At 47.1% G+C, this 60,948-nt stretch overlaps 1 protein-coding gene and 1 non-coding gene across 4 annotated transcripts; one reads left to right on the top strand and one right to left on the bottom strand.

Moving 5' to 3' along the window:
- Nucleotides 1–1,677: 1,677 nt before the first annotated feature.
- Nucleotides 1,678–37,701, bottom strand: Lta4h (leukotriene A4 hydrolase). Of its 3 annotated transcripts, none has more exons than XM_006988459.4 (19): nt 37,444–37,701; nt 31,081–31,211; nt 29,514–29,634; nt 25,198–25,266; nt 23,327–23,431; nt 22,409–22,461; nt 19,371–19,443; nt 19,010–19,150; nt 17,362–17,385; nt 16,837–16,907; nt 16,266–16,377; nt 15,583–15,727; nt 13,405–13,508; nt 12,917–12,987; nt 9,424–9,478; nt 5,674–5,769; nt 4,639–4,721; nt 3,836–3,940; nt 1,678–1,951 (listed from the first exon to the last, which is right to left on the bottom strand). In XM_006988459.4, exons 1-19 carry the CDS (start codon nt 37,600–37,602, stop codon nt 1,834–1,836), a joined length of 1,836 nt encoding a protein of 611 aa, XP_006988521.1. In that variant the 5' UTR covers nt 37,603–37,701; the 3' UTR covers nt 1,678–1,833. The 3 variants fall into 3 exon arrangements, with proteins under 3 accessions (XP_006988521.1, XP_006988522.1, XP_006988523.1); XM_006988460.4 differs by having other exon boundaries at nt 4,683–4,721; nt 37,444–37,700; XM_006988461.4 differs by lacking the exon at nt 4,639–4,721 and having other exon boundaries at nt 37,444–37,699.
- Nucleotides 37,702–38,068: 367 nt separating this feature from the next.
- On the top strand, nt 38,069–38,140 carry Trnad-guc (transfer RNA aspartic acid (anticodon GUC)). The gene has a single exon. It is a non-coding gene; the product is annotated as a tRNA-Asp (tRNA).
- The last annotated feature ends 22,808 nt before the right edge of the window (nt 38,141–60,948 follow it).

The following is a 60,948-nucleotide window of genomic DNA, read 5'->3' as shown; positions in this document are numbered from 1 at the left end:
GCGCCCCCTGCCTGTTCCAGGGAAGACATACAAGCGAGAGCTGCGTGCTGGGGATCGGGACCGCTGTAATCCACCAAGGGAAGGGGAGCAAGATGTCTCTGGATTCCAGGACTGGACGGGGACTTCTGATGCCCGCCCCATCTTTAGGGGGTTTTTAATCTTCACATTTTTAGGGGGTACCCAGTGATGACACACATACTCTAAGACAACACTCCTCCCCTTGGCTGGACTTTGATCAGGAATGGGCTCAACTGGAGAATCTGGGATTGTGGCGGTCTCTCCACGTTAACATGGAAGTGGGAGGGGTCCAGAGTGCAGGGTGGGAAAGGGAAGCACCTGAACCAGGAGCACCGATAGCTCTGCCGTCTGCCTATCTGTGAGTCTTAAATAATACTCCTCTGCTCTTACCAACTTGGGTTCTGTACCTGGCGACGGAAAAATCCTAATGCCCCAGAGAGTCCCAAACCGAGTGTGGAAATGCCCCGGGGCACCACTGGGTATTACAGGATGCTGCATTAGGCCTGCCTTTTCTTTGGTTCAAATTCAATCATTTTCAATTATGTGTCTCCACATGCCACTTGCTCTGGGAGGGTGAAGAATCCCACTGGCTGCTGAGGTGATGAAGGAGGCTGAATGGAGCGAGGGAATACTGGGAGGTATTGGTGTCCGGGGTGGCCATCTGACCTGTGATGAACAGAAGACCAGGACAAGCATGCTGGACCAGCAGCATGGATCGAGGGCTGGGAGGACAGGGTCCCGCCAGGGCTCACACAACTCTGGAAGGAGAGTCTATCCCTGGTGACAAGCAAATCCAAGGGTTCATGCTTAAGCTATTTAAAAAGCAGAACTCTGGACTGGGGAAAGAACGCAGTGGATAGAGTGTTTACCTTTCAAAGACCTAAGTTTGATCCCAGAACCCACATTAAAAAAGCCAGTCAGTCACATGCTTGTCATCTCAGAGCTCCTGAGGCGAAGGTGGGCTGACTCTGGGGCTTGCTGGCCAGCGAGCCTAGCCTACTTGTCCAGTTACCAGTGAGAGACTCTCTCTAAAAATAAACATGGACAGTGCCTGTGGAGATGTCCTCTGGCCTCTGTGCATGTGTACACCCCTGCATATCTGTACTCGAGACACATGCACTCACACATGCACATTTTAAAAAGCAAAACAATGATCATGCTGAATTTTTGGCCTGCTGGCAAATTCAAATATAAAAATAATCAGTATGGCAAGAGAACATTAATAAAACATTAGTTGGGGGCTGGAGAGATGGCTCAGAGGTTAAGAGCACTGGCTGTTCTTCCAGAGGTCCCAGCAACCACATGGTGGCTCCCAACCATCTGTAATGAGGTCTGGTGCCCTCTTCTGGCCTGCAGGGATACATGCAGGCAGAACACTGTATACATAATAAATAAATAAATCTTTAAACAAATAAAACATTAGTTAAGTAATGTGTCAAAATATTTTGTAATTACACTGAAAAAAAAAAAAACCTAATGTAAAAATCTGAAACTTCTATTGGGTGTGGTAGCATACACCTGTAATTCTAGCACATGGAAAGGTGAGAAAGGGAATGTTAAGTTCAAAGTCGGCCTAAGCTATGCAGTGAGACCCTGCCTCTAAAGAAATACTAAACCTTGTAAGTCAAAAGAGTAAAAGTTCACAAAGACTACAGCACATTATTTTTAAAAGGTAGAGAATTTTAGTGACATCATGAGAAAATTAAAAAAAAAATGACATGTTTAATTACAATGAGAGTTAAAATTTTGTATTTCTTCATAGGTTCAATTTAAAAAAAGAACAAGGGAAATGTAAAATCAGCAACCATCAGGTCCTTAATCCACTTTCAAATCCTTCCCCACCAGCATCGCCGTCACGGGATGCATACTGGCTTTATGCTCCTGGTAGGCGCGGACAGCTAGGTCGCGAGATTTGTCGAAGGCCGCCAGATCCCTGCAGAGAAAATGGAGAGAGACAAAGAGAGATGGGGGGGGGGGGCAGAAAATCATGTCAACACCGAGGTTCAATTAAAGATCACAGCAGGGTATCACCCCACTAAAACCATCAAAGAGCAGGTCATAGCTATTTGGAGGGGCGTTGCATGGAGGGACTCGGGTGAAGAGATAGCAGCCATTACCAAGCAGTATGCAAGTATGACTGGCTAAACATTGGCCTCGTATGAGAACGTTAACTTTAATTACTTGGTCTTTTTTTTTTCTTTAAGTGCTTTCCAAGCTTATTTTAATCAACCATTTAAGAGTACAAACATTCCAACTTCTAAAAAGACTTTCTGAAAACTTCATACAGTGAGAGTGAAAATACCAACCATAGTTATTAAATAGTAACGGCAAGTTGGGGGTGAATATATAAAATGCAGGATTAGTCATTTTAAGGATGGCTATGAGTTTTATGCTACAAGACAGAACATTTATTCTTCCCACAGAAAGCGTGTTCTTAAGTTTTTCCATTCGTTTCTTTCTTTATGGTGTGTGTGTGTGTGTGTGTGTGTGTGTGTGTGTGTGTGTGTGTGTGTAAGTCAGAGGACAGCCTGTGGAAGTTGCTTCTCTTCCACCATGTGAATCCCAGGGACTGGACTCAGGCCATAGGGTTGGCAGCATGTGTCTTGCCTGCTGAGGCATCCTGCCGGTCCCAAAGGGTGTCTACAGTCTTATTTGAAGTAGACACCACTCACTTAAAACAACAGATTGTAGATGTAACGGTTTTATTAAATAAGAAACACAGAGCCAAATGCAGAGTTAAGAGCCTGGCTAGCTCAGTCAGTAGAGCACGAGACTAAAACCGCCTTCCTACCACCTCCGCTGCTGATGCCGCCGTCCTTCCCCTCAGAAAGAGACCTACTTCCTGTGTGTCTGTCTCTTTATTGACTTTCTGTTCTGCCTTCTGACCTCCTCATCACTGCCTGTCTATACAGACCTCTAGGTCTCTATGGTTGGTATTGAGATTAAAGGCGTGTATCTCCAAGCTGGCTGTGTCCTTGAACACACAGACTCTGCTTCTGCTATGGCTTGCTATTAGCTCTGACCTCCAGGCAACTTTATTTATTAACATACAAATAAAATATCACCATAATAGATGGGTTTTAATTACAGAAAGCATGTGAAGACTGCATCAAAATACCTTCAAAAGTAGTTTTGTGGCCATATTTTAAAAATCGGGTAATGGCTTGCATTGACAAAATTTTATTATACTTAGGAATTAATGCAAGGCCAACACACTAATTATGAAATTTTATGGCATTGATTATAATTTTTTAATAATATGGAGCAAATACCTAATCAGGGAATTGAATGGAGATATTCTTAAATTGCATCTTGTTGCTAAAATACATCCCCCTCTACTTCCTGAGCATTCCTCTCCTATGCATCAAGTGACATTTGTCTCAGAGAGCTTGCTTTATGTGCAAATTTCTCTTCAGACTCTTCCTTGCCCCCACATGCCAAATGTTCTCCTTTCCAGAATCCTTCTGTGTATCTAAGACTGTCTTGTTTTTCCTCTTGCCTGGCCCTGCAGCAGCAGTTGACCACACATCATGCTCCGGAAACAGCTCAGGACATTATTTTAAAATTTAAATGGGCACAAGTACCAGTTCCTTATTTATGATAATAAACTCAAAATACATTTAAAATTATGCTGCCGATGGCATTTTACAGAGTTACTTTTCCCACCAGGCAGGACCAGTATTGAATCTAGGGCCTCAGGCATTCAAAGAACTCTACCAGGGAGCTACGGGCGGAAACACAGATTTAACAAGCCCTGTCTTCCGGATCTGCTTCCTATCCCTCCCTGACTGTGAGGCACGGTCCGCTTTGGCCTTACTTGAACAAAGGTCGCGTGAACTTCATCCTTCCCTGTTCAGTTGCCATTTTTAGAGCCAAAGGAATTGCTTCCTCCCATTTCGATTGAATGCAGAGCCGTAACCATCTGAAAGAAGGATGTTTTAGGGGCGTGGGAGAGAGGATGAGGAGGGAAGGAAATGAACAGTATTCCTAAACATTTATGCTACAGAGACAAACAATCCCATTATAATCGCATCATGCACCTTTACGTCATCAGTGCACATCTGCACACAGCTAACAATCCCATTATAATCGCATCGTGCACCTTTACGTCACCCATGCACATCTGCACACACACAGCTAACAACTGGAGAAGAGAAGGAGGAGGAGCTGGTTCTTGGGAAAGATCAGGTGTTAGGCTTGGACTATAGAAGTGTTCGTGTGTCTTATAAAGTCAGTTTCTGAAGGAAGTAACTTTGATCTAAACCTTACACTACAAACCGGATTTAAGGATAGTTAGCATATTACAGAACAAAGGTTTCTAGCAGTGCCCATTCAAAGTTGATCTGGCTAACTGGAAAAGGAAGCCTATTTACTACTGGACTCTCCATTCTATTTTTTTTTTTTTTTTAGGTTGAGGGTAGCTTAGAACACAGTCTAGCAAAAAGGTTAACATCATCACGTTATACACCACAACTATCCCTTTGACGCACTACGTCTAGCTACGTCGACGGACATGACGAGGGTCTCAAGATTCATGGCCTCTCAGACTCTCTTTCCCTTTCTCCACGGTTTAAGCTAGCATTCTGCTTTCTTCCACAGAGACAAGTTAAAATGATGTACCTGAATCGTATTTCAGAATTGTTAATGGCATTGAAGTTGTATACCTCTTGCATTCGCTTTATGTGCCCCAATGGAAGAGGTGCCTAAGAGCAAGATGAAGAAATGTGACGGATCATTTCAACAGGATTCCCTGGAAGAAAGGAGCTGGAGAGAAAGTCTTAGCCACATTAAAGTCCTAAATACCTTGTAATAGAGAAATACGCTGGATGTGCACTAATGTAAATCTCTAGCAACTAATTCCTGAAAAGGATGTTCCCCTGGGGACATGGGGACAAGCTACTTTGTGGAGAACATAAGAGAAACCAAGGTGGGTTACTCTCCTCAGGCTTCCTAGACGGTTCCAGAATCTTTTGGGTTCTCCCCACATCCTACATAAAGTTTTCCCGCTCTTCAGATAAATCACATTTCCTTACGTTTTTCATCGCTGGTTGCCTTTGCTGGTCGGCTTTATCTTTGTCTAGTCCTTTAAGAGCACTTTTAGATTATATCCTTTTAAAATGGCAGCCCTTAACCTTCCATATCCTAGACCCCTTTGAGATGGGTAATACAGACTCTGTCCTTGGCGGGGTGGGGTGGGGTGCATTTACCGTGTAAATGCAAATGCCTAGATACAACTTCAGGGACGCCTGACCCTCCTGCATTCATGTTAACCCACACTAAAAGGGGAAACAAGTTTCAAAGAAGGAAAAGAGTTGAGTTCAACTGGGACAGACAGAATTTGAGATGCCTACAGAGGACAGGCTGAGGTCCCTAGAGAGACACTGCCCCCCTCCCTCTCTCCCCTCCCCACACTGTGGTCTCCTTACCTGACAGGACTACCTATGCGTCAGCCACCTCCATTCTCAACTAACCGCTAGGCCTATTCCAAGTTAGTATATTAACTCCCACATGGACATAGTTCAGTTCCCAATCCACGCTGCTAGGCCAGCCAATGAAAGTCACCTCCCAGACATCCCGACTCTCATTTCCACACCCCTTCCCATCAGCTCCTCGGGCTTTCCTCTTCTCCATCCTAGGTCACACTAGGAGCACTACCTTCTGAAGCACTTGGGCCAGGAACTCATTCAGCTGATGGGATGAGAGGTCCTTCAGATCCGCGATGCTGAACGAATTTAAATCCTCCTCTTTGGCCTGAAACAAGCGTTACCAGGTTATTTCTGCTCAGGTGTAATTTCATAATATTTTAGCCTGACGTAGAAGCAAAAATGAAGAAAAACAAATATATTCGCACCCGAGTTTACATGATCCGACATTAAGTTACTACAACCCAAAAGGCGGTTGATTCCTAAAATCCACAGTACTTAAGGAAAGATCGAGCATTCACAGCAGGATGCAGGAACAGTCACCCTCTGCTTTTCAGACACTGTTTGAACCATCAGAAGTACCGTGATTTCCAAAGCAAAGAGACACTACATACAGCATGTCAACTCGTTTATAAGCCAATCTGGTACAGAGAAGACACCTTATAGGCCAAATGAGAGCCTGGCGGGCGCTCCACGGACCAAGATGGCCACTGCTTTCCAGTTGGTTCTTAAGACTTACCACTTGTTTCCTTCGTACACATTCCTTTTTATTTTTACGTGTGTACACGCGTGCGCATGCAGGGTGTGTGTGTGTGTGTGTGCATGCAGGTGTATATGTGTTTGTGTCTGCATGTGGGTGTGTATGTGTTTGTGTGTGTGTGCATGTGGGTGTGGGTGTGTGCATGCAGGTATATATGTGTTTGTGTGTGTGTGTGTGTGTGTGTGTGTGTGTGTGTGTGTGTGTGTGTGTGTGTGTATGCTTGTACTCACTGAGTCTGAACCTATGTGCACACACATGAAGAGGCCAGAGGCTGGCTCTGAGTGTCTTCCCACTCAGTCTCCACTTTCCTGAGGTATGTTCTTTCACTGAGCTGGCCGAGGCCCCGATTCGGCAGTCGAGGCAGCCAGCTTACCCTGAGGGTCCCCCTGTCTCTGCCTGCTGAGCACTGAGATTACAGGAGCAGGCTGCCATATCTGCCTGCCTTTTATGCGGGTGCTGGGCATCCAGACACCAGCCCTCACACCTGATCACACTTTAGCCACTGGGCCACCAGACCCCCTATTTGTATGTATGTGTACAGTCCTTTAATACTTGGGGGAAAGCAGCCATGAAAGCACCCGAGGACGGGACCCTCAAGGTTAACGTCTTCACCGTGACAAACCCTGTCCGCCCCCTCTGATGACTGAAATGTCTGTAATAAACCACATCTGCCTTTCCCTGCTGGGCCCGGAGCAATAGCAGAGCGGAAGTGAGCAGCAGCTTCTGCAGCACCAGGCAAGCGGGAGGGACTTTTCAAATGGACTAAGGGGTTCCTGGAGACTCCTGGAGAGGCTCTGGTTTCCCAGAGACGGCCCTCACTCTTCTCAGTCCGGCACGTCTGTGAGCGAACACACGTGGAACCAAAAGAACAAAGCTCGTGTGCCAAGGTGTGCAACCAGGTTTCTCTCCTGGAATGCAAACAATCAGAGGCCTTTTGAAACATTAAGTTATTAAACTCCCTCCAGCCGAGTTCAACACCACTCCAGGTAAAATGTTCGCAGCCAAGGTACACAACATTAAAGGAAGCTCATTATTAAACTCCCTCCAGCCGAATTCAATACCACTCTAGGTAAAATGTTCGCAGCCAAGGTACACAACATTAAAGAAAGCTCATTATTAAACTCCCTCCAGCCGAATTCAATACCACTCCAGGCAAAATGTTCGCAGCCAAGGTACACATGTGCACACCCGGCCAATTCTCCGAAAGACAGCTACTTAGACGCTCCATTCCCATCACTGCCTTATGAACAGCAGGAGTGAGAGCGCCCCCCCCCTCCCCAACACCACCCAAGATACACGCTGTGGGACTGAAACTCCACACCTCTATTCTGACTGGAGTCTCCACGAAGCTTACGGTTCACAGGATTTTAAATGAGACCCCGATCCTTCCTCCTCTCCCTTCTGTCTCCTTCCTTCCATCCGTCTTTCTTTCCTTCCTTTTCTGACAAGGCCTCCTGATGGAGCTGGCCCTGACTTCACAACCGCCCTGCCTGTCTCCTGCACGCCGAAGCCACAGGGGAGTCACAGAGCTGGGCTAAGTGAGAGACTCTTCCACTGGTCTCTGGCTTCGTTCCCTGTCTTATCACTCTTGTTTTCCTCGTGCCTCTAAGGGTTTTTCTCCCAGTACCTGAAATGCCCGACTCCCATGTCTAATATTCAACATCTAATCTGCTCTGAGTTGCTTTGTTGGGGTGGGGGGTCCTGGCCACTGAACCCAGGGCTTGTGCATGCTAAGGACGTGGTCTGCCACTGGACTGCGTTTCCCGTCCACCGACTTCTTAGCTAGTTAGAAAATCAAACCTCCAAGCTCTCTTCAATGTGTTTCCCTCTGCACTGTTCTAGATGCAAATGCTCATGAACGACTCCTGCTCGCCCCCGAGCTGGCTTTCGTCCCGAAGCTGCCTTCTCCACCTTAGCGTCTCCTGTCCCACCACACTGACAGACTCGTGGTCTCAATGTCAGACCCCGGTCCTTTCATTTACAATTCCAAATCTTCAAAGACCCCACCGCTGCCTACAGGTTACATCTTCAATGCCTGATAAGCATATTTATCTTCCAATCTTGTTCCCCTCTATCGGTTCCTACATTTATGCAACAGTGAATAAAGAAGGATGGTCCTGGGGACATAGGAAAGTAAAAAGAATTCCTGCTCTTGAGGAGCCGACAGTCTGGCGGAAGAAACAGGCAAATAATGAACACAGCCAAAGCTCTCTTTGGCATCAAGTAGCCAGCACCTACCATTCTCTCGGTGAAGTGAACTGCCCATTGTCCAGGCCATGGGAGCAAACATTCATGGCGTGAGCCATTCCCATGATCGGTCCTCGCTCTTCCTACACGTCCCTAGACTAAGCCAGCCAGACACGCTCCTAAATACTTAGGCCGGCTGGGCTGGCTTTATAAACCCTCACCACACAGGTAAGGTGTATGAAATAAGGGTGCCAAAGCAGAAGACAGCTGTGTACGGGGCTGTTCTGATGCGGCTTTTGAACAAACACCTAAACACCCCTCCTGAACCGCAGCATGTCCGTCCCCCACCCTCCTGCCCTCCTTGATATGGATGGGGGCATCTCAGTCCCCACAGGGTGGGGGAATCCCTCTGTTGAGTCCACGACTCCACCTGCCTCTTTCACATGCTGCTCACTGCTCGGCTTAAAAGTAATTTGTGCAGAAATCGATTGTCTTTCATTAAGCTACAGCCAACCTAAAGGCAGGTCCATCTCTGTTTCTTTCACAGTGTGAAGCCCAGAATTCTGTAGGTGGAAGGTTGCCAGGAAACGCCTGCTGCATAAACTTTAAAGATAAATTCCAGAGAGCAATCTCAACACTTGCTGCAATCGTCAAGATAAAACGACTGTTTCGTTTTCTCTGATTTGCCATTCCAGAGTCATCCGGGGTACATGCTCAGTCTGGTCTCCCGAGGCATATATTTTAGCCCACATATGAGGAAACTCCTCTTCAGGAAGTTTTCTAGAAATGAACCACAGCTCGAAACCAGCAGGACCCCTCAGTTCCTCCCGTTCCACAGCTGGCTTTCAACACTCGACCAAGATCATTCAGATTTACCCACAGGCATTTGAAGCACATCTCATGAGTGATGGGGGGGGGGGGCAGGGTGTGTGGGAAGACATTATCGGCCCAGGGAAACAACTTACAAATAAAGTGCCCGCCCCGCCCCCAAAAGACAATTCAGAAAAGAGCCGAAAATCACGCATCACTACTTACAGTGACCCATCTTTGACTTAAGGCAATGCAGGCATTTGTCAGAGTCATATCATAACTGCAAGAATGAAAAACATATTCAAGATTACATTTTGTAAACACACACACCCCTTTGCATAAGTGCAGTTTTATGCTATATAAAATGCCGAAAACTTAAAATTTCTTTAAAGATAAAGAGCTCCTGAGTGCTAGTGTAGGAAGTTCACTTGACTCATCTGAGAATTCCCAGATCCAAATGGGGTACCACACTGGACAGCACATGAAGAAAGCCCTGGCTGTCCTTCACAGAGAACACACAAGCATCTCAGCGCAGCCGTCACACACCCAAGAAGGACTTGGGACGGGGGTCAGCAGAGCACACTTGGCATCAGCAGCGCCGGGCACCCAGGACAGCACACGGAACACCAGATCCCCATGCCCAGGGCTTTTACTTTTGGGTTGTGCCAAACTTTTCATCACCCAGTAAATCTACAAGCAGGCTAGGTAACAGGCACTGACCCCGAGGCCAGACTTGAGAGTCCCAAGTCACCATGTGAGAAATTCATTCCTTTATGGACGGGTGGGGTTAACCATTAAGCAAAACAAGCAATGTCGGTATGTGTGTGCGACTCGAATGTCATTCTTGCAAACAGCCCTCTTTATCTAAACATCAAGCCTCTGCTGGGAAATGGTTATCAGCGACAAGAGATACCCTCCCGCTGAGGGTTTTTCTATTCTTCTCTTCTTTTCTTGGGAACGAACGGGGAGTCCATTCACAATTCTTCCTCGTCAGCAGTAAATAAGAATTGTAACTGGCTGCCCCTGGACTCTGGTAGAAAGTACGTACAGCCCGAGTGCTCTGAGTTTGAATCTGAAATGTCCCCCAAAGCCTCCTGGGTTGAAGGCTTGGTCCTTGGCTGGTGTGCTATTTAGAAGTAACTGGATTATGAGGATACTAACTTCGTCCACAAACAAATGGGCTGTTAGGAGGGGAGGCCAAAGAGGAAGTGGATCTCTGCCTCTCTCTCTCTCTCTGTCTGCCCCCAGGACCACCTTCTCTTGTGTTCTACTTCATCACAGACAGAACCATGGCCCCAGACAAAAGCAGGAGCCAAACCAGGTCTTCTCAAATCATGTCAGGAATTTTGTCCAGCAAAGGCAGCTGGGTAACCACAGGGCCAAGCAGTCAGGCTGTGGATGGAGGAAGTGAGATCAGAGGTCATCCACTCCCCAGGCTGCAAGACACCTTCTCCTCAGCACAGAGTTCTTTAAGATTTATTTTTATTTATTTTTTTTTTTTTGGTTTTTCGAGACAGGGTTTCTCTGTGTAGCTTTGCGCCTTTCCTGGGACTCACTTGGTAGCCCAGGCTGGCCTCGAACTCACAGAGATCCGCCTGGCTCTGCCTCCCGAGTGCTGGGATTAAAGGCGTGCGCCACCACCGCCCGGCGCAAGATTTATTTATTATGTATACTGGCATCAGATCTCAATACAGATGGTTGTGAGCCACCATGTGGTTGCTGGGAATTGAACTCAGGACCTCTGGAAGAGCAGCCAGTGCTCTTAACCTCTAAGCCATCTCTCCAGCCCCCAGGATCGATTTCTTCAACACCAAGACAGCGGGACAGGTTTGGTTGGTGTCTTTCTTAGTGTTCTGAAACTTCCTTCTTGGTATGGTTGGCTGAATGAAAAGTTAAGGATTAGCTCAGGAAGAGGAAGTAATTCCTGCTCAAGACAACGCCCCGGGGAAAGTTATGTGCAAACCAGCCTTGAGCGTTGCTCTCACGGCATGTACGGTGCAGCCAAAGGAACAATGTTTAGTCATACAAACACAAAGCTGTGTGACTTTGCACATAGCACCAAGACACTCTCAAATGCAAGATCTGACCTGCGCCGAGGTCAAGAGACACCTCCATGAGGAAGTGCTTCCTAAGCGGAAGCTGGAATTATCTACATAGAAGTGTGAGTGTCTGGGTACGAAGCTTGAAGGAGTGTGGCGAGTCTGAGAGACCCTAGACTAGCAGCCTGACCGAAGCAGAGGGTGTGGAATGTTGGGAGCCATGGAGTCCCTGTGAACGAAAGGATCTGGCCTCAGCCCAAGGACAGAAGAGCACCAGAGAAGATAGCTAACAAGAGAACGGATGGGCACAGTTGCAGGGGTTCGCCGTTGTTTATTATGAAAGGGTCTCTGTTGTGCAGCCTTGGATGTCCTGGGACTCATCACGTAGACCAAGCTAGCCTCCAAGGCACAGAGATCTGCCTGCCTCTGCTTAGGTTTTTAAATGTCACGCTTAAGTTTTTAAATGTGTACTCCAGCTCTCTGTACACGCGGGTACAGAACGAGGCCAGAAAACATCAGACACACAGCTTTAGGGAGCACAGCTGTCTTCCAGGAGGGAGAGCTGACGTGTCAGCGAACGTGAGTGGAGCAGGGGAAGTGGAGAGGAACGGAGGATCTGAGGGACATTTAAACACACACAGATGTCAGGAGCGCTGACGTCCGAATCAGAGGATGCGGAGTCAGCCCATCTCTTCTGACCACACTCTTAGTACTCGCCTAACCACTTCCTTCTCAACCTCAACTCTCGAGAGGCTTTTCAAACACACATGACCATGACATCTGTTTTCTACCTAACTTCTGATGCTCAGCCCCGTACCTCAATCAAACTGGGTTGTTTACTGGGAGAGTAGCTGGTAGGACTCTCCATGATTCAAAGGAAGGGCAACCAAGAGCTGAAACATCCTCACACAACTCCTGAAGTCTAGGGTGCAGCTCCCTGACGCCAGGGAGGTGTTTAGTAGACGACAGGGGAGGCAAGACTCCAGGGTTTCAGTGCTTACTATGAGTCACGCAATTTTGGACAAAGCACTTAGGTTAGCCTACTGATCTAAGTTCCCACTTCTGGAAATAGGGAAGATAACTTGTAATAATATAAGAATATAATACTTGCCATTTTCCTTACTGAAAACGTGTGTGTGTATGTGTGTGTGTGTGTGTGTGTGTGTGTGTGTGTGTGTGTGTGTGTGTGTGTGTGTGTGTGTTTTAGAACAGGTCTTGCTATACAACCCCAACTGGCCCTGGGCTCATAATCCTCCTGCCTCTTCCTCCTCCTGGGGCTGGGGTCAAAGGCAGCCATCATACCTAACTTTCACAGAAGCTTGCTCTTTCTGACGTCCCTCACCACCCTCATGTGGAAACTTGGCACCCAGTACCACTCCCAATCTGTTCAACAGATCTGTTTGTAAACTACGGAAATGGCTTTTGGCTTCAGGGGAAAGGTCTAGAAACCTAAGCCCCTTGTTCTTTTTGCTGACTGGTAACAGTTTAAGAAAAGCATATGGTCCTTCCAGGTACTCGGAAAGTGTGTCCAGCCTGCAGCCCTCAGGCCACGGGCCCCAAGATGGTTATGCCTGCAGCCTAAGACATCTGTAGACGAGTATGCCGTGCGGCAATAACCAAAGGTTGGATGCCCTTGGATTAGGAGAACGAAGGCAACGTGTTAGCAGGCGAGAGCTTACTTTGGTTTGACCGGAGGCAGGCCAGGAGAATAGAGCCAGGCATTCCAGTCAACTTGATTGAGAAGATCCACCTGTGAAGAGGAAGAACACCCAGTTCTGACAGGATGACTTTTTCTCGGGTCAAAACAAACAAATGAGCAACTGCAAACTAAGCTGTAAGGAATCAGACATACAATTAACTCTACTTCGCCACATCACGGTAACTTCTCAATCTCATTACTTCTTAAAATTAATACCAAGCAACAGATCATCATCATCGTGTCTACGTCTGGAATACAATGTGACATTCTGACATCTGTGGAGTCAAATCTAGCTCATTAACATAAACTTAAGAGTCATTACTAGTGTTCTGAATGAGAATTAAAACAGATCAACCAAGTCTCACGGCAAATTTGGAACCAATAGCATGATTAAGTAATTCAAGTGGCCTAGCAAATAGTTTAGAGAGATACACTGGGCATTAAAAATAAGAGGGATTTAAAACCAACCTTATCTTTAAAGTGGGAATACAGGAAACCCTTCCAGTCGTCCGTGGTCACACTCTTGTACGAGAATTTCTCAACATAAGCCTTTAAGAATCCTAGAAACACCTCTAGGAAGAAGAGAGGGAAAGAAAAAAATTAAAAGAAACCCATACACAGAAAGGCAATCCCTGCTCTTTCTTGTGGTTGCCACTGTTCTAGTAACCACAGAACGACGGAGATCACTCAAGAGGGCCATGGAGAGCTTCGACCGTGAAAGGATGTCCAAGAAAGGAGGTAGGTCTCAAGCTGGGCCTTTGAAGTCTATGGGAGTCAACGCAGGGGAGAAGGGAAACTCTTCCCAGGCCAGGATAACGTAATGAAGACACAGTGCAAGAATAACCCACGTTCTAAAAATAACCCTCATATGATGAGAAAGGAGGAGAGTAAGAGCCGACAGTCAGCATGGAAGGAGAGGTGCCTTCCAAGTCAATCAACAGAGGGGACCCCTCTCAGGCCATCAGTACGAGGTCACGTAAAGTCATCACAGCTATGTAAGACAGTCTCATGATAGCATTCAAAATAGGAGATGGAGCCGGGCGGTGGTGGGGTGCGCCTTTAATCCTACCACTCTGAAGGCAGAGGCAGGTGGATCTTAGTGAGTTCGAGGCCAGCCTGGTCTACAGAGTGAGATCCAGGACAGGCACCAAAACTACACAGAGAAACCCTGTCTCAAAAAACAAACAAAAGTATGAGATGGAATCATGTGCGCTGAGCTTTAAGAATTAAAAAGACAGATACAGGGCTGGGCGGTGGTGGCGCACACCTTTAACCCCAGCACTCGGGAGACAGAGGCAGGCGGATCTCTGTGAGTTCGAGGCCAGCCTAGTCTACAGAGTGAGTTCCAGGACAGCCAGGACTGTTTCACAGAGAAACCCTATCTAGAAAACCAACCAACCAACCAACCAAACAAACAAAAAAGACAGATACAGTCAAACTCTTGCCTGAGGGGCCTACGTTCCAAGACTCCAGCAGATGGCTAAAACTGCACACAGTACCAAATCCTACTGCACTACTGTTTTCCATAAGGACAGACCTACGGTCACACTGAATTCATCCATGTGGCATGGGAAGAGGTCAAGAACAATCCCTATAGTCAGGAAGCAGAATCATTACAATACACTGTGATGAAAGTCACATGGATGGTACCCCTCTCCAAACACTCTAAGCCCCCCGGGTTTCTCAGGAGCCCCGCTGAGGCATCACACACTTGAGTTCTAGGAATGCTTGTTCTATTTACTGGAGGCCACAAAGATGAAGGGCGTTGGCGATTCAGATATTCAATAGTGGAGCCACGAGCGAAAAGGGCAGTCTTGAGTTAACAGGGGGGGGGAAATCATAGGCTGAGTTCTTAAGACCTACAGTCAAGCCGGGCGGCGGCGCACGCCTTTAATCCTGGCACTCAGGAGGCAGAGGCAGGCGGATCTCTGTGAGTTCGAGGCCAGCCTGGGCTACCAAGTGAGTTCCAGGAAAAGGCGCAAAGCTACACAGAGAAACCCTGTCTCGAAAAACCAAAAAAAAAAAAAAAAAAAAAAAAAGAAAAAAAAAAAGATAAAAGATAAAAGAAAGACCTACAGTCAAGACAAAGCTTACTATAGCTGAGTTCACATCCATGAAATCTTGAAAAAATAATTCCAAAGAACGCCAGTAACTGCAGTGGCAAAAAGTGAACCCACAGCTAAGGAAAGACGAGTACAGGATCCCTGACTGTGTTATTAAAACCTTTATGTGTGTGTGATTGACTGTTCATCTATACCCAGAGTAAGATCTGGAGCCACACATCAATCTGCTAACGGGGTGACCCCGGGGCTAGGGAGGGGGCGCGAGAGTTCTCATTTATCACTCGTGAACTTCTGGATTATAGAAGTTTGTCAATGGGTAGACGCTATTACCCTAACTCTTCAAGTATAATGGGATTAAAAATAAAAAAGTCAAGCCATATTATACAGAATAAGGGGTTGTGTGGAGTTTTGTGGATATAGGCAGTAACAGAAAGCAATACAGAGGTCTCCAGCAGAATGAACTGGAGGTACAAAAATGAAGAGACACCGTTTACAATTCATCTCTAGTCTTCACATCACCCTCCACAAGAAAAAACATGAAACCAAACCAAAGCACACCGGCCAGACACTGCCAACTACTTACCTGGTCCACCAAGAAGCTGCTCAAGGTAGAAGAGCAAGGCGAAGCCCTTCTCATAGGGAATGGAAGAGTAGGCTACATCAGGGTCCACATCCTTCAGATCAACCACGAGCTTGGTGAAGGGATGGGACTCCCCAAAGGTTTTTATCTGCAACCCAATGAATAAAACGAGTGTTCTCACAGGAAGAGGGACGAAACTGTGCCAGCACGCTAGCAAGGAAGTCCTGCTTCACTCAGGGCCGTTAACAGGCTTCTAAGAGCTTAGCGACTGGAAACACAGAACGTTGCTATCACTCGTGGAATCTAACTATAAGGAGGGCAAGATGGGTCTCCACTATTTCTCACTAATAACAGGTTTTACTTTGATGCGATAACTAGAGAGATTCAAAGCTTGAGCTACAAGTTTAGATTTGGGAGACAGCATTTGAAAATTCACAAGCAGCCCACATAAATTTCAACGAAATAATCAGCTACGTTAACAGCAAAGAACCTAGGATGTGTTCCTCAGCTCCCAGTTTGGACCAAGACATGAGTGGCATGTGTCAACAGACTTATCAAAGGGTAGCTGCTTCCTTTTGCACACCTGTACTATGGCTTCCTTGTTGCTAACAAGGACACTTTATAAACCCAGTCTGTGTGGACTAGTCAACGTTAGGTGAATGCTTCTAAAGGCCCGTCTCACTCACCGTATTCTGTAACTCTCCCCATCCTCCCAAAGCATGGAAGTGTCTGAACTTCTCCCCAAACAATCGTCCACAAATGTGGCGCTCCAAGTAGACAGTATGTCCTTCGTTTAACCTGAAAAGGAATGAAAAATGGGCACTGTCCCAGCGGAGAGGACACAGCATTTTAACCGAGCAGGTGTTTTCCGTTTGCTCTTCTTAGGGAGGAGAGCATGCATCGTGGCCCGCACATCTCAGCCCCTGCTGCCTGGAGGAGCCTGAGCAGTCACCAGAGACAGTAACAAGCCCAGGCAAGCAGCCGGCAGCACAGAACAGTGAGCAGTAATTTTGTTTTTAACAAGTTCACGTGTTAAAATGAGGCAATGTCAGAAAGTAAGGAGCAAGAATGAACGGTACCCCTAGATTGGATCTACCACCGTGACAGGTGTTGCAGAATCTTTGAAAACGCTGTGTATCAGGGTGACCATAAGGAAAAGAAACAAGATGTACACAGGAAACAGTGGGGGCAAGAGGGAAATGAACCATAGCAACCAATACAAAAAAAAAAAAAAAAAAAAAGGAAAAGAAATCATACCAAAAGTGATCCCAAGTCTTGTTAGTTACTAGGTTTCCTGTCCAGCTGTGAGATATCTCATGGGCAATAACCTGAGGGAACAGCATTAAGTGATGAGTGGTCAGATCCATCACCTTGCCCGAGAACAAGTCCTTATTTAAACATATGCTTTTAAATTCACATGACTTCATGTTTTTAAAAACATATTCAGGGAATAACTCATTTCAGGGAAAAAATGGAATTTAACTGAAAACCAACAATGTATAGAATACTTTAAAGGATTAGAAACAACTACCACCAAGAAAAAATTAAATCAAATAAACACGTAAGTCAATTAAAGTATTTCATACACAGGAAATAACAATATTTGTTTTTATGATCATGTATCATTCATATCTAGCCACACTTTCCTTTAATCTATTAAACCTAATTACTAAAGAAGAGGACCAACCCAGTTTTATTTTACAGTAATAGCTTCCTAGTGATACAGTTTGTATTCTAAAACCTTCTGGAGGGTTAAGATTATAAAAAAAAGTTTTCACTTACATTGGAGAGTGACTTGTCACCTGCCTGTAAGAAAGAAAAAAAATCTTAGTATTTCCATCATCAGACAACAGACTGCAGCTGAATGCCACCAGCTTCTCAGACACTGGCCTGATGGCCACTGTATGTTTACTGTGGTACTTAATGGGTTCCAGAGACAGGGATTCAGAAAGCAGAAGTAACTGGGCATGGCAGTGCACGCCTTTAATCCCAGCATTCGGGAGACAGAGGCAGTGGATCTCTGTGACTTTGGAGCCAGCCTGGGCTACAGAGTGAGTTCCAGGACAGCCAGGACTACACAGAGAAAACCTGTCTCTAACAACAAAATAAACAAACAAAAACAAACAAACAAAAAAACACAAACAGATAAAGCAAAAGTTGCATTCTTCTTTCCCTAACCACAAAAAACTTTTCAATACAGGTAGGGCTAATAGGCTTCTCTCTAATTCTAGAATATGCTTCCCATGTCCATCTTGTATACCTAATCACTTTCTCTGTCTTTTTTTCTAGTGCATGTGTACATGTCTATGGGTGCATGCGTACACATGCACGTGCCTGTGCAGGCCCAAGGCTCTTCCACTGTTTCTTTTAAAGTGAGTCAGGGTCTCTCAATCAAACAAACCCAGAACTCGGTTATGGAGAGGCTTGCTAGGCAGTTTGCTCAGGGGATCTCAACTCTGCTTTCTGAGGCTGGAATGACAGGCAAGCAGTACTGACGTGGGTTTCTGCAAGTCTGAGCTCTGGTCCTCACAAGGACTATAAGCACTGAACAACCCCCTAGTCCCTCCTTTCTTATAACTCACAACACAGTAAGGAAAATTTATACGGCCCAACGTGTTCTATGGTGTATCCCAGTCTACTTATTTAGTTGCTAATTAAGTCCTTGCTTGATTCTCAGTAGGAGTCAAAGTAGCTTACAGGTCTATAAAACAGTCATATGTGGTAGGCTGATCTTCTCCTACATGCTGGGCAATGAATTTTTGCTTGACTAGTACCTGACTGCAAGGTATAAATGATGTGGCTCCTTTGTCTAGAGACATAATTCATCAAAGGATTGCTGTCGCATGGCGCTGCCCCCTTGATGTTTCAAAATAGCCTAAATATAATATTCCCTTTCCCCAACCAACGGCCACATCACTCTCCTTTGAAAAGTGAAATTTCGATAACCACAACCAGTCATAAAATTAGAAACAGGGTTATAGGAACAAGAGAAATAGATGAAAAAATATTACTAGGAGTCTAAGGTTCTTCCCATCTGTGTGTGTGTGTGTGTGTGTGTGTGTGTGTGTGTGTGTGTGTGTGTGTGTGCATGTTCATATGTGAGCATGTAGAAGCCAGAGGACAACCTTGGCTGCCATTACTTAAGCACTACCTACCTTGGATTTTAAGACGGTGCTTCTCACTGGCCCAGGATTCATCAAGAAGGCTAGGGTGACTGGCCACTGAACCTCAAGGATCTGCCTGTCCCTACCTCCCTAGTCCAGGATTACAAGTGTGTACAGCCACATTCAGCCTTTTCACATGGCTTCCGGGAGGTCAAACTCAAGTCCTCAAAGTGTACAGCAAGTACATTATCCACTGAGCTATGCTCCACCCCCTCACCAAGGTTTATATTTGAGATCTCCGTTTCGGATGAAGATATACTTCTTACCAGTAGAGTAGGAGTTACGAATGTGAGACAAGGGTTCTCCATGCCGCCGTAAGGGAAGGACGGGGGCAGGACCAATAGATCGTACTGCCCCCACACATAGGGACCTCCCAGATCTTCTGCGATCTGAAGCATAGATTCAGTCTGAAAAATGAATGCATACGTATCTCCTCTTAATGGTCACAACAGTAATTCCCTGAAATTTTGCAAATAGCTTTCTGTGAAGTTTGCAAGCTAGGAATCTTTACTGGAATGATAAACAGAAAGCAGCAACCACAGACGCACAGGGCCTGTGCTTGACCTAGCACTCAAACCTTAAATCTCCTGTCTATCACAATTATTGGGAAGGTTCTGTACGACCAACCTCAGAAAATTCATAAGCAGATTTTTCCACCTGCTCCTTCTCGGACCACACCAGAGTTCTTGGACCAATTTGCCTGCAAAATGGAAAAGCTTCGTCAAAAAAAAAAAAAAAAAAAAAGTCAAGTCAATTACTCACCTGGTTCTAGGAAGGGCCTAGACATCTTGTAATAACAAACCCTTACGAAATAAGACCAGAATGACCATGTGCTCACCAAGAGCGATAAGGCCGAGCACCCTGAGATAACAAACCCGCTGTTAAACATACAGCAATAGCTTTATCTGTTAACTCCCCGTGAGGCCCAGTCCAGGTTCAAGGAAAACCGGGGCATGACATGGAGGTTAGCTTCCGGGCTCCGTGCTAAGACCTCTGGGGATATGGGCTACTCTCTCAATCCCAGAATGCGGAAGCCCAGTCAGAGATTGAACAACAATAACAACAACAACAACAACAACAGTCCTAGAATAGGGAGAGATTACACACTTGGTTATGCTGGACACCATGTTAAGAAATCAACAGGTAAAGCAAGTAACAGAGATGACCCTCACGGACATCATTCAAAACAAATAAACTGGCCGGCAAAAGGCACCCGCTGCGTTCTATTTATATGAAGTAACTAGCAGTCACACTGCAGGCATGGAGACAGGACAGTTGCAGGATGGGGATGCTTACGTGGGGGACAGGGTTTCAGTTCTGCAAGATCTGTTTCGCAACAAGGTAGCTATATTTCACACTACCGAGCCCCACTTAAAAATGGCTAAGACTAACATCCGTGTGATTTTTTACCATCATTATAAAAACAAAAAGAAATCACACATTATAACCATGCATCATCACTTCAGCTTAAAATGTGGTTACACCAAGTCCCCAAAGAAGATTTTGTCATGGTACTCTACCACAGTTGACAACAGTCTCTAGAACATTCCTTCTAAACTTATTCTCCAGACATTTACTGTGAAGATTGAGGAGTATCTGGAGAATTCATTAAAATATAAATTTTGGTTTAGAAGCTTGAGAGAAGGCCCAAACACTTGCATTTTTTTTTTTACTTTTAAAATTATATTATTATTATGTGTGCGCACACACACATCATACACACACACACACACACACACACACACACACACAAGTCGCAACGCACATGTGGAGACCAGAAGACAACTCTGTAGAGCTGGATTTCTCTGTCCACCTTACTCCAGCGATTGACCTCAACACTTCAAGGTTTGCCTCAAGAGCCTTCACCCAGATTTGCATTTCTGTGAACTACCAGGCTGTGGTCTGTAGACCAAGCTGTGAGTGCGACCCAACAAAAATTTAGCAAGGGTCACAAAAACACACACATTATGATGAAACCTGGAATTTTTTCATAGCCATATTTTGTTTACAAAGCAAAACTAAACTAATTTCAATAATATTTATTTGACCCAGTAGATCCAAAGTATTATTTAAACACAGTAGGTATACAAATTATTAAGGGAACATTTTACATTTCCATATAGTTTTCTGAAATGCAGACTGTATTTTTATTTATAGAGCATGGCAGTTTGGATGAGTTGTGTTTCAAATGCTCAACGGCTTCATGAAACCACAGCTTACAGACAACACAGTGCTTGGTCTTAAAAGGTCTTACATGGTCTTAAAAGGAACAAGACATAGGCCCTGGCTTGGACAGGTCTAACTGTATGACCGAGCAAGTTCCTAAAAACTCTTGAGTATCGGTTTCTTCTTGGTAAAATGAGAACAACAGTCATAGGTACCTGAGCTAAGGAGTCAACGAGATACATGCATTGGAATGGGCGTTCATCGCTAGCTGCTGTAACAATCATACTATCGTTTATTGAGCGCTTCCTACAGGCCTGGAGCTTTCCATCCTTTGAAGTGTATTCCTTCCCTTTTCCAGAAGAAGGAAATGAAACTCAGAGGCAGTGAGCGATCCAAAGACGAGCTATCCAACCTGGCTCTGGGTTGCCTGACTTCTCTATCAAGTCCACACTCTTAGCAACTAAAAGACGATGGTTATTATAAACATTCCAATTTTCAGTTGTCTAGAAGTAAGAACAGAGTCGGGAGGAGGGCTCAGGCAGAAAAGTGCTTTGCCTAGCAAGTACAAGGACCTGAATCCTAGAACCCATGTAAAAACATGGAGTATGGTATTGTGCGTTTGTAACCCCACCACTGGAGAGGTGGAGGCAGAGGATCACGTGACGCTTGCTCGCCAGCTAGTTCAGCCTAACTGTAGAGCTTCAGGCCAATAAGTAGACTCAAGGAGGTGGACAGCGTCTGAGTATGACAACTGAAGTCATCCACTGATCTCCACACACATGCACAAGTGTGTGCACATGAAAACACACACACACACACACACACACACACACACACACACACACACACACACACACACACACGGACCTGCCACATATACATACACACAGAGATAAAAATTTGAAATAAACTGGGTGTGGTGGCGCACGCCTTTAATCACAGCACTTGGAATGCAGAGCAGGTAGATCTCTGAGTTCAAAGCCAGCCTGGCCTACATAGCGGGTTCCAGGCCTGCCAGAGCTAGAGATTGAAACTCTCTACAAAACAAAACAACCAACCAAACAAAAGAGCACGTTGGCTATTGATAAAACTTTAATCAAAAATACCCTATCTCTGTACTATTTCTAGGATTCCAACGGCTTTATAGATCTTCCTCATTCCCCGCAGCCACCTAGGGGGCTGGAGAGGCAGATTATAATTTCCAGGAGAAGGAAATGGAAAACATGAGACATGCGTTGTTCGAGCTCACATCTGATTCCTGTCTCAGTCTGAAGGCAAGAGTGCGCTTATTTTACATTTGGAAAATTGAAGGTGTAACAGTCAAGACTGTCATCAAAATAACTTGTCTACAATTTATAATTCTATTTGAACTTCTAAAGCTGTCAGCCCGACATCTTGGGCAATACACAATGCCCGTCGACCCATCAACCCTGCCTGGGAGGTCAACTTGTCTATGGTTTGATCTTTTCATAAACCGCAGAATTTGCGCAAAAGCTCACCTGCTTTCTAAAGCTCCGACGACTAAGGCGATCAGATAGCACGGTATGGGCACCTAGAGGAGAAAAACACAAGCTACATCAGTGAGGAGACCCGATAGTTCAGATTTAAAATGATGCAATTCCCCTTTAAATCTCCAAGTGTTACTATGAAGCACTGTCCTGTGGTCCCTTCTCAAACAGATCTACTTTTAAGGGGCAGATAGTTCAAATGTATGATACAAAAACACTTCAAAACATCCATTTCCCTTTCATTCTACAAAAAGGAAGGCCAATGACATGCAAAAAACCAGGACTGCACAAGTTTAAACGGGACATTAGGCATTTTTCAAAAAGTAACCGCTAAGTACACAGGCACTTCTCCCTTATATTTTCGGATTTTTTTCCCTCCAACTTTTAAAACGTTTCCCGCCTTAATTCCTTTATGTTTTAAACCAGCAATAAGGAGGTGCCAAAGCTATGATAACACAGGTCCCAAAAGGAAGCAACATCGTCCACTGTGAAGACAATTAATAAACCATGTCTCACAAGTATACACAGATAGTCCCTTCTGTCCGCTCAAGGTCAGAGATGCAAGCTAGGTTCATTCCCAGCGGAGTCAGAACTTTAACCTACAGGGCGGCAACACTGTTCTTCTCTGGTAACGCCTCACGTACAGATGCTCCTACCAGTCACAGCGCACACGGAGGTGAGGATGAAGACTAAGAGTAAGAACAGGAAGCCTACTGGGACTGGATCCAGGAAGTGCAGTCGGACACTCCCAGCCATACCTAGTGAGCAACCTCTCTGTAAGTGCATCAAGAGGGCAGAGGGCTGCTTTTGAAAGTCTACCCTGTTTCCAGATTCCCAGGACAGGTGCCGGTGCCTTGAAGTTCACTACCAACCGAGGCAGAGCGTTGGTATCTGATCATCTGATCTTACCCTCTGGTTGAATCTGTAGATCTTCCTGCTGGGGTCTTCTGGGTCAGGCGCTTCTCCGTCGCGGATTGCACTCATGAGAGCCACCAATTCTTTTGGGACAGACACCTAGTCCGAAGGGGGGAGAAAAATCACTTCTAAAGTTGAGGGTCTACGCATCTTAAACTAGACATGTCAGATGATTTTCTTGCCACCTAGTTTTGTAAATGGGATCAGCAACGTGGGAACACATCTTAGCAATGAAATGTGATGAGTCTTTCCATTTACCAGGACTAGTAAGGGCAGGGTTTGGGGAGAAACTATATTAGAACATCAGTTTGCTAGCTACTAACTGCAGGGACTTGGGTGGGTAATCTCCCCGAGCCTCAGTTTCCCCACCAAAATGGGCAAAATGTCACAGGTTGAGACTGACCAGCAGCACCGTGAATAAAGACTGCCATCAACAACTGTTCCCTTCCATGCCCCCAACAAACTCAAAAGACGATATACTCGTGGCAGGGCAGAGGATGTGGCTTTGGCCATCTTACATTTAGAACTTGGAGACACAAACAGTATTTTCTGAGGGGAGGTAACTACAACTTTGGCTGAAAACCATGTGCTGTGTGGGATAATGCTTTTTGTACACTGGTTTAATAAAATACTGATTGGCCAGTAGTCAGGCAGGAAGTACAGGCAGGATAAGCAGACAAGGAGAATTCTGGGAAGAGGAAGGCTGAGTCAGGAGATACCAGACCACCATCTAGGGAACAGCATGTAATGGCACACAGATAAAGCCACAGAAAACATGGCGACATATAGATGAACAGAAATGGGCTGAGTTTAAGTGTAGGAGCTAGTCAGTGGTAGGCCTGAGCTAATGGCCAAGAAGTTATAATTAATATACGCCTCTGTGTGTTTACTTGGGTCTGAGCGGCTGAGGACCAAGTGGGACACAGGAAAACTTCCAGCTACAACCATGAAATCATTTTCTCTGGAAATCACAAAACGGAGGGTCACTGATGTGTGTCCCTTAGCCTTGGAATCCTGAACACCCGAGTGTTAGTGGTCTAACAAATACACACCCTAGCACAAGTGTGACTTGCCTCTCCTTGCACAGATCAGGCTCCGTACTATATCAAAGACGGAGTCGATCAGCAGGGGTCAGTTTTACCTCCTCTGCCATCTAGGTCATGACACATTTGTGGGCCAACAGTGGCACTCAGACACTGACAGGCAGTTCATGACCGTCATTCGGACTTGCTCAAAGTCACACAGTTTGGTGGTAGAGAAGATTCCAGAATCTGGAGGTCCCATGCCTCCAAGCATAATATTCTATAGCACTAGAAAAGTGTGTTCGGTCCTAGAGAGACTGGGGAATGAGCAGCTCCCATGAGTGAACACTGGTCTTCGTTTTATTTGCTTGGTCTAAGGAGGCCCAGCCTCTGGAACGGTGTTCATGAACTATAATCCAACCCCCCAAAGGATTAGCAGGACCAGTGACAGAGGAGGACACACACAGAGATAGATCGGGAGATGCTGCCTGGGGCATCTACACCTGGGCATCAGAGCTGCAGAAGGCATTCTTAGGAAAAATCATCTTCAATTCTTACTTCAGATCCAGAATTTTAATTTCTTTTTTAACATGAGGATAATACGATTTCCCTTTTTCACACTTACAATGTTTAAAAGTACCTTTCTATTAGAGATTCAAAATGATGTCCACAGACCCAGTAGGATCCTATTAAGTAACTATTAACACTAAATATTAAGAAAATAATTAAGGAACACTAATATGAAGTAAATATCAACACTATTCCTATCTCTGAAGCTCGGATCGGCTCCGTTTGTCATCCACACCACCTTTAGTTAATTCAGTTACCGGTTGTGACGCTTACCTCCGCGGTGTAGGTCAGCTTCACGGAAGGAGTGTCTTGGCATGGGAGGACTGCTCTGCAGTGGATGGCCTGGGGGGAGGGAGAGAAAAAGGACAGCTGCCCCTCTTCTCACAGGGTCTTGTATAATATTAGAAGGACCAGCCTCAATATTATACATCCCAGGGGCTCAGGAGAGAGAACTACTAACGGCGAGGACTATTATCAGGAAATAGAATCTCAGCACACTGAGCTCTATCATCCACTTGCTTTAATTCCTCTGGCATAACATCCTTTATACACAGCTTCAGTTCTGTTCTCATGTCTAGCTCCTTTCTTGCCTGATTTCTCTCTATATTTATCTACTGTGCCCTCTAGGTTCTATCTTAATTCCTTCATCTAGTTCTTCTAAGTTCTCATCTGTCTAGTTCTTTCCCCCATCAGCTCCTCTCCCATCTCCTTCTCTCTCATCTGGCTCTTCCTCATCTTGTTCTTCTCCATCTGGCTCGTCCTCATCTTCCATCTTGTTCCTCTAGTACTCTCTTTTAGCCCTTCAATCTAGTTCTTTCCCATCTCAGTTTGTTCCTCTCAAGTTCTTACCCATCTAGTTCTTCCATCCTCTTTTCTCTTCTCTCTCTGCCCTGGAAGTCCCGGTATACAAAGGGAGGGTCCGAGCTAAATTGTGTAAAGCTATTACTTAACGTCCACCTCTCCTAGCCGGTGTCTCCTTGTGGAATTTACTGTAAGTCAGGAGAGTTGCATGTGGGCTGTTATCATTGTTAGTCCTCGGAAGTTGGGCACCCCCCTGGGCGGTGTCTCCTTGTGGAATTTAAGTCAGGAGACTTGCTGGTGGGCTGTTATCATTGTTAGTCCTCGGAAGTTGGGCGCCCACCTGAGTGGTGTTTCCTGTAGTCCTTGAAAGTGGCTAAGGGAGATATCTGATTCCAGAGAAAGCCTTTCCCTGAGGCTGTTCTCCAAATACTTGGAATGTGTATGTCCAGAGAGTGATCGGTCTATACTGTTAGCCCTTCTTAGGGAAAAGTCAATTGGGAAATCTATGAAGGCACACATGATTTTCATAACAGAAGACAGCTGAAACATAACAAGCCAAGTAACACCAAAAACTCCTTGGGATTTGGCTTCCTCTGGAGGAATTCCCTGATTCCTCCAGGTAGTGACTTTGCCATAACCAGCTGAGTTCTTAGGATATTCCTGCGGCCCACAGCAACAGATCAACTCTACAGAAACAACTAAGATCACAGCATTGGTCTCACAAAATCTTTCTAAAGATTAATACAGTTTTTGTATCTCATGAGATCTTTTAGAGTAGCAAGAAGCAAAACTAGATCTGTGGGTTTAAAATAATCAGATCTCAGGGCTGGGAAGCCTGAGGACCTGGATCTGGATCCCAGCACCCATGTCTGTCTGTCTGTCTGGCTTTTCCGGTTCTTGTTTTGATTTTGTAAAGCCCGTCCTGCTGCACAATCCTATAACCCTCTGCTGGGGAGGTGGAGGCAGGAGGATCACTGGACCTCACTGGCTTGTCAGTCTAGCTGGTGAGTTCTGGGTTCAACGAGACACAATGTATCAAAAAAGGATGGTGAGAGACTGAAGACACCTGATGATAACCTCTGGTTCCCGTACACATGGGTACACCACCACCACCACCATCACCCCCTGACATCATACACATGTACACAACACCCCCATGTACACACACACCATATACATGTATATAACACCCCCACATGTACACATACAAAGAACCCCTAACATGTACATACACATACCATACATATGTATACAATACCTCTACATGTAAACACACACACACACACACCATACACATGTATGCAATAACCCCACATGTACACACACACACCATCCACATGCATACAACACCCCCCACATGTACACACATACTAAACACATGTATGTAACAACCCCGACATACACACACACACACACACACACACACTGAACACATCACCACAACAAGGGCAAACAGACTTAAAGTCTCTCACTTCACATCTACAGGATTCCTTAAAAACCCAATCTTGCCAGGCGGTGGTGCACACCTTTAATCCCAGCACTTGAGAGGCAGAGGCAGGAGAATCTCTATGAGTTCAAGGCCAGCCTGGGCTACAGAGCGAGATCCAGGACGGGCACCAAAACTATACTGAGAAACCCTGTCTCCAAAAAACAAACCCAACCTGGAGGGACTGAGAGATGCATTAAGAAGCACCTGTCAATCCTGCCGAGGACACAGGTTCAGATGTCAGCAGCTACATGCCAACTAACAACTGTCTATAACTACAGTTCCAGAAGATCAAACACTCTCTCCTGGCCTCCATGGGCACTGCACACATGTGGTACACAGGCACACATGCAGGCAAAACACCCATCCACATCAAATAAAAACAAATCTTTAGGGCTGGAGAGATGGCTCAGAGGTTAAGAGCACTGACTGCTCTTCCAGAGGTCCCGAGTTCAATTCCCAGCAACCACATGGTGGCTCACAACCATCTGTAATGAGATACAGTGCCCTCTTCTGGCCTGCAGTCATACATGCTGTATACATAATAAATAAATAAATCTTTAAAAAAAAAAATCTTTGCCGGGCGGTGGTGGCGCACGCCTTTAATCCTAGCACTTGGGAGGCAGAGCCAGGCGGATCTCTGTGAGTTCGAGGCCAGCCTGGGCTACCAAGTGAGCTCCAGGAAAGGCGCAAAGCTACGCAGAGAAACCCTGTCTCGAAAAACCAAAAAAAAAAAAAAAAAAAAAAAAATCTTTAAAAATATAGAACAGTGGGATAAAGTCCAACCAGACGCACTAACTGGGTCTCTCTCCTGAAGCAGCTTCCCAGAACACACTGCTCGAGCGTCTCCCCAGGCTGCGGCCAGGTGGCCTGGCAACACTACAGTGTTTTTTACATGCGTGCTACCGGGTAAATCAAACTTGGGTAAAGAGAGAGCCGGGGCAACAGCTGGAAGCATCAATCAAGTCACATCTGCCCACGGCCAGTCAACCGCAACAAATTCTTAATCTACCTGGAATCCGCTTCCCGTACTTTAAAACGCTGCCAGGAAAAGCCTAGAACAAAATACTTCAAATTTACATTCTCGGGATCTACCCGCATTACATTTCTTGTTAACTTTACCTAATGGACATTCTATGAGAAACACTGACTGAAAATCAGCAATTAGGAAGCGATACGGGGTACACAATTTGTATATTCTTGCCTAAAACGTTTTATCTTATTTCAAGTCATTTTCCGTGTGTGTGCACATGCACGTTTGTCTGTTTTTTGAGACAGGGTCTCATGTACCCCAAGCTGGCCTCTGATCAGCTTTGTAACCAAGGCCAGCCTCGTACTTCCGAACCTCCTGTCTCTACTCAAGAGCTGGGGACAGGGTGCATGCACCACCCCAGCCCTTTTCCAGATAATTTTCTTACATTAAAAAGATATCTCAAGTAGTGTCACACAAAGTAAATATGTTTAAATCACACTTTGGTGCTTTATACATTTTAAATTGAACCTGAGCTCAACATGATAGCTACCACACAGGGGTATTAAAATTAAACAATGCGAAGTATCTGACATGATGCCTGGAAACACAGTAAATGTTTAATGAGGGGCTTTTGTTGTTTGTTTTCTGAGACAGGGTTTCTCTACATAACAGCCCTGGCTGTCCTGGAACTTGCTCTGTAGACCAAGCTGGCCTCAAACTCAGAGATCCGCCTGCCTCTGCCTCCCGAGTGCTGGGTTTAAAGGCATGTGCCACCACAGCCTGTCTTGAGGGACTTTCTTTAATCATAAGTGATTTGATTATTAACAGAATTAGGACTTTTTCTTCAGAAAAGTTTTCTATTTATCCTTGTAATAAAGTAGCTCTAATTGTACAGTATTTTAACTCTAGCTTTAAAATGGGAAGAAGTATTTGAAATCATGTCATTCTAAAAGTATACTTAATATATTTCACAACTAGGAATTCAATCTTTCAGGGTCCTCTTTCTCACTGGTACCATTTCTGCAACCACCACACATGACTTTTGCTGATTACATTTTTCTAGCGTTTTAGGGCCATTCATTACGTCCCTACTCAAGGGCAGGGTGTATTCTAGGTGCTTGGGAAGTAAGTATAAATAATCCTTAAATACTTCAATTTAGGTACGTTGTTTCCAAATCAAAGAAATCTGCCTTCAAAAACTGTAATTAATAGCAACTTACAAACGAGAGTATACGTTGTCTTATATACTATGGAACAAAAGCAGTGTGCTGTACAAGCCCTGCATGTGCCGGGAACCTTCCTCCGTCAGTCCCAGGACACCCTTTTTACCTGGCACTGACTGAAGAGGTATGGGTGCTGCTTCCCAGACGTCTGCTCGGGAGTGAGCCACTGAAGCGCAGAGGATTTGGGAGAGGTCTCATAGGAAATTTCTATAACCACCTCTTGATTTCTGCATGAAACAGAGACAGATATTAATCCAGTGTGAATACACTTCGCAGAAGTTGACTTCAGAATACACACAGGGAACAACAGCATGAGCAACTATCCCGAGGTCGGTCGGTCTCACTGATGGAGAGTGAGTTCGAGAGACGCCGCCGCTTATGTAAATCTGGCTGACTTGGCCACCCGTGTGTCAGCCCGGAGTTCCTTCTCACTCTGTGGCACTCATGAACACGTGACGGGAACTAATGTCAGCCAAGTGGCCCACAGTGTGCCGCCTACTCTGCATCCGTGACATCGTTTTGTCTTCTGTGACAGTGGGGACGTGGAAGAATCAATTTTGCCGCCGCGACGGTGGCGGCGGCGGCGGCGGCGGCGGCAGCAGCAGCGCACGCCTTTAATCCCAGCACTAGGGAGGCAGAGCCAGGCGGATCTCTGTGAGTTCGAGGCCAGCCTGGTCTACAAAGCAAGATCCAGGAAAGGCACCAAAGCTACACAGAGAAACCCTGTCTGGGGGTGAAGGGGGGAGAAAGAAAGAAACATGTAGCTGTGGAATCCAGAAGCACTGATAACAGGGATGAGCAAGAGCTCTGGAGACTGGCAGCCCAACCTGGACCGAAATCCTGACACCGGGGCAATGTCTCCATCTCAACACACCAGTTTCTTCCCCTGTAGAATGGGGTTAATGAGGTTGTCTCCCAAGCTAGGCTTGTGGCTTCCTTCTCTTTCTTTTTTTTTTTTTTTTAATATTTTAAATTTATTTATTTTTATTTCACATACATTGGTGTTTTGCCATGGGTGTTGGGTCTCAGGAACTGGCATTACAGACAGTTGTGAGCTACCATGTGGTTGCAGGGAATTGAACCAGGGTCCTCTGGAAGAGCAGTCAGAGCTCTTAACCACTGAGCCATCTCTGCAGCCCCTTCCTTCTCTTTCTTGAAGGGGAGGAGGAGGCATAGAGATCCTGGAAGGTGGAGTAGATCATCCTTGCTTCAGGCTAATAGTTCCCACTTTCTCCCTGCCCCGAGTATCAAGGGGTGGGGTACACTCCTGCCTAATGAGTCTGGCTACATTAGTAACTTCATTTCTCTTCTAGTCCCCTCCCTCATCTAGAAGGGCCGCTCCTAGGCTTAAAGAATTAAAGACGTGCCAGGCGGTGGAGGGTTTCTCTGTGAAGCTTTGGTGCCTGTCCTGGATCTCACTCTGTAGACCAGGCTGGCCTCAAACTCACAGAGATGCACCTGCCTCTGCCTCCCGAGTGCTGGGATCAAAGGCGTGCGCCACCACTGCCCAGTGAACATACCATTTTTCACTGTCCACACCAATGTGAACAGATTACAGAAACGACTGCCAATCACTACATATAAACAAACATTAGAAACATAGAAAGATGTCTGAATTATTTTAAAGCATACTTTGCCATTATTCAGTCATAAAAAGCGGAGGGCGGTCATACTTGCTCAGAGCGATGGGCAGAGAGATCTCCATCGGTGACCCTTTGTAACCCTGTCTTTCTCCAAGAGTGTATTTGACTTCTTGTCCATTGATCACCACTTTTTCTATTGTGAGGTCTTTTGTATCCAAAGTCTAGAATCAGATAAGAAGAAAACAGTTTTATGCATCCGAAGGAACAAATATTAGACACAGGTTTACTCCAGTGAATGTAAAACTAGCTACTTATAGAGCGTAAAATGCAGAGTGGAACTAAGAATAAAAGGCCTATAGTTTTGTCAGCTTAACACAACCTCGAATTGCCTAGGAAGAGAACCTCCATGGGGGACTGTCTAGGAGAGTGCGGCCTGTGGGGGGACTGTCTTGACTGTGTGGAACTGTGGTGGAGTCACCCACGGTGGGTGGCACCATTTCCCTGGGTGTGGGTCCAGAACTGGACAATGTAGAGGGACTGAGCACAAGCATACATGCATGCATTCATTCTCTCTGCCCCTGGCGGTGGATGTAACCGCTGCTTCAAATGCCTGCCTTCACTCCCCGTGATGACGGACTCTGACCTCACATTGTAAGCCAGATAACCCCCCTTTCCTTTACAGCTGCTTTGTCAAGGTGTTTTTATCACAGCAAGAGAAACAAAACTAAAGCAGAGTCAAGAGAACTGAAGGACCCGTATTTCTCAACACTCTAAGCAACCTGAAAACGTTACAGTTATAGGACTTGTATATAATTAACTCTGGGATACTCATTTATTTTAGACTCTGAATAAAAGCCAATCTTAAGTTAAAATGCCTTTCACTCTGTTAAATGTTAACTTCTGTTATAGAAATCTTTCCCCTGTGGTTTAAATTTCTTTCACTCTGATTCAATTTAACATATTAATGTCTCACTATATAGTCTCTCCTAGAAAGCATACACTCCAACTCCTACAATATACTTTAGTAAAAACCCACTCCTTAGGCAGACCATGCACAACTACTGTTGAATAGCTAAACGAAGGTCAACCTTGGAAGGCATGCCGCCTAGCCAAGCCTGCAGGCGGCTGAGGGACCCTAGGCACTTACTGTGGCCAGTTCAGGGCAGCCGCCTTGGGCACGCGCAGGGCTGAGAATTTCTGCCCCATAATCTCCCCCAGAAACCACATGGTTTCGCCATCTCTCAGCTAGGCTCTTGTTGTATACCACCAAACTTTCCCAACAGCCTGAACAAGCCTCTCACAGAACCTAAGACTCTCTCTGCCCTTCCAGATACTAACTGGGCCATCTTCCTTTCTAGTTTAAAAATCGAGGGTAATCTAAGACGGCTGCTGCCACTGTCCCTCGGTGACTTTTTTTTCTCCTCCTCTTCCTCTGGGTTTTAGTACCTTGGCTACTGGAAGGGAAGTCTCCCTGGTCCACGAAATCTTTCTTGGTAAGCTGGCCTCCGTACACTCTAGCTCTTTTCTGTTTTGTTTTGTTTGAGACAGGGTTTCTCTGTGTAGTTTTGGAGCCTGTCCTGAATCTCTCTGTAGACCAGGCTGGCCTCGAACTCACAGAGATCCGCCTGGCTCTGCCTCCTGAGTGCTGGGACTGCAGGCGTGCGCCACCACTGCCCGGCTCACTCTAGCTCTTGTGGGCTTTGCCACTTGGCAGGAACCCCACCCTGGATTCCGACTTCACGTAGAAATGATTCTCTGACTTAATACTCTCTTCTCTGTCACTCCTGGACACAAACACACCCCGATGTGAGCCTCGGCCCTTTGCTTTTCTTGCCATATTCTTTATCCTCTCGCTCTTCTGCGTGCCCGCATAGCCAGCCAGACTGCGCCAGACGCTTTCATTTGCTTTTTGAGATAGGGTCTCATCTCGGTGCCAGACCAGCCTCGAACCCTCAACTTCCTGTCTCAGCACTCCTACTGGGTGCACGGAGATCACGGGGACGTGCCGCCACACCCTGTTCTATTGGTCTCTGCCAGCTGTCACTTCCCATGTGTTAACTGGACATCTGTAACTGCCTGGTCAACGCAAGCCCAGGCAGTAAGTACCACCTCACATTCAGTAGGCTTCTAAAGCTGACGCCACCCCTGTACCCCCTCAGGCAGCTCCTTCCTCTGACATCTAGATTCTCTTCCCAGAACTCCTCAAGGTACCAAATCTCTGACCCCAACGATTACTTCAACTAGAGCTGACTCATCTTCTCTCACGCTTGCATATTCAGAATATATGATCTCTAGCTTCATAAATACTTCGTCAGTAGTCACTCCTTTCTGTCTCTCCGTGATCTAAAGCTTCTTTCTGAACATCAGATTGGTTTTAAGGGTATCATTTGACTATCTGTGTTTACAGCAGACCTTAGAACAAAAAAGATGGATTAAACTGGGTCATTTCCCAACGGAACACATTCTATTTTCCGTATCGCCTGAACTCTTCAAATCTGCTCAGCATCAGAGGAGTCAGTTATTCTAATGACTACTTTTTGTGAAGAAGCCCCTTTCGATCTCCTGACTTCTAATAGCTGGCCCTGCCCTCTCCAGACACCCTCTGCACTATTCCATTATGACTGGGGTGGTTTAAAGAGAACGTTATCCAGGTGCGCACCTCCATGGTTTAGCTCAGTACCTGAAAATTATCAGACGGCAATTTTCCCATGAAGCCACTTCTAGACCAAAACAAGACAGAAAATGCGATTTTAAGCTACAGAACCCATCCCAAACCTCAACCTTTAGTTCCAAAGATTGTAAGAAATCCTCTTTCAAATTTCACTCAGGTTATTGACCATCACTGTCATCTAAAACAGAGGGAAGGAAACCAAGGAAACTGGTAACTGAAGACCTTCCAGCAAACATTCACTGCACACCAACTAGTCCCAAAGCCAAGCTACCTACATAGACGTTAAGACACCGCCTTGCATACGACAGGAAGGTCCTAAGGAAATGATTTACTATATGTCAGTGTCCCTCTTTAGACAACACACAAAAAGGCTCTGTATCCCCAAACAGGTGACATGCAACATAAATAAGTCACTTCGCCTTTTGCACAGGCTGCTGGGAAGCTCCACGTCAACTTTACACAGTACACTTCTTTTTGTGTCTGGTTGGGCTCTAATGCCGCGTCTTGATTCTCTTACATTTATTCTCTTCCTCTAGATTCCTTCTTTAAATCTTATTATACTGCACATGTTATTTTAATTTTATTTTTCCTGGTCCTAAGGATGGAACCCAAGGTGTCACACATGCTAGGCAAACTACCACAAAGCTACATGGCCAGTCTTTGCAATATGTTAATCAATCTTAAGCTTTCTGCTAAATAATAACAGGTTTGAGGCTAGGCATGGTGGCACATGCCTTTAGTCCTGGCACTCGGGAGGCAGAGCCAGGCGGATCTCTGTGAGTTCAAGGCCAGCCTGGTCTACAGGACGAGATCTAGGACAGGCACCAAAGCTACACAGAGAAACCCTGTCTGGGGGCGGGGAGACGACGGACGGACACAAAACCAAAAACAAAATCATAAACCAAACCACCCTGATGTGATTTTCAGCTCAGCCACTGTACTCGGTGGAGCCTGGAGGCTGGGCAGCATGCAGAAAGACTCACTGCCTGGCTCCCTCCATTCCCTAGGGGCTGACCTTGGCCATGACACAAAACCCTCGGGGCCACTAACTGAAGAACACCTCAACGAAATGGAAAAATTTAAGGTAAGAAACAAATGCTTGGAAGTTACAAATTCTGAGTAGCGAGGTTCAGGGTAACTAACCTAAAGCTGGGAAAGGATTTTAGAAAGGAGGGAATTGGTCCTCTTAGAGGGAGCGTTAGGCACCCCACAAACTCCAAAAACAGAGTAGTAAAAAAGACCCGACTTCTGGGCAAGTGGAAAGGCATGGTGCCATGACACTTTAGGACACAGACAGCGCTGTTAGCCACGTCCCCCATCTTCAGTTTAGACACTGCTTTCTAATTGAATTTGTCCCATTAATCAAACTCTTCACTATCCTCTGCAGGCCAAGTGCTAAACCAGGAATTTGAGAAGCAGATGGAAAAGACAGTTTCTTCCTCCCTTAAATCTACGCCAGGAGCTGCGGCTCATGCCAGTAAACCCGACACTTTAGCATCTTGAGATAGGAGGATCAAGTTTGAGGCCAGCCTGGGCTACATACTAAGTTCAAGGCCAATCCGAGCTACAGAGAAACACTGTCTCAAGAAAGGAATTCCTAATCTACTGAGAAAGAAACAAGTTAACTTCAAATAAATATAACTAGCGCCAAGCATTTGGTCTCAAGACTGTTGTCATAAACAAGCAAAACAATTACCAACAGATGTTACTTTGTACTATAATAACCTCTTTTGCAGAAAACTGAACATTAAAACTTCAGCTACTCCCTTAAACAGATATGCCAACCAGAAATCAACCTTTTTAAAGTCTTACTTTTCTGAAGATTGGGAAAACGATACCAGATCAGTTGTAAGATTGGGACATTGTGTTAAGTACTTATGCCTCCCAACTCTTGCTTACTTTCTGAGCAAAGGTGGAGCTTTCTAGCTACACAATAAAGAGTGGCATAAGGTCTTATGAAGCAGCGATAAGCCAGCCAAATTCACTTTCTTTTAATAAAAGGAAATTGAATCCAAAGAAGACTGAACTTCTGCCCGGCCGGGGCAAAGCTGCCCTTGCAGTAAGAGATAGCGAGCTGGGACTTCAAGACCGAAGTGCAGTCTATAAGGAAATAGTTAGAGCTACCTTCTTTGCCTATAAGGCTTTCATTCTTTCTTACAGTATTTTCAGTAAGTATATGCCAATATAAGAGTTAAGTGATTTATTAACAAATGAACAAATAATAAAAAGATTTTAAGGGGCAAAATCACTGGTTCTTATCTGCACTTCCAATTCGCCCAATCACGGACCCCCATTAATTTCACTCCTAAATTCCAGCCCTGGTTGCTTCCTGTTGTGCGTCGGTAAAGACGACCAAACAGTTCTGCAAAACACATCGTCTAGTTAGCAGGCTGAAGATAGCTGGTCCTTTCCTGTTCCTCTCATTTATTTCTAAAATGCTCTTCTATGACTCAAGGAAAAACTTCGATCCCGATACCATCAGATAACATAAGAACACTGACTACAGATTATACGGAACAGATCAAACTATGGAATAGTTCACGATTCTAAACAAACGTTTATTCAAAGGGCTAGAGAGTTTATAGAAGTACACATTTTATAGAAAGTGCAATAATGACTTGCTCCTTGGAACTACTTATAAAAAAAATTGTATTGAGTCATCCTTAGAAGACGGGAGGGTCCCACGGGTTCTTAAACTATTAGAAGACAGTGGTGATAAGAAGCAAAAGCAGGAAGGGGTCCTGAAGAGCAGAGGTTGCTTACGCAACAGAGACTGGACACCTCAAAAAAGGGTGGAAAGGGCCAGGAACCCTAAGGGGTGGGCAGGGAACCCTAAGGGGGAGGGGGCAGGGAACCCTAAGGGGAGGGCAGGGAACTCTAAGGTGGAGGGCAGGGAACCCTAAGGAGAGGGAGCAGGGAACCCTAAGGGGAGGGCAGGGAACCCTAGGGGGAGGGGGCAGGGAACCCTAAGGGGAGGGCAGGGAACCCTAGGGGGAGGGGGCAGGGAACCCTAAGGGGAGGGCAGGGGACCCTAAGGGGAAGGGCAGGGAACCCTAGGGGGAGGGCAGGGAACCCTAAGGAGAGGGAGCAGGGAACCCTAAGGGGAAGGGCAGGGAACCCTAAGGGGAGGGCAGGGAACCCTAAGGTGGAGGGCAGGGAACCCTAGGGGGAGGGGGCAGGGAACCCTAAGGTGGAGGGCAGGGAACCCTAAGGGGAGGGGGCAGGGAACCTTAAGGGGCTTTAGGTACAGGATGGGAGATCTGGGTGAGACTGTGGAGTAAGGACAGTACCCTAGGGGCTGGAAAAGTCGGGGACCTAGGACAGGGGTTCTGAGACGTGGGCCAAGGAAGAAGGGGGGGGGGCAGAGGGTGTAGGGGTAGTAAGCGCTGGGAACCGGGATGATGGGGGTGGGGGAGGATGGAGTATCTCAGGAGTGGGTGAGGGGTGAGGCGTGGAGGGGGCCCAGGAAGAAGGGAAGGCGCGGGAGCGGGAGGAGGAGGAGGAGGAGGAGGAGGAGGAGGAGGCGGCCCTCCTACGTGGAGGGTGAAGGAAGAGAGTGCGGATGCAAAAGCGGGGCTGAGGAAGGGGTGAGGGGGGAACCTGACAAAGAGGTGGGGGAGACCCGAAGAGGGGCCGGGCGGGGAGAGCCAGCGATCAGCGATCAGCAATCTGTGATCAGCGATCGCGGGGCTCGCGCGAGGCGCCCGCGCACGGGGGGGAGCAGGGGCGAGGAGCGGGAGGAGGAGAGCGGCCCCGGGAGCCCGCGGCGCCCCCCGGAGTACCAGGCTGCGCAGATTATCCTCCTGAGACTGGACGGTGAGCGCGGCCGTCCCGGTCAGCGCCCGGCGGGCGAAGTCGACGCTGCAGCGCAGATGGAGGTGCCGGGTTCGGCACACCGAGGCCGGGGAGGCCAAGGAGCAAGTGTCGGCGACCTCGGGCATGGTTCTGGGAGGCGCGGCGCACGTCGGTCGGCCAGCACCCGGGACGCTCGACCGCCAGACTCTCACCGCGAGCCGGAGCCGAGGGGAGGCGGCGCGCGGGGCACGCCGGGAAAGGGAGGCTCCGAGCCTCCGGGAGGCTGGGCGGAGGGCGGGGCGGGACTACAAATCCCATGGTGCCGCGCGAGCAGGCCAGCGCTAGACAGCCTGGGATTGGGGGGCGGTGCGAGGGGGGGGGAACCGATGGAGGGGGCGGGGGCGTCTGCCAGCAGGGGGAGGGTGGGTTAAGGGAAACGATGAGGAGTGGAGGGGAGACAGCGAATGGAACACTCCCATTTCAGTTCGGTTCAATTGCGGCAGAAGCCACGATGGCACCACGAAACGCGAGGACTGTTGGCGGACACGTCCTGAGGGCGGGGCGGTCTAGAATAGATAAAAGGTCTCTCAGAATAGGCCAACCCCATGCAATTCCTCGTTAGTATAGTGGTGAGTATCCCCGCCTGTCACGCGGGAGACCGGGGTTCGATTCCCCGACGGGGAGGCATATGATCTTTTGTTTTTCCCGGGTTCTCTTGGATATTTCCAAGTCCTAAGTACCTAAACCGGAATAAAACAGTATTACCACCCAAAAAAACCAACTGTGGTATGTGTGCTGGCCACAGGAGCACGTCTAGCGCGGCTCCGCCTCCTGTAAAAGGCAAAGGAGGGTTATAAAAGATGCCTGGCACTTTCATTTTAAGCAACTTTTAAGAAGGCCTGAGAAATGAGAAACAACCTGTGTTATTCAGCAAAGCGGGTCCCACCAGATTAAGTCTCTGAAAAGGGTTGTAACATTTCGCAAACACTGCATATTTTGAAAGACAGGAAAATTCACCTCTTCTACCACTTCCCTAAAAGGTTACAAAGACGTTTTTAATCCTAGTTCCCTCTTGCTTCACGCAGACTGCAAATGCTCAACGTAATTTGCAGGTACTGAGTGCATTCTGCCTCACGGGGCTGCCTAGGAAAGGGCTGGCGGGGAGGGGGATCGCTATCCAAACCAGTGGTTAATGTACACTCGACTCCCAGATGCTCCAATGACCTACCCCGCATGGTGCTAGGCTTCAAGGCAGGGCCATGCAGCACAGTACATTCAGTTCTGGAGGGACACATGTCACCTCTTCCGGGAGTGTCGGGGGTCACATAACCGAGGGGAGAGCACCCGAGATGGGACTTGACAGAGCATCTTCCTTACATTTAGGCCACGTAGTTCAGGTCTGACCAAGGCAACGTAAGCAGATTGTCGAGTATGGCTTCTGGGAAGTATCCTTCACAATTGCAATAAGCAAAACCAAACCGCTCTTCTGTTCTCCAGAACGTAAGATTTAAGATCTACAAATCTAACCGCGCATCACAGTGTCGACTTGGAACTGTGGGCTGAGAGAGATAAACAAATTAGGAGGAGCCACTAACCAGAAGAGGCCCACATCACTGGGTCCACGGAAACCCCCGTTCACTGCTTGGGGGGCCTTTTGAAAGAGAAATCCATTTGTTGAAGACAGCGTTATTTTTTTTGGATGTTTTCAGTCTTTGCTAGGAGCTGGTCCTAGCTGTACGTGCATCAGGTTCAGCCCAGCCCTTGCCCATGTCTGTCAGTCTGCCGTTATTTAGGGGCGGGAGGTTATTAATTTTCTTTATCTGAAAAAAAATTTCATACAATATATTTTGATCGTTTTCCCCTCCCCCAGTTCCTCCCAGATCCTCCTTACCTCTTTAGTTGCCCAACTTCATGTCGTTTTCTCTCACTTTAAAACGACGACAAAGAAACACAAAACACAAGAAAGAAACTCCACCAAAATGAAAAACAAATAAAAGACCAATAAGACAAAAAAATGCCCAAACAAAGCAAAATGAAACAAATATATATAAATCACTGAGTTTGTTTTGATCGTAGAGATGGGGCCTGTCCCAAAGTGTGGATACTTCTGGAGAAAACTGATTTTTCCACGTGGCAACTGGTATCAGTTTGCTGTCATTTTATCGTGGGCTAGTGGGTACGTCTGAAAACTTGTTGATCAGTCTAGTCTTTATTCTTCCTTGTGTTATCTGCCAGATCATTCCTTGAGATTTAGTCACCTCACTTCCTTGCTTAAATCTTTTGAGATCCCAGGGAGAGAAAGCCAGAGAGCTGGTTTTCTTCAGTGTCTCCAGTGCTTGGATGAACAGCCTTATACCTACTTGCATATGGGCAGCTCTGGTCGGACTCAGTGGGGTTTTTGTTTGTTTGTTTTTGTTTTTGTTTTACGAAGGATATAAAGTTGGGAGAGGAGGAGGAAGGAGAGACTTGGGAGGAGTTGGAAGTGGACTGAGGGAGAGAGTTGATCAAAATAAAATGCATTCATATTGGAAGAAGAAAAAAAAAACCCAACAGCAACGATAATAATAACTTTCCAAGATCTCACCAATGTCGACATGCCGTAATGTTTTAGCATGCAATTTCCATTAGTTTCTCTTTATCACCGTGGCTGTAAAACCTGAGGACAACTTGAAGGAGAGATTTTATTTCATGGCTTCAAAGGGTTCAATCCTGGGGTGCTTGACACACACAGAACATGGAGGCAGCAAACACACGTGGTGGCAGGGGGGCTGTTTATCTCAACAAAGAGAAAGGCAGACAGGACAAGATACCCCATGTACCCACAACCAGGGACCTAAAGTCACCATAGCTCCCTCAAATAGTTTCACTAGCTAGAAAACAAGCTGCCAACATTTTGGAGAGACACTTCCTATCATAACACAACCCAAGAGATTTGGCAGATGAAAACAATTATTTGTTTAAAAGCTTTGGCATTTAAACAAAAATGACCTATCATTCACAGTCTGCAATAACATACAGCTAACATATTGTGTGATTTTTAAAAATGAAAATTACATTAAAGGAATAAGAGATGAGTCTTGTTTCACGTTTAAGCTCCCTGTTCTGTAGTGGGATGGGTTGCTATTTTTGCTTTTTTTTTTTTTTTTTTCTCAGAGACTCTTAGTTTGCTTAGATTTGACTTGGAAAAAAAAAATGTACCAGTCCATCTGGATTTCTCAGTCGGACATTCTTCAGGATTGGGTCAGCATTTGAACACAGTGACTTTCTGCCATATATAGTCTGGTCCTCCGATGAAATCTTCTCACCGGGACGCCTCCTGCCTCTTGAAGAAATGCATCCCCTGCTTTACACCATACTATTTAAGTAACTCATTTTCATGCTCTCCGTGACAGAGATTGAGCAAACAATAGAAACCTTCAGGTTGGGACCCAACCTAACTCTACTGGACCAGGCTTCTTCTTTGGGGGCCACCAACCAGCTCCAAATCATGATACTGAGACTTCTTATTAATTCTGAATGTTCGGCCTTAGCTCTTATTTTAATCTGTTTCTCTTTACGTTTTGCATCAAGGCTTTTTACCTTTCTTTCTGTATGTCCTGTTCTGTCTCCTGGCTGGTGGCTGCATGTGTGGCTGACCCGGGTGTGTCCCTCTCGTTTTCTTCATTCTTAGAGCCTAGATTTCTCCTCCTACTTCTTCTCTCTGCCCGCCCCCACCTATCCTTTCTCTGTCTAGCTATTGGCCACTTAGCTTTTTATTAGACCAATCAGGTGCCTTAGGCAGACAAGGCGCAACAGCAACACATCTTTACATAATTAAACAAATGCAACACATCTTTACATAATTAAACAAATGCAACACATCTTTACCTCGGTAACAAAGGCAGCAGAAACAAGTGTAACACACCTTTACACAGTTAAAGTAATAATCTGCAGCATAAGCAAATGTAACACATCGTTGCCTAGTTAAAGTAATATTCCACAACATTCTGCTGGTTGTTCAGTTGAAATGTTGCTGATGGCTGGATGACAGAAACTCTGGCCAGAGCCCTTTGGATCCGGTTCCTGCTTGCCTTTCCAGTTCCAGCCTTCTCCCTTACCTCCAAAGCCGTCTGGGCTCTGATTGTCCCTACTCGCTACATTCTTCCTGCCAGGCTGTAGCACACATTTATTTCTCCTCACGCTTTAGCTTTCCAAGAACAGCCCCCACTCTTTCCTGTCTCCAAATCCTTCCTGGAAATCCCCTGGCTAGCAACTCTGAGTTGTTAGGATATGAGACTTTGTAAGGCAGACCTGCCTGGGAGGTGATGCCAAGGGATTCGTCTCATGTGCATAGCTAAGAACTCCTGCTCTTAAATCCAGAATCATGGAGGCATCTCTGAAATGAAAGGGGTTCATGGTCAATAGCTGTTAGCAAGAATGGGCCGGGTCCTGAGACAGCTTGGCAACTTCTAACAGCAAGAGGGTGTGCCGTTGGAAATATGATCAAACAGACCCAAGAGACGAGAGCATTTTTAACAAGGCAAGCATAAGTTCAGACTCAACTACTATCAGCTGTAGATAGAAAGGGTAGGACAAAGATATTATGAGGATGCTTTGGGGTAAGACCTAAAAGATACTGAGGTCACTGCTCTCTACAGGTTGAAGGGCTTGGACTTCCGGATTGGCCTCAGTCAACGTTCTGACAAGTTTCCCTGGAGACAAGAGGAAGATATTTAAGCAACGCTCTAACACTTACTCAGGAGTGTGGGACAGTCTTTCTTCTTTCACGGGAACCAAGTGTTACCTGAGTGTCTCCCTGGTCTCTCCCCATCCCCCTCACCATCAGCCTTTGTTATTAAATTTAGTTCATCTCAGAATTTTTCTTCTACCATGTTTTACTAAATATTTTTCTCTGGCACCATATAAGACTGATTGAAGAGGATTTGCATTGAGAGGTATAGGCAAGAAAAAGAACATATTTCAAGTCTACCTTCCTTATTGCCCCCCCCCCTTTTTTAAAGACAAACTTGTCTCCTATGTCAATTTTTGTAGCGTTTTACTGGTAACTAGAGTAGAGAGAAGAGTTCTGAAGTGAGAAACGTGGTGGCTTGGCCGACAGTCACGAGTAGCCTCGAGAAAGGACAGTCAACTCCAGTGTGAGCTTTGAAAGTAGAGCTGGAGGGGTTTCTGGTCGGAGCAGAGACGGGACATCAGGCAAGGGGAGGAGTCAGGGATGACGTCAAGACGTTGGCCTAAGAAACCAGGAGACCGTAATTTGTAATTTGATTAACCAAGATGCAGGTAGGGAGCCGGTTGGTGGTGGCGCACGCCTTTAATCCCAGCACTCGGGAGGCAGAGCTAGGCGGATTTCTGTGAGTTCGAGGCCAGCCTGGGCTACAGAGTGAGTTCCAGGAAAGGCGCAAAGCTACACAGAGAAACCCTGTCTCAAACAAACAAATAAAGATGGGCCGGGGGGCTGTGGGGAGAAGTTGGCTGGGTTGGGGGGGCGGTTCCATCTTTTACATGGTAACTTTGTAGTCATTTTACACAGGCTGTGTGGAGTCCTGAGGAAAAGGGGGGTGGGCTGTAGATGGGAATTGGGGGGCTCAGCATGGAGATGGTACACGAGGAAAAGCTAGCCACGGAGATGTGGGGACAACAGCAATGGAGGCAAGGCAATGGAATAAGCGTCTCCGCAGAGAAATGGGGAAAGCATTTGGAGAAAAGAAGTATCAGAGGTGTCCAATGTTGTTCCTCATTAACTAAGGGCTAAGCCTTGGCTGCTGGGTTGAGCAACGGGAAAAGTCATTGAAGTTGCCCAACCAGGACAGTCTGATGCATCGTCAGAAGTGTTGGGCCTTGAACACCTAACTGAAAGACGGCTCGGAAAGACTGGGAGGCAACAGGAAACAGATCTGTTGGTGTCGAAGAATTCTGTTGTAAAGGAGATCGGGGGAAAAAGTGTATTTGTTGGCTGTTAGAAATATTTGATGGTAGAGATAGGGTTACTGGAGATCTAGGCTAGGAGGGGGGCAGGGGAGGCTGGGGGAAGAGGGGGGCGGGTCTGGGATAACATCTCCCTGGCTGCCAGAGGCTGGGATCCAGGCTACAAGTGAAGAAGCAGGCTTCAGCCGGCTTTACCCATAGCCACGGGAAGAGAGGCAGAGCATGGTGCAGAGGCAGGTAGGGGTGGAGAGGAGGAAATGAACTGGGGAGGATCTGGGGATCCTCCTTGTCTGAAGAAGGAAGCAGACCGGGGTCCAGAATGAGGGGGGAGACCAGTGAGGCTGAGGCGGTTACGAGGAAGAAGAGATGGTAAGATGTCTGTGTCAAGGAGGAAGGAAGAGAGACTGAGCGGATAGTTCACAGACAGGGCACCTCCAAGGGCCCCCGGAGGGAGGGCCCTAGTCACAGGTTTCGAGCAGGCCAGGCCAGCGTCAGTTCTGTCGTGGTCGTTAGCTACAGTTGCCTGGGAGCGGTTTGGCAGGGGAGTGTGCCAGCCAGGGGAGGTAGGAACAATAGGAATAGGAAAGATAGTGAGAGGCAGAGTCCACAAGGGGACAAGAGACAGAGTCAGAATTAGTAACCTGGAAAGATAGGAGAGCAGTGTGGATGGATGGACGGACAGAGCCAGACAGTGTGCTGGATGGATGGTGTGCTGTTCTGTGTGCCAGGCAAGAGGAAAAGACACTTGAAATGTGCCCATACACCTACAAAAAAATATTGCTGGAGAGAGTCTCAAGAGACTCACAGCAGCATGTGCCTGGGAGAAAGAGGAGTCTTTCTCTGGCTAAAAGAACAGAGCCAAGGGGTAGCCGCTCCGGCAGGAAACCTCCGAAGCCTTTTGAATTTTCATGAGAATTAATGTATTTACCGGCTCAGTTCCAAAAATGTACTGATGTGGAGAAAAAAAAAAAAAAAACAGGGTCACTCCACTCAAAACCAGAAAAGGAAACAAACACAGCCTTCTGTGGCTTCCTGTTTACCCACCTACCTCTGCGGCCACCCCTTCTTCCCACAGCTGACCTGGCTGAACTGAAGCGGCCTCAGGTCCCTGCCTTGGGCTTCCTTAAGCCTAGATGTTTCGGCGTCCACGACCTGACAGTCCTTCCTTCCAGCCTTAGCAAGGCTCTCCTCCTCCCCCACCAGGCCTCTGATCCCTCCAATGTGAGCTAGAGAAGTGGTCCTCAACCTATGGGTCGCCATCCCTTTGGGGGTCAAAAGACCCCTTCACAGGGGTCGTCGAACACCGTCAGAAAACACAGATATTTACATTGCAATTAAGAGCAGTCGCAAAATGACAGTTATGAAATAGCAACAATGAAAATAGTTATATGGTCAGGGGTCCCCACAGCATGAGGAACTGTATGAAAGGGTCGCAGCGTTAGGAGGGTTGAGAACCACTGATCTAGAGTGTGAACTTTGCTTCCCCCCTGGGATGAGTGAGAAAGGAGGAGAAACAATTTCAACTACCATTTTTGTGTTTAACTTACAAAATAGTCAAGGGCATCCTGACCCATTTTGTACTATCATCCCCCCACACACACACACACCTTATGCGGGGATTCTGCACTTATATGCACGTCTCTGGTCTCTTCATGTGAAGAGAAGGCCCAGGAAATTGAGGAAACCAGCAAAGAAACGAACAGACATTCTCCAACTTTGTAAAACAGTCTAAATGGCGTCCTCCCAGCTCCCATCTGCTTCCCGCACCATAGTCACAGCAGGCAGGGTCTGCAGAGTGTCTCCCACATGGGCTTGCTCTTGTTCTCTGCCTGTGTGCTCCCGAGGAGCTGACATGAACAAAATAGGCTATCAAGCTGTGCTTGGTGGAGCCAGAGAATCTCTCTCTCTGTTGCTCGGGTGACTTTCTTTCCCACGGAAAGTGGGTGAGAGGACCACCAGCATTGCCTTCAAGAAGTCTCATTAGAAATTTGAATCTCAGCCGGGCGGTGGTGGCGCACGCCTTTAATCCCAGCACTCGGGAGGCAGAGGCAGGTGGATCTCTGTGAGAGTCCTCTGAAGAGTTGGAGGACAGCCTGGGCTACAGAGTGAGTTCCAGTACAGCCAGTGCTACACAGAGAAACCCTGTCTGGAAAAACCAAAAAGGGTGGGGGGGGGGGGGGAGAGAAAGAAAGAAAAATGTAGATCTCAGAAAACTGGAATTACGTTTCACCAGATCAACAGGTGACTCATGTGCATATGAAGTTGGAGGCTCAAAAGTTACTTTTGGAGTCTGAAGAGTATTTAGTTGGAGAGTTCATCAGCTACATCGGGACCCATTCTTTGGAGGTCCATTGTGCTGGACACCTACATCAGTATTCCCTTCTCACACTCATGTGCACTCCAGAACCAGACACTGAGGTATTCTCCCCTCCTAGAGAGTCCCAAACCACGTCTTTCCCTTCTCCTTGCATGTCTGTTCAGTGAATAAACAAATCGGTAAGTGGACGGATGGATGAGATTTCATACGAGGAGCTAGTCATTCTTCTATTCCCTGCTTGCTCAGGGTTGCCCCCTGAACTTGAAGTTGGGCATAATGGAGTGATTAGCACTCCACAGGAAAAAAAGAAAATCCCTACCACCTACTAGATCGGCCCCTGACATTCCTTTCTGGTCTCTTAAACCTCACTCCTTGAGGTTAACTACTGTCTGTGATTTGTGTATCCCTTTGGCCTATTTTGCGGTTGGTATTTCTTAATATCTAAGCGAAAGTGCACAGTCTATACTTTCCTGCTCAGCTCCTTAGGCTGAAAGCTGCCTGTGGGATTCTGCCTTATTGCTGTGGATAGCTCTAGCTCGTGTATTCTCACTGCTGTCCAGTGTTTCCCGGGGCGGACACACCACAGTCTGTCTCTTCCACAGTGGATGGCCTCTGAGGTCGTTTCAGACTCGGCTATTATGACTGGTGTTTCTGTGGCCATTCTCCTGAATGTCTGTTGGGGAACGGACCGTAGCCAGGTTTTGCTGAGTGGACAGCTGCAGCTGCATCTGGGAATTTTCTTGTGGGCCTACTTCACCACACAGGAACACTGACTCAAGGATACTCGAGTTGGTGTGGTTTTTCTACACACCCAGCAGCTGCCTGGCTTGGGGAGAGGCCACAGTATGGGAAGCAGCTACCGTGGAGTTACAGGGAAAAGGTCTGCAGGCTGGGACTCCTCCAGGCTTTTGTCTCTTATCTAGGCATGCCGGGTTGCAAGCTCAGCTCTACCCGTATTGGTCTGACTCAGGGATTTCAGCTCTGCTTACGTTTTTCCCTGTAACTCTCCCGATCTATTTCCTCAGAGCAGGAACTTACACCTTTGTCCCAAGCACCTGAAACCTGAGGAGGGTGTGGCAAGCAACGGCAGGATTTCTGTGGACTTTGAACTCAGCTTCTCTTGTCCGCGGGGTAGTTTCTTCCTATTTGCTCGTGACATGTTTGTACGGGTGAAGGACCTGCCGTGGAAGCCTTTCCTCCTACGTGTTCTGGTCCGCAAATCCACGTCTGAGCAAGACGCCAGTCTTCCTTGATTCATTGTTGAACAAACCCACGCAAGGAACCCATGGGGGCTAGGCCACAGCTGAGTGGCAGAGAACTTGCCCAGAAATTGTGAGGCCCTGGGTTCAATCCAGAAAAACAAACAAAACATCTAGTCCAGTTGGCTGTGTGTGTATGTGTGGTACGTGTGGTGTGTGTGTGTGTGTGTGTGTGTGTGTGTGTGTGTGTGTGTGTGTATGTGTGTGTGTAGGGGGGTTGCACACGCTGCATGTAGGCATGCCTGTGGGCGTGCAATGTCAAGGCCAGGGGTCAACCGCTGGTGTCGTCCCTCCATAGAAATGCCATCTATCTCGCTCACTAGTCTGGAGCTTGTCAAAGGCGAGGTCTGCTGGCCAGTGAATCCCAGGGATTTGTGCCTCTGCAGTACTGGAATGACAAGTATGTGTCACAGGGCCAAGCCTTTGGGCAAGAGTTCCGGGTCTGAGCTCAGGTCCTCGTGCAGACCCGGCAAGCTCATACCTGACTGAACCCTACCTCCCCAGCCCTCGGTGGCCTGGCCTTTCTCCTTCTCACACATCTGTGTCTCTGTCTCTCTCTCACCCACTGACAAATTATAGCCGCACACAATGATGGGGTGCAAATGGAGGCTGTGAGTTTTGAATACAACTTGGAGTGACCGAACAGAGAGAACGGACCCGTCTGTCACTTCACCTCAGGGCATCTGGCGTCCGCTGGGATGAGGACACTCTCGATCCACCCCTTCCAGTGACATTCCAACACACTGCACTCAGGTCCAAGCTGTACAAGAGTCCTCAAGGAGGGAAAGAAAACCGACCCCTCCAGCCTGAGGCTCTGTGCTCTGGAGATGGAACCACACACAGACTTCCGTGGTTCCTCAGACCAGCCTCCCCCCCGCGCTCCAAGATGCTTTCTCCTGCCGTCCAGAGAAGCTGTTCCTGCAGCCAAACTCTATTTCCTTTGTCTCGGGACACCAAACCTCTCTCTGCTGCCTCCACAAGGGCCATTTTCTGAGAAGGCTCCCAGCAGCCCGTTGTCTCTCCACTGTCCCCGAGCTCTTTCTCCGTAAGCATCTTCTCAGCCTCGTTCCTTCATAGACACCCGCGTGCACAAATATTGATCCCCCACTGTTCACCAATTCCGCCTTTGCAGATGCACTACTCGTTAGAACTTATTCTCCCAAGCCAACATTCACAGAGCTTTCACAGTTAGACGCTCCAGACTTACAATCGCAAAATGGAACCACCAGAGTCGTAGTTTCAACCATGGTACACTTGACCTGTTTGTTTCTGCTCTCTTACTGTGAGCAAGTGTCTGGTTTTTTTTTTTTTTTCAGTTCAGTATTATGTCACCCTCTTAATTTTATGTCACCCCCCCCCATAATTTTATGTCACATCCCAATTTTATGCTTTTAGTTGGTGATTTCACTGTTTAAAATATCCCACAATAGGGGCTGGAGAGATGGCTCAGTGTTTAAGGGCACTGATTGCTCTTCCAAAGGTCCTGAGCTCAATTCCCAGCAACCACATGGTAATAGGATCTGGCACCCTCTTCTGGCCAGCAGGCATACATGCAGACAGAACACTGTATACATAATAAATAAATAAATAAATTTAAAAAAATATCCCACAATAGCTTGGCATGGTGGCACATGCCTTTAATCCCAGCCCTTGGAGGTTGAGGCAGGTGGATCTCTGAGTTCAAGTCCAGCCTGTTCTACACTGGGAGTTCTAGGCCAGCCAGGGCTGGATGGTGGGTGCCCACCTGCTGTCTGGTGCTCATCTGTTCAAGACTAGAAAGTGCTTTAGAGAGGACACGCACGTGTTACATGAGCTGGGGTCAGGCGTAACTTAGTCTGTTGGTTGTGAGTCCAATGTTAAGGAGCCGGCTCTCTATTGCAGAATGCATCTTTAAGCAAAAACACATATGAAATGAGAGTATGTGTGGATTAGCTGGTGAAAATAGTGTGACAGGAGCCTGAATGTCCCCTCGAGAGCCACGACTCGGTGTTCACTAATTTAGCATTTAGTGCAGCTTTACCAACCATAGCGACTGTGAATAGTGAGAGCGAGTATACAGAGTTAGAGGTCCTTTAATTCTCTCACAGTGTCCAGCTTGATACAGACAGCACAGTAGACCCTCACCAGAAGATGAATAAAAGGAAGCAGGGGTGGAAAGGGGGAGGGACAAAGGAGGGGAGGACAGCAGGAAAATAAAAACACCCCGAAAACAGAGGCGATGGCTTTGCGGAAGAGGACAACTTCTGGAAACGTCCACGTGTCATTTTTTCAGGCTCCTCTTTTATTTTTTTTTTAAGGTTTGTTTTTTATTATTTTAACTTTGGGAGTGTGTGCATGTTAGTGCCAGTGCCCTTTGAGGTCAGAAGAGGCCTCTTGGAGCTGGAGTTTACAGGTGGTTGTGAACCACCCTGCGGGAGCTCTGGGAACCAAACTCAGGCTGTGTGGGAGAGCAGGATGTGCTCTTAACTGTTGAGACATCTCTCCAGCCCACTCTCTCCCTTATTTCCTTCCTTATTTAACATGTGCTCATTTTATATTTGTATGACCCATAATCTTAACTTCTGCAAATTTGTTTTTAACTGTGTGCGACTTTCTTCCCATAATTTTTTATTGATTCTTCGTGAATTTCACATCATGCATCCCAATCTCACTCATTTCTTAGTCCATCCCTTCCCTCCAACCTCCTAACTTCCCCCAAAAGAAAATAGAAAATAGAAATTAAAAACAAACAAACAAACAAGTCTTGCCATAGAAACGGTGGTGTGTCACGGTGTACCGAAACAACTTTATTTGCAAATGTTCATTGCAATGAGTCCTTGGTTTGCTTGGTTCGAGGCCTCTGCCTTCTGCTGTACCATCAATATTGGATCTTCACCAAGGCTCCTCTCAGACACCCTGCTGTTGCCCTGTGTCGTGGAGATCCCGAAGATCTGCAGGACTGGCCCCTTCACATGTCCCAGGAGTTCTTGGCTGGGGTAGATGTCGGGGTGAGCCAACAACTCAAAGCCCTGGATCTGGGCATGGCTGGTAGCTGAGTTGGTCAGCCGACTAGCTCTCCTGCCCTGCCCTGTCGGGGAAAGGGATGAGGCAGGAACCTCTCCCTAATGCCACATCTGGTGAGGGGCGGGGCCAGTCTCCCTAGTATCACATCTAGTGAGGGGCGGGGCCATCTCTTCTTTATTTCTATGGAAAATCACTGGATTGGGAAAAAAATTATGAACTCAGAAATTAACTGATCGTTCGTGATCAATTAGTCTGTTTGTAATGGCCCCAACACAACAGCCTCCCAGATTCCTTTGAGGTTTTCAACTCTTCCCTCTTCCCTCACCCCTTGGTCTTTATTTGGCCAGGGCTAGCTCTAGAACCCTCAAACTCTAGGACAAAAAGTTGGGCATTTGTGATAGGGGTAAGCATATCTTAGTGAGATTCACTACGGATCAGACATCCTTAGTGGTTATTAAGCAGTCTGGATGTCCACTTGTTCTCCGAGCATTCATAAACTTCCCAGGAAATGAGGACCACAATGTGAAACCAGTAATGACCAGTATGGGAGACTGCGTCACTTATCCAGAGAGATATAACCCCATCACGTGTTAAAAAATCATATAAGAAGCCGGGTGGTGGTGGCGCATGCCTTTAATCCCAGCACTCGGGAGGCAGAGCCAGGCGGATCTCTGTGAGTTCGAGGCCAGCCTGGGCTACCAAGTGAGTCCCAGGAAAGTTGCAAAGCTACACAGAGAAACCCTGTCTTGAAAAAACCAAAAAAAAAAAAAAAATCATATAAGGATAAAAATGCATGAATACAAATAATGGACAATACATATAACCCGACAAACGCCTAGCCTTGTAACACAGTATGCTGCAGGCAGTCAGTTATTCAACCTGGTGTTCGCAAGGCTGGGAGCTTAAAAAGAGTTATTTTAAAGACCCAGGCTGGCCTCGGACTCAACTCTTTGGTCAGATGAGCTGAGGTTTGTCAACACTGTTTCATTTGTTACTTTGCCGACCTTGACTTGGAGCAGAATTATTGGTCCTGCGGTTGGCTTGTTGCTCCTTGTTACAGAAGCCTCTGTTGACTGGGACAGAAAGGGACGCCCGGAGCAGGGCCACTGAACCAATGCATACATTTGTGGGTGCGGGTTTGGTGCAGGCGGAGGAGTCTGAGGCAGAAGTGAGCAACAGCGAAGATTGATATAAGTGGTAAAAAAAAAAAAAAAAAAATGGGGGTGGGGTTGGGGATTGCCTAGCAAGTGCAAGACCCTGGTTCGGTCCTCAGCTCCGGGGGAAAATAAAAGATGATAATGGGCCTGAATGAAGAGCAGAAAGCTGGAGAGCAAGTCTCCCCATCTTCACAAGCAATTATAAGCAGGTGCCAGGGAAGCATGGGCAGCAGAGGCCGTCCCGAGGAGGCTTCAGGTGGGAACGAGGGACCTATCGTTGAGGGGATGGATAAAGATTGTATTGTAGCTGGGTGGCGGCGGCGGCGGCGGCGGCGGCGGCGGCGGCGGCGGCGGCGGCGGCGGCGGCGGCGGCGCACACCTTTAATCCCAGCACTCGGGAGGCAGAGGCAGGTGGATCTCTGTGAGTTCCAGGCCAGCCTGGTCTACAAAGTGAGTTCCGGGAAAGGCACAAAGCTACACAGAGAAACCCTGTCTCAAAAAACAAACAAACAAAAACATCGAATTATAAGTGAGAAAGAGCCCACTGTTTACTGAGCTGTGTGTAGGCGCTACTGTTTTGTGGAAGGTAAGACCTGTCAGCCACGAAATTGTGTGGTGGACTGAGGCAATTTCTAAACCGTGTTGAAAGAGCAGTTTGGTTCCTCCTGACAATAAAATAGAAAAAGAAAAGGTGAGTTAAAGAAGAAACTATTAAGCAAAAAAAGGAGCCAGGACTTAGAGGTGAAAAAAAAAATCTCAACTTTATACAATGCAAACTCAGAAAGCATGTTTTGAAGAAACAGCTGTGGTTGCGACTTGATAAGGAGGTTCCTTACTGTGAAAGAGAAACATTGTTTCACTCAGCCATCTCAACAGAAGCCAGGAAAGGCAATGGGAAAATACCAGCGAAAACAGTACCAGCTGGGACCACAGGGAGCAGAGAAACCCAAACAGGAGGAGGCAAGTTCGTGGGGGGAAAAAAAACGAGCTCTTCAAGACAAGGACCCTTGGGAAGGACCCAAAAGCAACTGTGACATCACCCGACTGCCACTCCCACAGCAGATCCAGAGTGCGTGCACCCCTGGGTGCCCCAGCTTCAGAGGACTCTGCTGGGTAGCAGAGTCTTGGGGGAGGAACCCTCGTGGAGAGCTGAAGGGACAGGGCCAGCCCAAAGGATGCTAATGTGCCAGCGCCTCCGGAAGATGGGACCAATGCCTTAGAGCATCTACGAAGTCAGAAAAGGTTATTCTTGAGTTATTTATGATCTACTGGATTCACCCCCGACCCCCTTTCCCTTCCCATTTCTCATACTTAGGATAGAGGAAAGGCCCGGGCCTTCTCTGCCGTTTTATTTGGGGGAGAATAGAACTCGTCTGGGTACACAATTGCAAGACTGCAGAGAATGTTTGAGCAGCTGGAAAGGAGTTTATTTCCGGACCAGTCTCAAGTCTCACACATGTTTGATTGAGGTCACATTTTTTTTTTTAAGCTGAGGACCGAACCCAGGGCCTTGAGCTTACTAGGCAAGCACTCTACCACTGAGCTAAATCCCCAACCCTTGAGGTCACATTTTGACGAGACCTGAGAGCAGGATTTGGAGATTGTTGGGGCAGAAAAAAAATATATATATATTTGCATACAAGGAAATCATGGATCTGAGAGTCCCATGGGCAGAATGATACGGACTAAATGAGCTCCGCATCCCGATTTTGTATGTTGGAGTTTTAAGATGATAGCTTAAGGATGCGGTAATGCTAATTATGTCTCCACGGGGCCAGAAAAGTGGTACCCTGCATCGATTCCCTTATGAGAAAAGGAAGAGAGACCTGAGCTTCCTCTCCGCTTAATGAAAATACAGCAAGAAGATGCTAGCAGCAGATAACACATCTGCTTGGATCTTTGCCCTCCCAGGCTCCAGAACACTGAGAATAATTGTCTATAGTTCTGTCATGACAGTCTGCGCGGACTGAGATACTCTCTTATGCTTGTGTTCGGATCCCTAAACTGGCGCTTCAATTGTGAAGTACGATCATAGAATTCTGAGTTTCCCAGGTATCCATAGATGATTATGAGCCTACACATGGTTTTATCTGGGGGCCTGGGAAGAGCTGGCCCCTTGAGAGAAGATAAAGGGATGGCGAACAAAATACAGTTGTGACGCCAGGCGGTGGTGGCGTGCACCTTTAATCCCAGCACTCGGGAGGCAGAGGCAGGAGGATCTCTGTGAGTTCAAGGCCCGCCTGGGCTACAGTGTGAGTTCCAGGAAAGGTACAAAGCTACGCAGAGAAACCCTGTCTCCAAAAAACAGAACAAAACAATAACAACAAAAATGCAGTTGTGTGGACATCTCATAAACCATCCCTGTGCTGTTGCCAGGTATACAGGTAAAACTCTGGACTTTGCATCTTGAGCAAGCACAAGTGCTTGCTGTATACATGTGTCTATCACACAGTGGGACCCATTCCTGAACAAATGTGTGAGAGATGGCCAGGGAAAATGTTTCCAATGCGGTTGATGGCAGATAGTGAACTTCGAAAACAAAAGGCAAATTCAGAAGAAGAACTCACACATTGTTCTGGTCTGAGTGTTTTTGCCCTTCCCAGATTTACCCACTGAACTCCTGACCCCAGGGTTAGGTACCTATAGGATGGTACCTTTGGGAAATCGCCAAGTCAGCAGGGCGGGGCCCTCATCATTAAGGTTAACATCCTTATGAAGAAGCCTTCCCTGTCCCTCCATCGTGTGAGGATACAGTGTGATTGCACCAGCTAAGAGCGTAAATGGGCTCAGGACTAATTCTGCTGGCAGCTGGAGCTCAGACTTCCCAGCCTCTGGAATAATAAGACATACATTTCTGTTTTTCCCAAGGCATGCAACACATGCCATTTGGTTTTGGAAGCCCAGATGGATGCTGACACACTTTAACCTCCCAGGCATATTTCCAAAGGGGGATGGATCCATCACATGGGACACAAGACAGCTGTCCACACTGAGGCTCTTGAGTCTACTGTGGCTGGTGATCTGTACAAGGAGGCACTGGGGTTTCCTGACCCGAGAAGTGGAGGAAATGGAAGCCACCGGAAAGTGATCTTTCTAGCCTTTGGCTGGCATTAGTGACTACTTCCATCATATCTTTAGTCACACCGACCAATTCTGATTTGGTAGGTGGGAACTTCACAACGACACAGAAGGACCCAGATAGTCGTTAGAAGCCACTTGGAAACTTATACCATGAAGTATTATTATTATTATTATTATTATTATTATTATTATTATTATCAACCTTATTTCAGAGGGGAAGAAACTAAGGCTCTAATAAATGAATAATGATCTCAGATCACTCAACTTGAACAGGCAGAGCTAGGTAGGGCTGAAAGCCAGACAAAGGGACCCTACACCACATCCTTTTTTTTGCCCAGTCCTGTGCCCTGACCTCACCACAGGCTTTTGTTTTCCCCCTGACTTCCTTTCCTCCCGACTGCATGGAAAATTGAAAATGAGATGGATTTCCTTTCACTTAGACCGTTTCAAAAGCCATTGTTCCTTCAGGGAGGAGGTTGGAGGGTTTCCAAAGACTGAAATATCCAGAGAACATCTGGCCGTGGTCTCTCACACATACACACTTAGGAACACACCAGGAAGAGGAAGACCATCGACCCCATCTCAGCGCTTGACATTCCTAACATGAACGTAAGGCCCAAGAGTCCGTGTGCACAGTCTGTCACTCTGTGTGGGACTCTTTGGGTTGTTTCGTCACCCATGGGCCACCGAGAGCAACACTTTGCTCAATGAAGTCTGTAAGAGTAGACCTTGGGAGACCAGGGCCAGAAAGAGAAACGATATTTTTGGAAGATATGTTACTGTGAGATAACTGCATGGGCTGTACACACACACACACACACACACACACACACACACACACACACACACACACACGGCACAATGAAGGAGCTGGAGTGTAAACTACATATGATATTACCTGTGTTCCAGTAACCGTTAAAGGGTTAAACTATGCTCTTCATTTGTTTGGATCCCTCTAGCCAAATTTGTTGTATGTCACAACAAATTATTGTAGGCCAAAATTTTAGACGAGGTCAGAGCAGTGTATTGTTTAACAAGCAATGCTTACTTTGCTTTATTATATACAGTTAACATTTTTAGCATCTGTGTGCCAAGGCCTCTTCTAGTGCTCTGGACACATCAATATCATTCAGTTAAGCCTGGTAAGAACCATAGGAATAGGCGTGCTCCTGTAAACTCAGCACTGAGGCTGAGGCAGGAGAATTAACCATCAGACCAGGTTACTCAGTTACTCACAGCCAGGAACTCGTTATGCAGCCCAAGCTGGCCTAGGACTTGGAGTAATCCTCCTGCCTCAGTGGCCCAAGTGCTGAAGACTTCCAGGTGGGAAGCCAGCTTTGTGTGAGAAGGGGTAGGCGGTGTGTGTATGTGTGTGTGTGTGTGTGTGTGTGTGTGTGTGTGTGTGTGTGCATGCAGGTGGTTGTATGTGCACATGGAGGTCAGGCGTTGACGTCTGATGTCTTCCTCTTCACCTTATTTTTTGAGACAAGGTCTCTCACTGAACCAGGATCTCACAGTTTGGCTACACTGCCTGGCCGGCAAGCCCCAGGAAACCCTCATATCTTCACTTCCCCAGTGCTGGGGGGGCGGGGGCTAGGCTTTTTTCATGGGTTCTGGGTTCTGAACTCAGGCCCAGAACGCAGGTCCTGATGCTTAAACACTTTACCGAATGAGCCGCCTCCCCAGCCTGGCTCAGAGCCTTGCTTTAAATCAGGCCTTGCTAGTCACAGAAAGGCAGAAGTCCCTCTCTTCTGTGATTCTGCCCTGGCCACTCACACCGCGAGACCCATTCCTTCCCAATTTCACCCTGGACTCTCACTACCGGGCCAGCTTCTGAGTCAGCTCAGATTTCCCTTCTGGGAGGACAACGTCTCTGACCTGGGTGCAGACTTGGCCCCCGTGTGCTCTCTTGTCTGAGCTTTGTTCTCACGGCAGAGACTTTTTTTTTACTCTTTTTTTTTTTCTTTCTAGTATTAAATAAAGCAATCAAGACGTCATTGGCCCGAGGCTGTCTCCGTACTCGGAGTTTGTCTACAACAAACAGCAACCTAAGGTATTTAAACACACTGAAACCTAATTTAGGAATATGTTTTCGTAACAGCTAGTCATAAGCCAGTGCCTGGCAGCAGTCTGACTTTGCCGTGCCCAAGTAAGACAGACGTGTCTTCTTTGTTAGTGTCTGAAAGCTTTCTGTTGGTAGAAATGCTTGGCCAGGCTCTCCACAAAAGCTCTTCTGCTCCTCCCGCTGTTGCCTGATTCATGGAGCATTCTCCACTCCAATAAACAATATTGAATCTAATTTGCCTCAAGTTTTCAACAGTAGCTCCCAATCTGGCTTCCAGTCCCCCTTCTCTGGTGACGGTTCCGTGACCCACATCCCTACTTGGGAGGCAGCTCAAGTGATTGAAGTCAGGCCAAGGAGAACAAGGAACAGCCGCAGTTCAGAAGTGACCATGTGACCCCCGGGCCGGCTAACTGTGGTGACTCCTGAGTGGGAGACAGAGGAGAAGAGAGCCGGCCAGAAGCTGCCAGCAGACCTGTCTCCGTGGGCTGCTGAGGTGAAGCCAAATGCACGGAGCCCTGAAGGAAGGAGATCATGGCAGAGCCTGCTAGTGAGATACTGGATCCTCTCGATAGGGTGCTACCTACATCTAAGATATAGTCTAGTATTTTGTCTTCTTTTTTTCCAGAGCTGAGGACCGAACCCAGGGCCTTGTGCTTGCCAGGCAAACGCTCTACCACTGAGCTACATCCCCAACCCCTTAGCCTAGTATTTTATTCACTAACAAAAAACAGTTTAGGCCGAGGAGACGGCTTATCAGTAAAGTGCTTTCCTGTGCATGTGTGAGGATCTGAGCTCCAGCGCTCAGGTAAAAAACTGGATGTGGTGGGGACATGCTTGGAATCCCAGCACCGGGGAGGCATGGACAGAGGGACCCCTCGACAGCCAACCTAGCCGAATTGGTGAGCCTGGGGTTCCGGTGAGAATACCAGATAGGCTGTGCCTCAGGCGGAGTGATACCAAAGCTCATCCTCTGACCTTCACATGTGATGTACACACACACACACACACACACACACACACACACACACACACACACACACACACACACGGGTCTTTTCCCTAGCATTTGCAACCAAAAGAGTACTAGGTATTGATAGATTTGTATTCTCTATCTACCTACCATCTACCTCATAGACTACAATTCTTTATAGGCAGAGGATGGTAGGGACTTTTTTTTTTTTTTGAGTGAATTTAAGTGGGAAGGGTGTGGGTGTGGGGGGCATTTACAGGGCATTGAACTGATGGTAGACATCCTTAAGGACTCTCACAAACTTAGTTCAAAATGTGATCAAATGACGTAGTCGCATTGAAGTGTGGGATTGAAAAGAAGGGGCTGGTGCTGCTAACAGCAGGTTTAACACGGCAGTGATAGAGATGGGCGGGGCAGTGGTTAGATTAAAGTGAGGCACTAGTCTGAATGTGTGTGTGTGTGTGTGTGTGTGTGAGAGAGAGAGAGAGAGAGAGAGAGAGAGAGAGAGAGAGAGAGAGAGAGAGAGAGAGAGAGACTTTTTGGTAAGTTTCTCTTGGCAGCCAACATAAAATCAAAATTTTGTTTCACTAGCTGATTGTGACCTGTCCAAACCACCCATTTTTGTTAGTTTATCACCAAGGCAAAAAATTACCGTTAGCGAATCAGGGGCTCATGCGTGTTCAAGTAAGCGAGATCACAAAGCCAAAAGCTTTTCCTGACATTGTCAGTTCAGGCCTTCATCCCAGGGATAGGACTGCGGGCTTAAGTCAGCTCACAGTGAAGGGGGGGGGCTGCCGGGGCAGAGCATAACGGAACACCAGCCGTAGCGAAGGCACCAGGCAAAACAGCGTCCTGGCCTTCTCTAAGCACCGGCCAAGGTGGCATCCCTCAGGAGACCCGCCAGCTCAGCACCCACTCGCCAGCTCCAGGATTTGCAGCAGGGAGGAAGGAGCAGGGGCCTTCCTAGTCTCCTGCACATCCCCCCAAAGGCAGCCAGACCTTATTTAAGCTCCAGACAGCTGCCCCGAGCCTGTCTCGGAGGCAGAAAGGGGGCACCAGATGCTCGGCTCTGAGATTCCTGTGCTTCAGCCCTCGGGCCATATCACTGGCCTGCAGGCTCCACAGATACACAGTGTCAGCTGAATGTGGCCTCCGTTAGCTCTTGATGGCGAAACAAAACCAGAATCTGTCTATGCAGAGAAACCCTGTCTCGAAAAGCCAACCTACAAACCAACCAACCAACCAAACTCCAGAATCTGAAGGAAGCAAAAAATCATGCTATCTTCACTGGTTTTTTTACACGACTCCTTTAAAGCAGTTACTCTGTCATAAAAAGAAACTCTAAGGGCCTCAGCGGCAAAGAACAGGCTTGTGAAGCGTCCTGGAGCCAGGCTCCTTGGCCAAGGCCGGGTCTCCCACTGCCTGGCTGCCCGGCAGTCGGCTTGTCAACTGGTTGGCTCGTTAACCTCTCAGGAGCTTGGTTTTCGCCTCTGTGAGACAGAAATCATCGTACTTATGCCAGAGGCTTGTACCAGAGCTTCAATAATTTCTCCATGCAAAGCATGCAGGAGCTCAGGCCTGGACGCCCAGCACTTGGGAGGCCGGGGGGTGGGATTGCAAATTCCTGGCTGTCCTGGATTCCATAGTGAGATCTGGCCAGAAAGAAAAAGGAAGGGGTGGATCTGGAGAAAAAAAAAAAAAAAGATGAAGTCAATGGGCGTTAATCTGTATTCACCGATATTATTTACTTAACAGAGTGCCTTGCCCATGCAGAACTGTCCCTGAATGAATGAAGGAAAGAACTAACGAAGGAAGGAATGATAAGTTATGTGGCCACTAGATGGCGGTAAAGCCTCACTTGTAAGGACTGAACTAAAACAACCAGCATTGTTCCTGAAGGGCAGATAAGGGAGCTGACCCACCCGTTCAGGCCACTCTCCACTCACTCCTGTCATGGACAATGTCCCCCTTTCTCCACTTCGTACATATTTCTCCATGTGGGCGGCCATGACAAAACACCAGGCTACGTGGCTTAAACCCACTCGTTTTCTCTCGGTGCTGGAGGCTGGAAGTCCACGGTCCTAGTCTGCTCTGATGAACGCCATGATAAAAGCAGCTTGCAGAGAAAACCGTTTATTTCTGTTCACAGCTTAAGGTCCACCATGAAGGGGAGTCAGGGCAGGAACCCCAGGAGGGAAGCTGAGGGCAGAATCTGAAGCCAAGGCCCCCTCACCCAGAGATGGAGCTGCCCACAGTGTGCTTGATCCTCAATTAAGGACATCAGTCATTAATCAAGAAAATGCCCCGCAGACATGCCCACAGGCCAGCCTCATCTCAATTGAGGTTCTCTTTTTTCCAGACGACTCCTGCTTGTGTTAGCAACAACAACAACAATCCACGTTCAAAGGGGGAGCAGTGTCTGGCAAGGCCCCCCTCCCTGCTTTAGAATCACCTTGGCCATGCTCCTCACAGGCTTCCTCAGCTACGCAGGGAGAGCAGGAGATCATTTCTGGGTTTTCTTGCTCTTCTGAGCTTCTGCACCAGCTCTCGGGGCTTAGGGCATGCCCTATGACCTCAGTTAACCCTCACACCTTCCCAGACGGTCCTATTAGACGGAGGGTTAAGACATCATCCACACAGGACCCCTCAGAGCCAGTCTTAGTGGCCACGTAAGCCTCGTCCTTGGTTTCTCGCCCCTCCTGACAACGTCCTTCCTCTGAGTTATTCCCCGTGAGTCCCGCCCTGCCAACCTCTCAATCTTCGCGTGGCTTTCCCACTTAGTTGCATTGGTCATCAACAGAGAAAGCCTAAGAAAACCGTCACGTAGCGGTAACGTAGATTCACGTGTTCGGATAATGTCAAGGCAGATGGCGGTACCCCGTCACGAGGAGGGGAGACAGCTAACTCACCCAGCGGTGTTGGCCCTGCATTCTCTGACTCCCTTTCCTTTCCTCCTGCCCGTCCCTCTATCTTCAGTTTCTCAGCATGCAACAGAACTGTGGGTCCTAATCTGAGTTGTGACCCCTTTGGGGTTTGAACATCCCTTTCACACGAGTTGCCTAAGACCAGCGGAAGCATCAGATATTTACGTTATGACTCATAACAGTAGCAACATTAAATTACCATTAAAATTAAATTAATTAGTCATCAAATAAAATTAATTAAAAACTCGTCGTTTCCGCCGCTAATATCAGCAATTCTCAACCTGTGGGTCACGACCCCTCTGCGGGCCGCAGATCAGATGTTTCCATTCCGGTTCATAACAGTAGCAAAATTTACAGTTATGAAGTAGCGAGGGAAAATAATGTGACGGTTGGGGGGGGGGGGTGTCGCCGCCACGTGAGGAACCGTACACTGCAGGGCCGCAGCATTAGGAAGGCTGAGAACCACCGCAATGGAAGGAGGTGGTTCCTTCACCCTCCTTCGGTCGTTCCAGCTCCATCTTAACCTAAGGGCAGCTGCTAGGGTCCCGGGAGAGGAGAGGCAATGTGACAGCTGCATGAACTGGTTTCTATGAACACAGGTGCACGGTTCTGTTCCCTGCTGTGTGTTAACGTTCAATTGTTGAAACAGCCTTCTCGTTTTCCAGATGAGAAAGCGAGACTGCAAAGAATGTGGCTGAAATTCCCCCTTTGTTCCCTGGTTTCCATTTTTTCCCTCCGTTCCTTTAATTACTGGAAGTCCCTTCCATTTATCTGGCCTGGGTATCCATTTC

This window comes from Peromyscus maniculatus, chromosome 18 (assembly GCF_049852395.1).
Source record: "Peromyscus maniculatus bairdii isolate BWxNUB_F1_BW_parent chromosome 18, HU_Pman_BW_mat_3.1, whole genome shotgun sequence".
NCBI classification, from domain to species: Eukaryota; Metazoa; Chordata; class Mammalia; order Rodentia; family Cricetidae; genus Peromyscus; species Peromyscus maniculatus.
Note: the sequence above shows the minus strand (reverse complement) of the source record. Positions and strands in the feature narration are given on the sequence as shown.

Bases quoted from the DNA above. Each gene is read 5' to 3' on its own strand.
- Lta4h (XM_006988459.4), bottom strand. From the start codon at position 37,602: ATGCCCGAGGTCGCCGACACTTGCTCCTTGGCCTCCCCGGCCTCGGTG. The intron at 15,728-16,265 runs GTGAGTGAGACG...ATTGGGTTGCAG, and splicing joins GGGGAGAGTTACAGAATACG to ATAAAAACCTTTGGGGAGTC. The intron at 13,509-15,582 runs GTAAGTAGTTGG...TCTTCTTCCTAG, and splicing joins GCAGCTTCTTGGTGGACCAG to AGGTGTTTCTAGGATTCTTA.